General features: G+C 39.5%; 3 protein-coding genes across 3 annotated transcripts; 2 read left to right on the top strand and 1 right to left on the bottom strand.

Annotated features, from left to right (window-relative positions):
• The first annotated feature begins 2,154 nt into the window (after positions 1–2,154).
• LOC115742143 (bZIP transcription factor 11-like) lies at positions 2,155–3,099 on the top strand. Its single transcript, XM_030676262.2, has one exon. It carries the CDS (start codon positions 2,218–2,220, stop codon positions 2,809–2,811), a length of 594 nt encoding a protein of 197 aa, XP_030532122.1. The 5' UTR covers positions 2,155–2,217; the 3' UTR covers positions 2,812–3,099.
• A 4,086-nt stretch (positions 3,100–7,185) lies between these two features.
• Positions 7,186–9,667, top strand: LOC125312844 (retrovirus-related Pol polyprotein from transposon TNT 1-94). The gene is given in 2 exon segments (XM_048272466.1): positions 7,186–7,398; positions 9,614–9,667. Coding segments are annotated over 2 exon segments (267 nt in total).
• A 25,883-nt stretch (positions 9,668–35,550) lies between these two features.
• Positions 35,551–37,016, bottom strand: LOC115739441 (receptor-like protein 44). The gene has a single exon (XM_030672540.2). It carries the CDS (start codon positions 36,632–36,634, stop codon positions 35,810–35,812), a length of 825 nt encoding a protein of 274 aa, XP_030528400.1. The 5' UTR covers positions 36,635–37,016; the 3' UTR covers positions 35,551–35,809.
• Between the last annotated feature and the right edge of the window lie 35,073 nt (positions 37,017–72,089).

The following is a 72,089-nucleotide window of genomic DNA, read 5'->3' as shown; positions in this document are numbered from 1 at the left end:
TTTTTAGCAAGGTACATGCTTATTATAAGAGGTGGTGTAGTAAGTTGGAAGGCATTCTTATGAGACGATATTACCTTTTCTTCAACGGAGGCAAAAGACATGGCATTTCCTTTTTATGGTGAAGGTTAAGGGATTTACTTTCAAACTTTGAGTTGGAGAAGAAAAGTGTTCCTACACGATCCGAACATTTCGTTTTCTGTACACTTGTACACATTGTTAAGGAATACACGTGTCCTTTTTACTAATTCAGAGTGGGAACAATAGTAAAAGTAGATAAATCACATAGCGTCCGTCAATTATGAAAAAATAGTTAGGGTACTCCAATGATACATGTTAGGTGTCATTTCTTTGCCCAACTTCAATTGGTTTTTTTTTTTTCCCTTTTTTGTTCAATCGTTATTCCCCTTTTTGCAAACTTAAGGGAAATCGTTTCATTTTAAGAGTTCTTGAAATGGTAGACACTTTCGTCTTCCCATTCAAATAGTTTATATTCTTATCATTGTTACGAATTCTCTCGGAATGATATTTGAAGCATAAATTTATGTTTCAGTAATTTGTTGCATAAAGATCTATAAAAAAAATATCTAAATATTAAACTACGCTTTTATTTAATAATTTAAGTTTTTTTTTATAGCTAGTAGCGCTTTTATAAAATTTCATATAGTATCATAACAGGACCTCTTAAATTCAAATCTTTACATGCCTCTTAAGACCCCCCATTATTGTCTTTTAATTACATATTTTCACTCTTTAAGCGTTGGCCAAAGTTCAGGCCACACGTGAAAGGTATGCTAGCTGGGGTTCGACAAAATCTTACAAGATCAATCGAATGCTCGAGCACCCTAAAAAGAAAGGATAATCGGTCAGATCAGATCTTCTTTGGCTGCACGTAAGCAGACAAGACATGACGCAATCACGCAATGCTCTGTGAGAGACGTGCCCAAAATGAAAACTGATGATGATGATTTGCGCTGAGAGTCGTCTTGGAGTCATCGTTATTGTTATTATTATTATTTTTTCCAATTGTCGGTGCTGGTGGCACTCCATGAAAACAATGTCCAGCTCCAAGACAACAACTTGAAGGTCGAACCTTGATGTGACCTTCCTCAAACATTTGCCATCACAGCCGGTGGCATCTGTCCCGCCTAATCGACGTAGAGAACAAATTATGCCGCGCATGCATGATTAATAATTCACTTGGCAAATTGTTTGTGTCAAATTGATTATGTAATCCAAATTCGCTTACTTCTAACTCTGAGATTTAGTCAATTGTAATCAATTCACTTCCTACTAGTATCGGATGTAAAACTGTTTAGATCATTAACTTGTATATGATTAGCATTTCGATTTTATGTGATTTGTCCTATGCATGCCAAGGTTGACTATGATGACAACTATAACCTCTTATAACATACATCTGAATATATCACCAAAATAATTGCTTTAATGATCATTAAGGGAGTCGCTTGTCAATTAAGGAGATCACGAGTTCGATTCATGTTGTGAATGACTGAATTGTGCTACACGTGTTTTGTGTGGAGAGATTTCTCAATCATTAGTATCTTGGCGGAACAACAATCATTATCAATTTTAGACCTTCAAACCGTGGGTGGTGGATAATATTTAATCCGTACATTTCGCGAGAGGTGCTCAAATTTCACGATAACAGGCAAAGGAGATGGCTAATGTCGGTAGTCGTTTCCCTCGTGTTAAGTCAATCAAAACAAGCATTGCAACTTCATCGGATTCCCACCTCGGCTCGGCTAGGTAATTTAGCCGAGCCATACACGTGGCACCAAGGTGGTCAGTTTTACGTACCACTGGCTCCCCCACATGCTTAGCCAGTAACACTAGGACACGTGTCCAACGCCGCCCTGTTTCTTCACATCTAAGGATTTAAGGTCAAAAAGGCCTTTGTCCGGTGGACCACTTTGCCTTATGTCACCCTTCATGTCCTTTCAGAAAAAGTAATTTCAACACTGGGGCCCCACCACTAGTGCCCAATGACTCACGAACCATCCCTGTACACATACGTCCCACCCAAAACCAAACATTGCTCTGACGAAAATGCCCTTACCCCTCATTCGCCATATGCCCCAGCGGTGGGGCCCACCTCCACCCCTTTCCTCCCTCAATAAATACCACCCGTCTCCGCTGCAATTCTTCCCTTTTCCTCCTCCTCCCTCTCTCCCTCCCTACAATTCAGCTTCTCCGATCATGTTGGCCGCGATGCCGACCAGTTTCCCGTCCGGTACGATGCCCGACAATCCTTTCCAATCCTTCGATACTGACTTTGCGCCTTGGGATTGCATCGACAATCCCTTTTCTGATTTAACCCAGTTTTCGAAACCCGTCGTCATTTCGACTTATGCATCGGATGACTCGAACCTTGACCAAGTCAACTGCCCTTCGAACTCGAGTAACTCATGCGGAGAGAAACGGAAGGGCGATGCGGCCGTGGACGAGAGAAAGCGTCGGCGGAAGATTTCGAATAGGGAATCGGCCAAGCGGTCTCGCATGCGCAAGCAGAGGAATCTCGAGAACCTGAGAAACCAAGTGAACCGGCTGAAACTCGAGAACCAGGAGCTCTCGAACCGGCTTCGCCTCGTCCTGTACCACTGCTACCAGTTGCGGAGGAGTAACGACCAACTCCGGTCCGAGCAGTCGATGCTCCAGCATAAACTATCAAACATGCAACAAGTTCTATTGTTACAGCTACTCCAGCAGCAGCAGCAGAACACTCCTGCATGGCCATGCAGCAGCAATCCTATAATTCAGACGCGCGAACGAACTTCATCGTTAATCGCATAACTACATAAATCACGAGGAATAACTACCTGGAATCTGAAAATTGGCCTAGAGAGACTCTCTCTCTCTCTCTCTCTCTCTCTCAAACAAATTGGTGTTGGCGGTTTGAGGGTAATTCTTGGGAAAAGGCTGTTTTGATAAAGCCGGGGCCATTATTGTGTATAAATTTTTTTATCAGCTTTTGCCTTTATTAAAGATCTTCTGTCGTTTCGATCTTGCTTTGGCGTTTTAAGTGCGTTAGCTTTTACTATTATTATTATTATTAGTTTGATTGGTTCTTGTGCAAGAATATTAAAACGACGTTAGTTCAAACTCCACTTCCGTCATGATTTTTTTTTTTTCAAATGTGGTACTCTGGCGTGTATGTCAAAATGCAAAATGAGATCAGGACATTGGATCACTCTATAGCGGTCCCCACATTGATTCGGCCGACTATTAACACGACAACCTTAAAGATAGAGGATCGTCTGTCTAAAAACGACTGACATAAGGTTCCATCATACGAGTATATTTCAATATGCAATAATGGAGAGCACCTTCCCACAACATATCCGAATCCACTAAGGTAATCGCGAAGCAAAACCTTTTGTTTTGGTGCACTATAGTATTCAGCAAAAAGTTTCTATCTTAACATAAACTTTCTCTTTAAACGTTAACAGATCTACTGCATACACTTAAAATATAATCATTCGATAAATAAATTGTCATTGCAAACACCGTAAAGTGCTCTTCTTCTCTTCTTAATTGGATTTGTTTTACCTTTTGATTGTTTATTTGCTTGGGTTTGGTTAAGTACAAAAGGTGGTGATTTTCTTGTATAATAAACATTTGAAATGGTGGCGACCTTCGTCCTTCCAACTGATGGGAAGCAAATTACATAAAGTCAATTTATGTAACCATACATAGCTATAGCTATTAAACATGTTAATGGCTATGATGGCTTTTTACATAGACTAAGTCTATGTACATCACAATAAAGAAGGGCGAAATTTTCAAGATAAGTCCCAAACATTATGTGTAAAATGTAATTGAGTTAGATCTTTTAATTTTTTTCAATTAAGTCCTAAACATTCAACGAAAAGTGCGAACAAGTTTTAAATCTTTCAATTTGTTCGATTAAATCACCGACATTTTACCGAAAATGTACTGCTAAGTCCTAAAATTATATAGAAAAATGCAATTTAAGAATGCCAAATTAGTACTATTTTAATGACACGTGACCAATTATAGGTATTGTTCATCAAAAAGACTTTGATACATTTTAAAAGGATTTAGGAGTTGACAAAATTAAAGTAAAATTTAGGACTTGATTGTGTTTATTAGAAAACATATAAAATTGCTCATGCAATTTTTTCGTAGAAAGTATCATTGCTAACATTCCCAAGGTGCCGCTAAAGCTTCCACAAATGCCACTTAAGGCTATGGTGGCATTTTTCTTGGAGTAACACCTTAGAAGATGTCGAGGATGCTCAATAGTGGCAAATACCCTGACAAATGTGAGGGCCTGACATATTCCCAAATTGTCATCGACGGACACCTTTTGAGTTATTTCCTTTGACCAGTCATATTTGCTTTAGTGGGGTTAACTCTCTAAAAGGACCTAAACTGCAAGTTCAATTTAAATTCTGTCCCCAATTTTTTTTTTGTCTATATAGATCACGAATTTTATGTTAGTCCCAAGTCTACCTTGCATCCAAAAATTGCCTTTAATTACTTCAAAATTATGAGCATTGGAAGGTTGTTGCTATTCTATAAAAATGTGAGGGTGTTGGTGAAGATGCATGTTTGATAATTAATCTTTAGTTGGTCATGATATTGATAATTTTGAAGAAACTAATAGCAATTTTGAGATTGCAGGGGCAAATTTCGGACTATAATGAAAGTTATGCTTTTATTAAAATAAGAAACGTGTGAAGCAAAATTAGGATTGAACTAAAATTGAGATTTTTTTTTTAAATTAGGCCTGTTTTAGTGGCATTTGTTAAGAGACGGCATAAACATGAAATCTCACAACCTTTTATATATATGATGAAAGTTGATGCTTTTATTAATATAAGAAATGTGCGATACGGAATTGGGATTGAACCTAAAATTGAGAATTTTTTTTTTTTGTTGAAATTAGGCCTGTTTTAGTGGCATTTGATAAGAGACGGCATAAACATGAAATCTCACAACCTGGACCAAACCAATACATATATTATTCTGTGATATTGATTATAAGCTCTAGGAAATCATAAATGAAGCTTTGAACTAATACCACATTTCAAATAGTTCCTGTTGTCCCATGTCAGAGACAAGTATGTTCTAAAAAAGATCGCGTAGTTCCAATAAACACACACCAAAGATAAGTTCTCAACTTCCTAAAATCGCTTTCATGACAAGAAGACCAGAAGCATCATCGACTTCAAACTCTTCATTTGAAGGTCAAAGGTCTAAATATTGGCATCCCTATCCTCATCAAGATCTTCCTCCTCATCATCTTCGTCCTGTTTTTCTTGCTCTTCTCCTTCCTCGAACTCTGCTCCTTCAGGCTTGTCTGCATTATCTGTTCATGCTACAGGAGATGGAAACAAAATAGCTTTGTGACTCGGTGGAAGAAAATGGAAGCAAACTAAACCAAATAGTTATCGGGCAATCTGTATGGGAAAAAAAAAAAAAGAAGATCGTATATCTATCAGATAGATTGTGCACCATTTCTTACGCTCCGTTTATTTTTGTGAAAAATGAATAATTTTTAAAATATTTTTCCTATAAATGATCACTTGTATTGCTTGAAAAATTTATTATCGACAGCAAATCATGTCTAAATATTTTCGTGATGATGAATTTTTTTCGTTTATTCATTTTTGCAAACAATACAAGTGATCATTTGTAGGTAAATATTTTTAAAATCATTCATTTTTTGCAAAATATATAAAGGCTTGGTGTTCAAATGGCTATTAGAAAGGCCGAAACTTCATCTCAACATGATTTACTTCAGGCCAAATGGAAAAAGCCTCATTGATTTTAGTGTAATATAATGCGGAAACACTAATAGATACAAAATCGCCAAAGAAATAAACAAAGAACACTAAAGAATACCAAAGATTATGTGATTCAATCTAATATAAATACCTACTTCACGAGAAGAGAGCCAATAGCAAATAATCCACTAATCAATCAGAGAATTATGGAGCTACAATCGAACACATTCTAGTGTCTTCCAAACATAGATTAAGTCCATTGCGAAATCACAAGTATTATTACATAATTCTTCATAGGGAACCCGCTCAGAATACTTACGTAGAGAAAGCGTAATACTCTTACTGCTTGCTCTATTATTCCTGCTATCAGAGTAGAATACACACATATATACGCACACGCATATAATGTACATTATGTATGCTTTCTATCCAAATATAGGAAACTTTTCTTTTAGGAATTCTGCTTAATTTAGAGATATATTCTCAGCAACTTTACCTTAACTCTACGTTTGAGCCAAGTCATAGTGCTCACTATCAATGTTAGCACTTCTATCACTTCTGTTAAAATATGTCTCGAGTTTGATCCTAAAACGAACATATGAATTGCGAAAAAAATAAAGGCCGAACTTCTGTGGATGAACGAAATCAAGAGAATCCAAACCAAAACGAAAAGGATATACTCTTGTTGGATTTGGCAAGGGACTTTATACGATGCGATCTTGTATTTGGTTTTGATTCTGTGGTTTTTCGATAGAAAGTCCAAGTGGACTTTGATTTGGGGATTATTGACTCGGTCAAGAAAGGATAAGGACTTGTTCAAATAAAAGGAAAGGATAAACAAAGAAAAAAACAAACAGATACGGACTCTATCATGCAGAAGTTGTTTTGCGTCCAGCTTGCATATATAATAGCAAGCGAACGTCTTGGCCGAAGATCATCGTTGAAGCGCCGACGTACGAGCGCTTGATAGAGGATTGTTTCTCCGTCATCGAATTCTAAGTGTTGAAGCCAATAGAAATCTTGTATCAAGGTTTGTGTTATTTTTCTTTTGCGAGACTATTTCGCGAGGAATTGGGGGCTAAACACTGTGTGCGTTATTTGATGTAATTGGGGCTTGGGAAACACTAAGAGTGTTTGAGTGACTCGAGTGTGGTTCTGTAATCTCCGTGTATCGCTCGTTCTATAGTGGAATTCGTTGCTGCTCTCCCCGTGGACGTAGGTCTCTACGACCGAACCACGTACATCCGGTGTCCGATTTGTTTTCTTGTTCTGTCTATTTTATTGTTCGATCACTTGTTCCGCGCAACAATTGGTATCAGAGCTAGGCTTGTCAAATTGAAGCGAATCGATGGCGACAGAAGAAGTAAAAGTGAAAATCGATAGATTTGAGGGGAAGGAGTTTGTTTTCTGGAAGATGCGGATTGAAAACTATCTATATCAGATGAAGCTGCACTTGCCCTTGTCCGGGGAGAAACCAGAGACGATGAAGCAAGCTGATTGGGAATTGCTGGATAGATGAGCGCTAGGTGTTATTCGGCTGACGTTGGCTCGTAACGTTGCGTTTAATATCGTCAAAGAGAAGACCACTGCGGGTTTGATGAAAGCTCTGTCGGATATGTACGAGAAGCCCTCTGCGATCAACAAGGTCTATCCGATGCAACGTCCGTTTAATTTGAAGATGAGCGAAGGTGCGTCATTTACTAATCATATCAATGAATTCAATGTGATTGTTAGTCAATTGAGTTCAGTTGATATTGATTTTGAAGATGAGGTATGTGCATTGATTCTATTATCCTCATTGCACGATAGCTGGAATACTACATTCTTCGCTGTTAGTAATTCCTCCGGATCAACAAGTTTAACTTTTGATGGGATTCGAGATTTAATTCTAAGCAAGGACATCCGTAGAAGAGAATCTGGTGAATCAGTATCTACTGCTTTAGTGGGTGAAAATAGAGGAAGAACCGATACTCGTGGTAGTAGAAGTAGTATGAGCTCGAATAGACGCAATCGATCTAGGACTGGTGGTGCTGTCTGTTGGAACCGTGGCAAGAGAGGGCATCTTAGAAGGAATTGTTTAAAGCTGAAAAACGAAATGGGTAAGGGAATTAGAGTTGAATCTACAGATGATGTTGCAGCCGTAGGCGATGATTCCGATGGTGTCGATAGGGTCTTGTGTCATCCGAGAATTCGTCATTTGACGGATGGATTATGGATTCTGGTTGTTCTTTTCATGCTACACCAAACGAGAACTGGTTTGCTACTTATCGATGCACGGATAGTAGTAAAGTGCGGTTGGGGAACAACGCTGAATGCGATGTTGTGGGTGTTGGTGATGTTAAAATCGGGATGCATGATGGTATTGTGAGGACATTGACTGGAGTAAGACATGTTCCAGAATTGAAAAAGAACTTAATTTCCTTGAGAACCCTAGATTCAGCTAGATGCGGGTATTCTTCACAAGGTGGAGTTCCGAAGGTTGTTCGAGGTGCCCCGGTGATAATAAAAGGAATTAAGCATGGTGGCCTGTATGAACTTCAAGGTGAGACATTGACGGGTTTCGCTCCGGAGACGTCGACATATGTTCGAGAGTCTAACGACCGCTCAAAGAAGACACGGGTGTCTGTGCCGGTGCACAAGTTTGATGCTGTTGTCAAGAATACGCGGTCGAGAGCTTTGATCGAAACGGAGACTAATAAGTTGATCAAGCATGTGCGAACCGACAATAGCATGGAGTCTTGCTCGAAGCTGGTAAATAAATTCTGCATGATAAATGGCATAGTGAAACACTGCACTAGTGCCGATAAACTACAACAATTTGCGGAATTGATGAGCAGAACATTACTAGAGATGGCCCGTAAAATGATCTCTAGTGCTGGTATGGCTAGAAGAGTTCTAGCGGATGCGCTTGGTATGGTGAGCTACCTGGTGAACAGATCTCCATCGATCGCGATCGGATATCGGACTCCCGAAGAAGTGTGGTCGAGTAACGTTGCTGATTATTCTACTTTTAGAATGTTTGGTTGCTCGTGTTATTATCGAGTAAGTGATGGTAAGCTCGATGTGAGGGCAAGGTGCATATTCCATGGCTATGCACGAGGTGAGCGGGGCTATCGGTTGTGGTGCTCAAATATAAATTCACCTGTTCACAATAGAAAAGTTACCTTTGACGAGTCTCCGGTGCTTCCGGCTAGGAGTGTTTGTGGCAGTGTTAATACGGATCCGGACGGTGTTCAGCTTGAGGTGGAGTTGCAACCAGAAACTCCCGAGGTAGCGAATACTAGCGTGGTAATCGACACAGATGGTGCTTGTAGCGAGGTGGAGCCCGTAGAGCCAATGGTTGCTGTAATCGCTGATATTGACAAGGTACGTATTCGATCTCCTGACAGATATGGATGCAATAAAGGTTTTGCTTTATCTGTGGTTAAGGAACTTGTGTCAGAATGTCCTCGTAGAGCGGTTAAAAGTGCATGTTCGGTTGGTATTCCGATGAGGTCTACGGTTATGGCAAAGTTCAAGCGCGACTTGGACTTGGATGATATCTGTGGCGATTGAGCCCATTGGGGCTGTTGGGGGAGTAGCAGATGATGTTCGGATTATGGTGAAGCGATTATGATTTGGCTCAAACGTCGAGCCAAGGTGGAGATTGTTAAAATATGTCTCGAGTTTGATCCTAAAACGAACATATGAATTGCGAAAAAAATAAAGGCCGAACTTCTGTGGATGAACGAAATCAAGAGAATCCAAACCAAAGCGAAAAGGATATATTCTTGTTGGATTTGGCAAGGGACTTTATACGATGCAGTCTTGTATTTGGTTTTGATTCTGTGGTTTTTCAATAGAAAGTCCAAGTGGACTTTGATTTGGGGATTATTGACTCGGTCAAGAAAGGATAAGGACTTGTTCAAATAAAAGGAAAGGATAAACAAAGAAAAAAACAAACGGATACGGACTCTATCATGCAGAAGTTGTTTTGCGTCCAGCTTGCATATATAATAGCAAGCGAACGTCTTGGCCGAAGATCATCGTTGAAGCGCCGACGTACGAGCGCTTGATAGAGGATTGTTTCTCCGTCATCGAATTCTAAGTGTTGAAGCCAATAGAAATCTTGTATCAAGGTTTGTGTTATTTTTCCTTTGCGAGACTATTTCGCGAGGAATTGGGGGCTAAACACCGTGTGCGTTATTTGATGTAATTGGGGCTTGGGAAACACTAAGAGTGTTTGAGTGACTCGAGTGTGGTTATGTAATCTCCGTGTATCGCTCGTTCTATAGTGGAATTCGTTGCTGCTCTCCCCATGGACGTAGGTCTCTACGACCGAACCACGTATATCCGGTGTCCAATTTATTTTATTGTTCGATCGCTTGTTCCGCGCAACAACTTCGATGGGCGTTCAATGCCATCATAGACATCTGTCAAGCCCAAGTATAGCTTGAACTTGTTTGGAGGAATGAATATGGTCCAAAATATCCGTGGATTCTAGAATCGATTCTCCAATGATATCTCTAACTTCTACCAAATACCACGTTAGCCGGATATCCGACGTCAATATCACTAATCAAGTCATTAGACCACACCTCCTCTTGAGGTCATTTCGTATTCATCATGTCTCTCAATGACATCCAAAACATAGCACAACCAATAGAAGCAAAGGCTTCCCAGCAATTGATCATTCCCTGCGAGATTTAAGTTCAAAATCCCAATTCCTCCCGGACTTCAAAATCCCAGTTGCTCCCATACTATCTGAACTACACGCTCCGAATCATATCCCAACATATGCCGTTTTGTTTCGCCGGAATTGTTATTGCTGCAAAATATCTTTTATCGAAAGTAGTTCTTCGGCCTTTAAATATGTTAAAGGTTCTAGTGGCGCGAGTGAATTGCGAAATTCATGAATTGCGGCATGGGGATTTCCGGACTTAGGCTAGTGATGGGCGTAATGGAATTCGGAATGATACGGATCTTGTTTGAACCGGTTCGTGCAAAAATTTGATTGAATTGGCTCGCGAAACCTTCTTGTTGAACCGGCCACGCCTATGAGCCCCTCAACTATTAGAAACTCCCAACCCCTTCCCTCCAGTAACTCTCTCTCCTTCCCTCTCTTCCCTCATGAATTACCACCCACCCCCAAACCCCAAGCCTCGTTCCCTCCGCCCCACTCTCACTACCCCACCCGAGCGCCAACTCTCTCTATCTTCCTCAATTGTCCCTCGTGAGCTCCTTCTCTCAAGCTTGAGCGAGGACTAGCGAGCTTGGCGGGCATCGCAGCTCCGTGCCGGCGAGCTCACGTTCCACCTCAGCTCCGCCATCGTCCCAAACCACGAACCAGCCGTCCACCATAGCTCGCACGCCACTCCTCAGCCCGCGATGCCGTGAGAAAGAAGCAACGAGCCCGAACTCGCCCCGCCATCATTTTCATCTCCATTTTCTCCGAGTGACAATTCCAGGCAGGTAAAGATCTAAATAATAATGCTAGATCATTTGATTGTCACTTGCTTTGTGCGGATTGACAATCTTGAAGGGTGGGGTAAGCCGAAGTAGGTCTCGGCCTGCACGGGAAGGAAACCGCCTTTGAACGTTGATCCGCCACTTGTGTCGGCCTCTCTAAGCCTTGGGTAGTTGGGGCTTTCAGTTAGCTTGTTGAGTTCAGTGTTGGTTTGGTTCGAATTGAGTTGCAACGAATGAGGGCCGTCTTGGCCGTGTACTTGAGTGTTCGGGTATGAGGTCCGTGAAGGGTCGGCTGAATCGCTTGTTAACATCGTCGTTACTTAAGTTTGGGCGAACTGAAATTGAGGAAGGATTGCCCGATTGGTGGTTGGGCGGCATTGTGAAATGAGGTACCGATAATGTTCGGCAATGAGCGACGCGAGAGACGTGTTGTTGTTAAAGATTAAGTCTTGTTAACACCTAAATTTTGACTATCCCTTTTTTTAGTCATTCATTAAGTGCATTTTAAAATCAGGGAGTAGCTTAGTCCCTACCAAAAATGTTAATTCATTTTCATAAAGTTTGCATATAGGATAGATTCAACTTTATGCATTCATATATTTGCATTTAATCGGATCGGTAGCAAAAACGGACCTAAAACAGATGCGCGGACCAGGCCAACATTGAAGAAAAGTTTGGTCGGAGTAGTGGGGTAAATGGCTGAAATTTTCATTGAAAGAATTCTGACCTTTAATTGAAAACGAGTTAAGCCCCACCTAATAAGTGGTGTCAAGCTTAATTGAGTCAGATAAGAAAAGGTAAATTTGGCCAAACACATACGGCATATCATGGCCGAACACTACAAGGAGAAGTCAGAAGATTTCTATTCATGCTTCGACTTCATGGACTTTTGTGTGTGTGTGTTTTTTTTTTTTCCGGGACTTTATTGCTGAGAAGATTTCATGCATGACCTCATTAAATGTAGTCTTTGACAAATGTGTCTTCATCAGATGTATTCCGTATGTTCGGCTTTTATATAAAGACTAGAGGGTGAGTATTGTAACATGTATCCATCAGAAAGCATTTCAATAAGAGATTTTCTCCCTCCAATCTTTATTTTGTGCCATTGTTCTAAATTTTCCACTAAGCAATATGAAACTTGAATGGTATGATATACTAAACTTAGTTATTTGATGAGTGATTCATCGGATGGCCTGAGGAGTTTAGCTTCCTCAACTTGAGGTCGCAACACCAGGCTGCCTTTTGAAATGTCTAATTGACAAATATCAAGAAGGTTATGCTATCATATAACTCACCAGCCAAAAAAAACAAAAAGCCATTCAGCTTTTAATCAATTTTGACAATCGAAACCCAATTTAGGTTGCGGTCGTCGTCATCTTTCACAAAACCAATCAACAAGCGTGGCTTAAGTACACTCCAAGTACCATAAGTTGTGTATGACGCTCACTTTAATGCCAAAACTTTCAAATCGATCACTTTAGTGCTAAGTTTTTGTAACTTCGATCACTTCAGTGCTAAGTGCATACGTGGTCGCCAAAAAGTCTACGTGGAGTCCATGTGAACTTTTTACATTAAAAAAAGAAAAAAAAGGAGGACATGGCTTGCCGGAGGCCAACTCAGCATTGTGAAGAGCAACACAACATCGTTACAACCGATTTCATCCAACATAAACCCTAAATCCCCAAATTAGAAATGAGTGATAGAGCTGAATCTCTAGGGTTCAATTTGGAGGCTCCTCTTAACTCCGGCTCTCCCCGTGCAACGGTGATGAAGGAGCGAAAGTAGCAAAGCCCTTCTTCCACCCTAGGCAAGCCGTGAGCCCGGCCTCATCCGGGTGGTCGACCGCTCGGGCAATACCTAGTGGGAACGCTAGCGAGCACTGCTCGTGCCTGGAATCGAACCCACCCGACAACTTGAGCTTCGACATTATGTGCTTGAGGTGACCTTGACCAGCTTCTAGCTCCCGGATCTTCTTGAGGAGTTCCTCAGCCAGCGGGGTCTCCATTCTTGGGCAGGTGAGCGAGCGAAATCACAACCCCAAGCCCCCTCCCCCCACCCAAAGCAAAGAGTATTCCAATCCAATCACCCAATGTCTAGCGACGATCTCGAAAAGACCATGAACAGATTTCTCCTTGCACTCTCTAAAGCCCCCTTTAGGGCACGATTCTACTCATCGGACTCCATCAATTTCACGGTCCGAACTCGAGCTTGTGGTAGGACACAGCGACACTCGAGTTCAAAAGACGAACCCCCCTCTCTCTAGAAGACATTTACACATTACCGCATAGTGCTGATGAAAAGGACAGATTCGCCATTCACACACACTATCTCTCTATCAAACTGGAGAGAATCGATTAATGATGAAGAAGAGATTGCCTCTCCTTCCAATGCTCAATCATCTCTCTCTCTCTCTATGTGTATATATATATTCCACTAAGGGGTTTGGTCCGGGCTTCTTCTTGTTGTTGCCCTGTCCGATCATCTCCATCCATCACGCTTGTTTATGCTTTCAGCAAAGTAAAACAGTTGCTCTCGCATGACAGTCCTGGCCACTCGTTCGCACGAGAGAGATGACCAATGAAGACTAAGATAGACTAAGGGATGTCGTTTTTGTGTTTGTATTATGATATACAAACGACATTGTTTTTCATTTCTACCTATGTTTAAGCCATGTTAAATTTCCACCGTGACAATTGCTTGTAAAAATTTTCCACGTAAGATAATAAAACTTAATTTTAAAATCCACATAATTCATTTCGCCGGACTTTGGCTAGATTTTGGTCAAAATGGCATTAAAGTTATCAAAGTTATAAAAACTTAGCACTAAAGTAATCGATTTGAAAGTTTTGGCACTAAAGTGAACGCCATACACAACTTATGGCACTTGGGATGTACTTAAGCCGAACAAGTGTAATCAATTCATTGTGCTATGCAGAAATTTCTTTACAATAAATTATGTGCTTGTACGATTGTTGACAAACTTAATGTGGCAAACTAGTGGCGCCACATAGTAATCTGCAAGGCATATTGGTGACCATACAGATTCCATGCGACGAGTGCAACTATTTCGGTAAAAGGAGGTCGAATTTGATCAATTCCGAAGGATAGGAAGTTTAAAAGATATTGTGCTCCATCAACACATACTGCTAACAATACCAAATGAGCACAATTTACTACACTAATGCACCATACGACAATCACGCTCTCATAGCCACCGCTACATACACAAAGTTGCAACCGGATAATCGCCACCAAAAGTCCATTGGTTTTTTCCCTTCAAACTTGAGTTTGTCCATGATTGTGAATTCCATTATCCACAACATCACTACCACCCTAGCTAGCACTGCCATTCATAAGGAGTACCATTAATAGTATCCAAAAGTCCACATGCCATGGGCACACTAAGAAAAAGCAAGAACCACGAATCAATTATCTCGCAATCACCTGTCAACAAACTAGGCAAAGGCTAATAAACTAGAAAGAGATGAGTTCCACTAGCTAGACAACCTACCAAATGACACCAATTGATAAACATTTTCCAGACAGGTGCACGTGATAAATTTACTGCAAACTAGCTTTTTAATCACCAAAAAACTCAAATTGGTACACATATGACAAATTTATTCTTCGTCGGTACATATGACAAATTTATCCTCCGTCAGTTTTCGTTAAATTTTACTGTCGGATTACTAAGTTAGATAACACGTGGTAGTTGATGAGTGTACTAGGTTAACGTTTATACCTTCCATTTATCACATCAATGGACGGCATGGAGACAAAATTTGATAGTAGAAATGTTTAATGAGTGAAATGCAAGTCAATGACATTAAGGAGTTGTATGATTTGACGTTATTTAGAAGAAACATTTGTTTCCCATTATCGTAAGACTTGAGTTGTACGGGTCTTTTTTTTTTTTTTTTTTTGGGTCCATTGTTATTAGACATGTATAATATGGTGCTGGTTTGTCATTATTATGATGCGTTCCTTATGTAATATTTGAACTATGGTTAATCCATAGCCTACTTACCTTCCCCAAGGCTCAATCTCGTACCATTATCTTGCTTTCAAACGAATTGATAATATTTGCTTGCTATTATACGAACTTCGATCAACTAGAAGTGTGTGTTCAATGACGTAAAGAATAATTTAAATATAGTGGTTTGTGAGCCCAATTTTATTTTTTATTTTTTGCAACGGGGTTTGTAAGTCTAATTAATTGTACATGAGAATGATAATTGTATGATAATAAGATTGATATTATTTTATGGGCACTACATGGGGACATATATGTTGTTTATATTTATATATAGTTTTTGCCAAACAACGGATAAGATAGAATATGATATGAGAACATCCAATTTTCAATCCGCAATTCCTCAAAAAGTGGATAGCATGCTTTTGCAAAAGTATAGGCATAAGATTTCGACTTTGACAATAGGATTTCCCCGCTTAATGGATAACTATTTGTTACCAATGAGGAATTGTTTCTCATTAGAAACCATAAATTTCAAATGCAATAGAAGAATTGAATAGAATTTTTTTTTTTTTGTAATATTCTAATCCTTGGATTTCTTATCATATTTTATCCAGTCCTATACTGACTAGAAATCTAGATGACCAAACACAGGTTAAAATCAAGAGAGATAAGAAATTCCATATATCTAATCTTCTCGTCAGGCAATGGGGCAAAGAAGAAGGAGATTGAAATGGTAGTGGGCCATGGCATGGAAGGCTTATGGGCCATGATTTAAGGTGAGTTTGACAACACTTTAAGACTTTGTATTTAAAGCAAAGGATATTGACTTAAAGGATTTTTATGAAAATAAAATAGTGTTTAGTAAATACTTAGTAAAATACTTATTGCAAAGAAAATTTTGATAGCAAGAAATAAAATGAAAAAGGAGAACGGAGGAACATGAATCTGCAATCTTCTGTTCGGTGGAAGCAAAGAACTACAAGCGAAGTAACCCCCTCGAATTTAATTCGTCACTTATATAATAGGGAAAATGATACAAATAATCTCTGAATTGTAGTTCAATGTGCAATGCGATCATCGAACTTTAAGTTTGTTCAATATTGTCCCTGAATTTTAACCTAATGTGCAATGTCATTCCTAAACTTTTAACTTATTCAATGTGGTTTATAGACTTTTGATAAATATTCAACTTAATTCTTGAATTATATTTAATTTGTCTAATGTTGTCCATAAACTTATATTAATGGAAAGAGAATATTGAACATTTTCATGGAATCTAGGATTAAAGTGAATATGTATCAAAAGTCAAAGGATTACATTGAACTAATTAATAGTTTGGCGATGACATTGCATATAAGGTTAAAGTTCAAAGACTACATTGAATAAGTTCAAAGTTTTTGGATCATATTACATATTAAATCAAATTTATGGATCATTTGTGACATTGTACTTGTGTGATATTGACACTTGAAAGCCAACCTATGAATTGATTTTTGAATGGGAAATCTCTAAATATATTAGTATAAATGTACATATTATATTTTCTTTCTTGAAAAGAGGACACAAGGAAAACATAATTGATCATGTCAATTAGGACTCGAGATCCATTATCTTTTTTTCTTTTTATTTTGTATTTTTCTCTCTCTTAATCTTCCTCACTATGAGCGCATGGTCCATCCACCATCCACCGCCTCATTGTATTGGTATTAATTCCGTCATAAACCTTTTAATTAAACAAATTCAGTCCTAAATATTTTACATTGATATCAATTCGGCCAATCCGAACAATTTGACTAGAAATCGCTAAGTTGGACGTTGTTCATCTTAAACAGAATAGTCAGCGCTGATGTCAACATATTTTTAGTGGTATTTTAATATTTTTTGAATTTCTTATAATCACTTTGTTCTTTTCCTTTTCTTTTTTTATAATTTTTTTCTTTTCATTTTGGCCGATGAGGCCCAACAAGCACTCGCCAAATCTAGACAAGAGCCTTCTCGCCCCCTCGGCCAGGACCTTCGCGGCCCTGCCAGCCGCAGGCAATGTCCCCCTCGCCCAAATTTGGCGTGGACCTTCGCGATCAGAAAGGAATGAGGTGACTGAGCAATAGTGGTTGAGTCAATGACGAAAGTGGCTAATCAAGACAACCACGGGCTAGCAGATGGGAATTTTTTGGTAAAGTTAGATAAAATGAAATTGTGGGGCTAAATTTACGTCTTTTATAAATTGCTGATCTGTTAACATTTTAGGGGCAAATTTAAGATGTAAATTTATATCCGGGTCTATCCTTACATGGATAGGTTTAGTTCACTTTCAATATCTCGCAAAGAATTCCCATTGGATAGCAGTAGCCAGTCAACATGGCCATTAGATCAACTGTACGCGACGAATTCAAGCTGCCAATCCACCTGCGAGTTTAACCTTTTAGACAAGCCTTTAGTCTCCCAAATATTTGTAAAATACCATGATAACCTATTAAGTGAAAAGCACACTTTAAAAGTGTTGAATGTCCGCGCACAATATTGCATTTGAGAAGATTGTGAGTTTGACACCTAAATATTTCGTCAAAGGGAAAACGTGATTAAGGTTAATATCAATAATTACTAAAAAGATCGGGAAGAGAGATATATATGAAATGAAAAACCCATACTCCGAAAATGGTTCTAAAATGTTTCATTCATTGTATCCAAAACTTAGCAGAAACGACCTACGATGGTCAAAAGAACGAATGTTGGTAGCTCCAACCTTTGCAAATTGATTATGAGAGAAAATTGGTATAACTAGTGTTATTTTGTTCTTGGTGGACTAAAGTTAAGTGGTAGCGCGCATGAGACAAGTGTCTAGCCATGCACACATGTAAAGACACATGTGTGCCAAGTGGCACCCATGCTTGAGATCTCCACCTCTATTTATACCCCCACCTCTCTCTCTCTCTCTCTCTCTCTCTCCGCCCGTACACCCTCGCTTCCTCGCTCACTGGCCTCAAAATCTCTATTGATCATAGTCTTGCCTGCACCTAGAGGAGGAAGAAGGGTGCTTTCCAGCTTGTGGCGTGGCGGTTCGGGATTATTTTCATGTTGGTTACAAGGTGAGTAGATTTCTAACTCGTTCTTGGATTGTTGATCTTCCTTGTTTGTTGCTTCTATTCATACAATGGACATCCTTCAATGTCATTTTAGTGTATATCATTTTAGTAGAATTGGTGGATCAATCGTCGAATCGAGGTTGGCACGGGCGAAACAGCTTTGGTATGGGTTCGTAGGCGTGCAACGAGTTTTGAACTTGCTTGCATGTTGGGTTTAACTAATGGAAAGACCTATTTTGGTGTCAACGTAAGGGGCGGCGGGTGACGGTGGATCGTGCATGGAAGGTTCAGATTTGGGTATTTACAGGCACGAAAGATCACAAGTTTAGCTTGCATGTCTAGAATTTGAGTTGAATGGAGTACTGTTGGCATTGGGAAGATGGAAATCGGGGTTAATTAGGCAAGATGACTGATGGATCGTGGACGGATTCATATGTGAAAGTCCACAATGGCGTTAGATGACCACGTAGATAGCTTGAATGGCTTGCTTATATCGATTCATTGGTTTTACTTGCCCTGTTATAGTTGTTATGTGTTGCTTGTTTGCTAGATGGTTAACAAGCCATTTGTCGACGTGTTAGACTTTTACTCTCGGAGCTTTTAGCTCACCCTCATTCATTTAACCCTTTTTCAGGGGAGCTAGCTAGAGGGGTGAAGCGGTCATGGATAGTGATAGCCACTGGACAAAAATGATGTAGATGGATTGGGAGCAGATATTTTCATGTAGTCTCCCAGTCATGTCGTGAAATGAAAATTGTATAAAAACTAGCTAAAATTATATATATATATATAGATAATAAAACCTTATGTTTATGGTTTGTTGTGGATGATCTTATTATGTGCCTATATAGGTAGTGGAACCCTATGAGGCCATACCCCTTTAGGCAACATATCAACTTGTTAATTGCACTTATATGATGGCCTATTAGTTGTAGATTGTCTTTCGCCTGCACCGAGTATACTATATATATGACTAATAAGAGATTATAACAGAGCACAATAGTAAGAAGGTGGCGTCTTGAGATGTTACAGTTTAATTTAGCTTTAGAAATAGGCTTTGAGGGAATACAAATACCTTTAGCATAAAGGGTTTTGAGGAAATTCAAATGGTATTTGGTTAAAAATGCTTTGAAAAGTAACTTTGGGCTACCTTGTGTCTGGCCCAAACAAAAAAAAAATTGCAAAGGGGCTTTCTACAGTATTTCTTTTTTTTTTATAAAAAATAATTGAAAGTTTAAAAAAAAAAAAAAAAAGGAAAATCAATCCTAGGGCTAAGGTCGCCGATGGCCATTGGCCAAGGTCCCCGGGGGTCGGGCGATGCTGCCTAAGGTTGCATGGCCCCGGCAACCATATCCGAGGGTCGCCCAACCCTTAGCAACCTTTGGCCGACAGCCACCGACGCTAGATCTTGCTCACCGGCTGCCTTATCTCTAGGATTTGATTTTCCTTTTTAATTTTTTTAATAAAAAAATAACGTAACAAAAAGATGAGGGGTAAAACCAGAATTTGAATGAAGAAGTGAGGGTAGTTTTGAAAAAAATACCCTAGCTCAGCATTTTGCCAAATGCTCAAAGCTCCTTTGGAATGGTTGCCAAATGCCCCACATTTTTTCTAAGGAGTATTAAGAAAGCTGAACCAAACACATCTTAAGATAGGGCATATTTGGATTGGCATTTACTTTTTATATTTTGCTTAATCAAAACTTTTTTATTTGCGCACTTTGGCTTTTCTTAAATTAGATAAACTTTAAACTTTCACAAAATACGGATGTTGGCGCATAGACTCACATGTATGTCCATAACTTATTTGAAATTTAAAAAGATTGTTGGTTGGACATTAAATAATCTTAAGATAGTGTGGGTTTTGCTGATTTGAAGAGGGAAGAAAAGACACCATCACTGTGTAGGAATTCAAACGTAGTTTTCAAAATTTGCCTCCAAAACTATACCATAAAGAGACGGGCATATGGATTCACCAAACTCAAAATCTAACCGAAATTAATCGAACAATTTCCTCCATGAACTATTACAAGAACGGTTCCGAAGAGCACACATTATTCTTTTCTAATATCACCTAAAATGAAAAGAAAAATAAAGAAGAAGAAGGAGGAGGAGGAGGAGGAACTCTTATGAAAGCACAACAAAACAAATCAATTTGTGAGCCCATTCAGGAAAAAGTTGCGTTTTCAGCCCGAAGTGATGTCAAAAGTAGCCCAGAAAATTGTGAAAGTGAGCCCATTCAGAAAAAAGTGGCATTTTCAGCCCAAAGAGAGGTCAAAAGTAGGCCAGAAAATTGTGAAAGTGGCCCAACGTGGGCGGTCTATGGACTATAGAAACATCCTCACCTCAAGAGTCCAGAGTAAGTCGAAGAGGTATGTCCAAAAACATTTTGATGGGCCTAAGAATCCTGAGCCAGTTTGCTCTATCTATGTAGGTTAGATTGGGCTCGATTTCGATTGGCCCGCATTGAATTCAAACCATTATTCTTCTTTCAACAAAATAATGAAAAAAGGATTTGAATTTATGAAGTGTGATAGTCAATAAAAATAGCAATAAATTGAAGTGTAGTAATAATTTAGGATAATCAAGATAGCATATGATACAATCAAAGCATGGTACGCAACTATACTCATAATATGCTATATTTTCATACTAAACTCCCGGGCCTACCCACATGCTCCACTTGATGGCGAATGGGCTTTGTGTGCCACCCCAAATGTCCCATCTAGTTGTTTGAATTATGTATACAAAAGTTTTATAGATGCTGTTTTGCAGACGACACAATGGCTCAGGGCCGATATTTCTTGTACCTAGAACAATTACCACATGCCAGTATCTCTTCCTCTCAGTTGATACCCAACTCGAGTACATTGACCTTCAAATTGGCCATATGTATTATGTTGTCTGGTGGATTGTGCAATGTGAAAAGTGTAAGAGTTTTTTACCTTGGAATGTGGATCTGCAAGAGGTTTGTGAATTGCAATTCGTAAATGTCTCGTACAGAATTTGTGTTCTATCAATAGGCAAACTGGACAAGTCTTTTTTTTTTTTTTTCATTCGAAATGCAGTATTGAAGCTGGGATGGTTGGGCCTGACCTGACATGCAATTCACTCCATGCATACCTCTTTAAAATACACAAGCTCACATAGATACCATAGTAATGCTGTGTTTTCGCGTGAATGTGGTAAAGGTGAAACGATAATGCCTTTGCATTTCAAAACTTAGGCAGTCATTTGATTTTTGGATTATTCATTTTTATAATTCTAGTGCACGAGAATCGAGACGCAGCCACCTGGAGACCTATCAAATACCAAGCAAGCCCCATAAAGATTTTATTGGATTCATCCATGGGAATTCGAATTTCAGTACTTTGTTATCACAATGTGTGAACGGAGTACAAAGCGATCGCACTCTGTTAGAGATTAATAAGGGATTAACTAGGTGTCTGAAAAAGTGTATTGCACTATTACATGGATTAATCAAGTATTTGATAACTACATCAACTCACTTTTGACCATGTAAAGCCTACTTTCCAAAGAAAAAAAGACGGAAAAGAACCACCTTTATTGGTAATTCCTCTCAGGTATTATCATAAAAGTTTTTTTTTTAACAAATATCATAAAAGTTTCCCACATATTACGGAGAGTAGTCAACACCTTAGGATAGGAGGGCTTTATTACCGACCCATTGAAATGAAACCCTTTTTTGCAACATAGGATTCAAGAGACTACTACTGTAAGCTAGACCTGTCAAATGAGTGGGTTGGGTCGTAAATGGTCCAACCATTTATGACCATTGGATAAAATATTGCCCGATCATATCGATAAAATATTACTTGATTATCAATTTTTTTAAAACTAGTCCTCATTTGATTACCACATCCTAAAGTGGTAGAAGAGGGAGACAATAAAGGGCATTCTACGATGGTTAATTTTTGGGAAAAGTATCAAAAAAATCCTAAATATATTATATTAGTACCAATTCAGTTCTACACTTTTCAATTAAACTAATTTAGTTCTAAATCTTTTTGCACTAGTACCAATTCATTCTATCCTATCAATTTTGGCCGAAAATTGCTATGTATTGAAAATGCAAAATGCTACACATTGTCTGAAAATACAAGTCTGTTCATATTAATCGAAACAATGATTTTTTATTCTACCTCTTATGCTATTTTCAATTCGTTTTTATGCAAACTTCCGTTCTAATTACTTATGCATTCAAGTTGATTTTTATAAATAATTTTTTATAATGAGTTTGAACCTTGTTAGTGTTCGTTAGTTAACGTATTTCCTGTACAAAGAATTCCCTTAAGAGAAACTTGAACTAAAGAACTGTTTACTACGACGAATTATTCCAAATTCAACTTTAGAGAGATATTGTAAATAAATGTACTTTATTAATGTTCTTTTAAATATGAATCTCGATAATTAAATATATTGAAATACACGTATCTTCGATGATTCTTGTAAAAGAACAACCAACAATAAATCCTATTCGGACCCAAAAGAAGAAAAAACTATAGTTTAGGAAATGTTGATAAAACATCATTAAATTGACCAGAAAAATGAACGGTGATTGTGCATCGGTAGATGCCGGACAAAATAAGTTTGATATTTTGTGAAGATAAGTTTGATTCAAAGTTTATTTATCGTGAGTCGTACTTCCTCATACATTGCGGGCTTTGAACTTCTTAATTTTGCATCAAATTGATGTTAACAGTCGGAACCAAACCGAATCAAGAACTTTCGGTTTTGGATTTTGGATTAAGGATTTCTCTATTGACAAATTCGATTTGGGCATCATCAAATTCGAGTTGAACGGAAACACCAATCATGTCTGTCATTCTCTTTTTACCAAACAAGAGCCATGATTTTTCTCAATTGAAAAGCACAGAGGATGTTATAGTGCCCGAGACAATGGGGGCCGACCGCATGATGACATGCATGTCATTTCTCGGACGGCTCAATTGACACGAGAGACGAAAGCAACATATTGACCAACTTTCTTCTATCTTCTCTCTTTCGGTGTGAGCTTGACCAACCAATTTTCAACCACCACCTCCAATGGATCAGGATTTGCTTGTTTTTCTTTATTGTTTCATTTTTCACAAATGTAGACACCTAATTTGTATATAAGGATTGACCAGATTTGACTGAAAAGATTACTCGTTAGAAATTCAACCGAAGGATACAATTGGGTCGTGCTCATTAAGAACTTTCTAATGATGCCTAATTTTCTAAAATCGGACGGCCAGATTCAAAGATATCACACCTCTTAATCTTGACCGTCCAATTGCGAGGTCTAGGAATTTATCATTTGACTCGATCAATTAACTTCACCTTAAGAAATCATGTCATAAGCAAGAATTACAAATATTGGATCTTTAACAAAAGAAAAAGAATTCGACCAAAAAAAAAAAAGAAAAAGAATATACATAACTTTCTAAAATAGTTCGGCTAGACGGAAGAGGGTGTTCGAGATTGGTGACTCCAATGAGGACAATTAGTGACAATAGCCACAGAATTCAAGCCGCGTTAAATTTTCAATTAAAGCCCTTACAATTGTCATTTACTTTTCTAGAATTTGCATGTTGCATACGTTGAATATATTATTTGTTGTTGATTCTAATTTCTGATATTTCGAATTATTGTACATTAGCTAATCACGTGCATTATACTGCCTTTGCAAACATGATAAAACTCTTCGATTTGGTCACCTAATAAATTTTTGAAGCTTCATTTACTTGACATACTTCCATCGTTTTGGAAGTTTTTCAAAGTTAAAATTTTTAAGTTCATTGTCGTGAATCATTTTGATCGAAGTAACCCTTTTCCAAAAGTTGACTTATGATTCTTTCCCTCGTTAACATAATCATTTCAACCCCTTGCCTCATTCAATCGAAACCCTCCATATAGGTGGCGTCTTCCAAGCATGAGAGAAAGTATTAAAAAAGTCATTAATCTATTTTAATTCAATCCTAAATCTTTCAATTAGATCAATTTAGTCATAAACATTTTTGTATTGATGCCGATTTAGTCCATCCGGCCAACTTAGGATGAAAAATGCTTATGTAGACACTGGCCATCCTACGTGGTGATGCTGACATGTAATTTTTTTTCATAATTTTTAATATTTTTTCCTTTTTTTCCATACTTTTCTTTCTTCCCTTTTTTCTTTCCCCTATTTTACTGCCCGTGGCCGGTGAGGTCACCCTCACTAGGCCAAAGGGGAGAGCCAATGAGGGCGAGGCCGGCAAGAGGTCACCGCTTTTGGGTTTAGGCCACGATGGAGGTCTGTTTTCCTTCGATCGCCCAATTCCTTCTGTGGTTTCTTTTCTTTCGATCTCGGTGGACGATCAATTAACCCCAATTCAAGAGCTTTGAATGGATTTTTCGTGGCAAACAACAAGATCTGGCCATTTTTTTGTCCTCTTGTCGGTTTTTTGATAGTGTAATTTGTTAGGATGAAAATTGAAGGAGTCGCCCAAGAACAATGCTGGCGATGTAGACGCTGCGCAACGACATAATGGCATCAACCCTCCTAGCCTCGATGACCAACATGCTCACCTCCCTCATTGGTGACGAGAGGAGGCTGACCTCACCTAGGCCAAGGCGAGCCTCACTAGCGCTCCCCCTCGGCTCAGCGAAGCTGACACCCTCCTGTGGCTAGTAAGGTCGACCTCACCCACCTGCAATAAAACAGGGGAAACAAAAAAAAAAACCAAAAAAAAATAATAATAATTCAAAAACTATGTCACTTATGTGGCTTTCGGGCCAAAATTGGCCAAATAGACTGAATTGTTATCAATGCAAAAATGTCTATGACTAAATTGGTCCAATTGAAAGGTTTAGGACTAAATTGGTACCAATGTAATAGATTTACGACTTTTTTGATAATTTTCCCTCCAAACATGAGAAGAAGAGCCCAGTTCCTAGATCAAATTTCAAAATCCAATAAAAAAAATTTGCATTTCCCGATAAATTCTCACTTTGTAAGTCATTATTCTGCTCAAACAATTCTATGAACCTTTATAGATTCTCCAGGCCCCGTTGTTATACTAGTCGTGATTTGCAAAAATAACTCTAAAATGTTTTCAGCTTTCAAAAGCCTTATTATATAAGGCTGGAAGCACGATACTTGTGTCTAAACAAGCCGAATGATTGCACGACTCCATCAGTTTTGAAACTAAACATGCTTCACCAATAAGTACTTCATCTAGTCAAATGCACAGGCATACTCTCACAAACTATAACTCATGCGTATATTCGTACGTTATTTATCATATGTCAAGAAACATACACATGGCGCACGGAGGTCACACGTAACCGAACACTCATATTTTTGAAAAACCCTGCATTTACCGAACAAAAAAATAAAATGAAACAATTCCAAATCCCTAACGTAGCAGCACTTCTTATTTTGAGACCCGTGATTCTCTGGGCGGGAGGGTGCTACAGCAGAATTCAAGAATAAAAGTTTGATTTTTTTTTTCTTAATGAGATGAAAATACACATTTATTCATTAAATGCCATGTGCATTACACGAAAATATAATGGAAGATTAATGACCGTAACAAAAAGAAAGTTAAAGGGAGTCATGTATAACTTTTGTAAATTTAGTGGTAACCGTCTATTACCCCCAAAGCTTATGTGAGTTTTATGTAATTTTATCTAATGTAAAGAATGTGAGAAAGTGTTGAGGGGAGTATTTTAGTTGGTCCGGGAGAAAGGATAAAGATGGATAGAAGACTTTATGAGGTAAAAAAAAGGCATAACAGCATCAGAAAAAAGAAAATCTAAAACCAACTACATAAATTGAGAAAGTGTATTCTCAATTCAATCTAGATATTGGGAGAGAGTGAAATCTGTGGTGAAAAATAATTTAATTGAGCAGGACTTCAATAAGGACTTGAAATGGAACTTGTTTCAAATAAGAGCTTAAAGTGTCTTCTTTATTTCAAAGAAGGGCCCAATGAAGAGCATTTTCGTCATTAAACTTTATTCTTTTTTCTTTTATGTTTTCCCATTTATTTTTTTTCTTTTTCTTTTTCTTTTTTTTCCTTTTTTTTGGCCCTTCCTTCTCATTGGTGATCGGTATTAGGCAACGACCGGCCACCAACGAGGGCTGTCGTCGCCGGGCAGGGCGGCCTGGCCTGGGGTGGGTTAAGGGTCACCTTGCCTAAGTGAGGCCGACGCCAGATCTAGGTGTTATCCAAAAGCATTTCTTTACTACTTTTTTAGTTTATTGTTCACTATCTTCGTACTTTTTCCATCTTCTGATGAAGCGTGTTGCGGGTCTTCAAGTTCATCAAACCGAGCGAGGCCGATGAGGGCTTAACGAGATGAGGGCACGAGCAAGGTGAGGACGGCCGATGAGGACTAGGCAAGGTGAGGGCCGCCCTCACCTAATCTGCTGAGGGCTACCCTTGCCAGCCCTAAGCGAGACCGGCGCTCATTAGATCCGGGTTCTTTCCTTTTTCTTTCAATTTACTGTTCATGGTTTTCTTCCTTTTTCCATCTTCTTTGTAGCAATGTGTTGCAGGTCTTGAAGTTCACCAAGCTTTGAGATTTTGTCTTCGTTCGCAAACCTTCTCGCATTGCCCAGGGCTATCCCCGCCAGCCTCGCTTAACCCTCACTTGGGTGAGCCAAGGGCCGCCCTCGTCACACTCAAGCAAGCCCCCGATCGGTGGTCGGCCAACCACCGAGAGAGGAAAAAAATAATTAAAAAAAATAAATAAGAAAAAGGGAAAGGAAAAAAGGAAAATAAATAAATAAATAAAGCAAATGATCAAATGTCCTTCGTCAGGCCCTTTTTTGAAACAATTAGGTAACTGCGGGCTCTTATTTAAAACAAGCTCCATTTTAGGCCCTCATTTGAGAAAATGAGGGCATTTCAAACTCTTATTTGGTAATTTTACCAAAAATCTTTGACCATTCCCTTTGTCCTCTACTTTTCCCTCTCTCGACCCCATTGAAGAAGTATATGACACGGCTCGTAAATAGTTACCAAGGCAAACGTAATTATAGTTAAATTGAAATTGTTACCCTATGAGAGTTAAAAACTGAACATGTGTGAGAATTGAGATGGACAAATTAGTTTGATCTTTCGTAGCACCACCAAGTGCAAACAATCCTATATTTACATCAATCACTGGGATTTTTAGTAGCATCTTATCTAGCGGTTACGGTAATTTAAATGCTTAAGTAACTCTCGAGTTTTACTGATCTAAGGTGGGCTTACTAGTAGGTCGAAAAAAAAAATAATAATCAAGAAAACTTTGTGGCTCTAAAAAAAGCAAAAAAGAAAACTTTGTCGCGGACTGTCCTCAGTGCTATCTGTCGTGCATGCACAGGGACCGAAATCATGAGGGTGGGGTCACACTTTGGCGAAAACACTATGATTATGCCATACCTCAAATATATTTCGGTTTTGGCGGCTTATTCATAAAAAGCTCATTTTTAGAAAATAGACACTACTAACCGACATTTAATATGCTTTCATATTTGGTGTATTTATTGTCTAGAGGTGATACATGGGTAGTCGGATATGGATCAGGCAATGAATAAATGGATTCATTTTTACACATTTAACTCTTTTTTCGACCCATTTATGTAGGCTCACATTCAACCCAACCCATCTAGGGGTGTACATTGGTTATAGTCCGATTTCAAGTCAGGAACTAGACCGGATTAGACTCAACCAACCCGCCTTTGGATCATTCCCGGTGGAATAGTTCCAATTCCCGATTTTTAGGGAGGAATCAAACCGAACCGGCGGGACCCGCCTTATGTTGTTATTTTTATTCTTTTATTCAGTAAGGGTAAAACGTATGAATAATTTTTTGGAGTAATATTCTAAGTAGAACCAACATCGACAAGCGATACGTTATTTCTTAAAAAATTAAAATTACGACACGTTAGGACACGTTGTATATTAAATATATATTTTTATATATACACGATAAATTATTATGTGTATATAAAAATATCAGCGATGAGTTTCTTTTTCTTGTTCTTTTGTTAGAGATTCACAGTTATAATTTTTTGCTGACTGGATATATTAATTTTGAGATAGCTGGATATATTAATATTAATATCAATATTTTTGTTTTAAAAAATCAAATGGTTTACTTGATAACTTTTTAGAGTCCTTTTTTTTTTTTGGCCTCTAAAATTATTATGCCAAAGAAACACAATAAAGCTAATCAGAAGTGGGAGATAAAAATTTGCTATTTCCCTTCAATCAGCAATAAATTAAGATAAATAAGTTCCCTAAAAAACTTTTCCATTGCATTCTTCACAGACAGATAAATAGCTCACGTATCCAAAACTTATCGGTCGCTACGGGTTATTAATTTATCCATTTGCTTATGTTTGCCCTCATCTTCCTCTCACCATTCGAGCTGTGTATGTGCATGCTGCGCTCGTTTGCAAAGATGCACTTTTCGATGAGCTTGAGGAAAAGTTTAAACGGTATCTTCCTCCTTCAAGCACTCGGCGAGGGTTCACCGAGTGTTCGACTCTATCCTCTTCCATTCCCCTACCCTAGGGCTTCAAAGCGATCGTACTCGAAGACTTTTGCCAATTTCTTCAGATCGCCTTCTGATTTCTAGAAGCAGACTGAGAGGACAAGCGGGCATCCCTGAATTCGAAGAAACTAGGAGGAGCGTACGCTCAATATGGGAAAATTTGTTAAAAAATTCCTAAACCTATTATACCTTTACCAATTCAATCGTAAATATTTTAGTTTTCCCAATTCACTCCTAAACCTTTTACACTTGTGCCAATTCAGTTATAAACCTCTTTTTTTTATGTCAATTCAGTCCATCCGACCAACTTTGACTGGCCGGCACCGACATAGAGCTTGACCAACGCTAACGAGGTAATTTTTAATATTATTTTTAAAATTCTTTATTTATTTTTCTTTTTTTCCTTTTTTTTCACTTTTCATCTTCTTCCTCCTTCTTTATCCAGAGGGTTCCTCGCTGGCCCTAGCGCCGCCACCGCTGGGCGATCGGAGCTATTAATAGCTATGGTATATCATAGTCCTCTTCATTTCTTCAAATTTGCGCCTTTATCTGCTTGTCCTGTGCACGAAGTTCTTAAATTTCACGATAGAGCTTCAAGACTCAGATCTTACGATGCCCTTGCCTTTTGATTTAGTTACCGGAGACACCTCGAACTGAACTGAAACCTAGCTTGGGACGAAGAACCCACGAAGCTCCTCATGACCCGGCTCAATCTGGGATTTTCCTAGGTCATCGGAGGATTGGGTTTCTCCGATGTTAAAAAAAAAAGGGGTGCTTTCGCAATGAAATTTGTCAAAGTTTGGGGGCAGGATGCAAGTGGCTGTTGGCTTGCACAAGAAGGACTAATAACGTGGACAAGAGAAGATCCAGACGTGACCCCTCTCGAGAAAGAAGTAGGAAGAAGATGAACCGTAAAAAAAAAAAAAAAAAGAAAAGGAAAAGGAAAAAATAAATAAAGAATTAAAAAAATATATTAAATATCTCGTCGAGACCAACCAGTCAAAGTTGGCCAAACGGACTGAATTGATATTAATGTAAAAGGTTTAGTACTGAATTGGCACAAATATAAAAGGTTTAGGACTAAATTGGCAAAAGTATAATAATTTTAGGACTTTTTTGATAATTTTCCCGATCAATACGTGCTTTGATGTAATTACATGGTGTTGAAGAAGGAAATGAGAACAAAATGGAGGGTGGATTTGTAATATGGGGAAATAGTGTAGACGGAGTTTGTGCCTTGTGGGGGTTCGAATGTGAATGTTTCTCTTCTTGTCTTTGGACGAATGTGTGAAAAGATGTTTATTTAGAGGGAATATATTTTCCTTTTTCATTTTCAAGTTTTAGTCAAACACCAAAAAGTATAGTCATTTTCCTGGAAAATGATTTTATGAAAAACATATTTTAGAAAGGTCACATTTTTCGCGAAAGAAACGGAGACTAAATATTTTCGTGAATAATAAAAATATTTTTTGTTCATTCACTTTTTTAAACAACATAAACGATCAATTTTCTATCTATTTATTTTTTTCCGAAATTAAAGGAGCCTAAGTGTCAATTTGTTTTTGCGTATCCATAAACCCCGTCCATGTTGCTGATTAACCATTTATACATATGAAGTAAAGAGGATCTCCAATTTTTAAAGAATCACAAAGTTCCTTTATTCTTCACCAAAATTATTTTTTTATTAGTAATGTTATAAGTTTTCTGTCAATTTTTTTCTTTTTGTACGATTCTATCCTATCATATATTACTATAAAAGCCACACTGTGTTGGCTATGTGCCGTGTGCAAGTTTCGAAATTCTGCTCCCTCCTCACGCGTCCCCATCTCACTCTCCCCAAAAGTGGGGATTCGATTAGAGCCCCTATCTCCCTCTTTCTAAATGGGAAGAGTGGCCGCCGAGACAATCCTCTAGTGGTTTAAGTATTCTATCAATTGACAAATGCATAAATCAATCACTTTATTTTATCTCTCATGTATTTCGATCTTAAAATGTAAAATCTTTTCTATTTATGAATTTACCCAAAAAGAGTGAAATTTTAAAATATTTTTCTCTTTCCATAGTTCTAAAGCTATTATACAGCGGCGAATTCAACCCTAAATTTTGTAGTTTAGCCAATCTACTCCTAAATCTTTTGACTATTTTTCAATGTAATTTTTCAGGCTAATTTTGGCCAGAAATTACTGACTATTCCCCTTGCTTTAAATAGAAATTATTTAACGAACCCCCACCAGTCAAAGAAATTATGTGTAAAATGAGGAAATGTTTGGCAGTTCAATCCATGCCGATCATCCTACTTTGACAAGGCCGGGCCTCGCAATGATTGGGCGTGTGGCGCGATCGGCATTAATGTTAACTATTTTTGCAATTTTTTTACATTATATAAAATTTTTATTTTTATTTTTATTTTTATTTTTCATTTTTCCCTATTTCCCCCCATTGTTTGCTAACCCTCACCTCACCTAGATCGGATGGGGTTGTCCTAACCCTCAACCGTGTCCCGAGCGTAAAAAAGAAAAAGGAAACATAAGAAAAGGAAAAAAAATCACAATTTTTTTAAATTGTAAAATCATCCACGCCAAATACAACCGTGCCATGTAGGAAGGCCGCCATCAACATCAACAATTTCACTTCAAAATTGATCGGAATGATTACAATAGAAAATCGTCAACAAGTTTATAGGTCTAAATTGGCCAAATTAAAAGACTTTTTGAAAAATTATCCCCCCGTATATTTGTGTACAAATTCTTCATATTGTGTCAAGAATTTTTTTTTTCAACGAATTGAGAATTTAAATGTCTCCACTGAGCCAATTTTGTAAAAACGCTCTAAATATCAATTTTTTGCCCCCTCACACAACACATGAGCAATTTTGCTAGTATGGATTCCAATAGAAAAAGAAAAAAAAAAAAAACCTCTTTTCAGGCATTGAAAATTGAGGTTGCCTGTTGAAATATAACTTCTTCCAAAGTGTAATTTTTCCTAATTTCCAAAAATATGAAAAGTAACAAAAATTGAGAAATCTATCAGCCTATGGCCCGGAAGAAAAGCCTTCGGACACCACAGTCCTTGAAAATTGAGCAGAGGATAATAGGGGTGTGCATGGTCCGAGCCGATCCGGTCTCGGCATGGAACCGGGGACCGGACCGTAGTCCCGGTCCCCATATTTTCGGGACCAAGGACCGGACCGGGACAGGCGGTCCCGGCCCAATAGGACCGCTAACTATTGAAAATCTAGTCAACTTAATAAACTATGCCATGGTAAAAACATAGCGACTCGCTATGACTTTTATGATCGACGAACTTGACCAAAATGTTCGAATTCAATACCAAATTCACCAATTACATGATAAAAACATCACCAACCGCACTCAAAAAAGCCTGTAGAGGGAAAAGATGACAAAAAAAAGATGAAAAATAAGACTAAAAAGAGTCTCTTGAGGAGGAGAGTGCGACCGTGCAAGGTTGCGAAAAAAATAGGCGATAGACTTTTATTATTCTGTTTTGTTTTCAATTTTTTTTTTGCAATTGTATATATTTATATATAAATAATTATATATTATTGGCGATCCGGTCCGGGCCGAGCCGGTCCGGTCCCAATACAAGAAACCCGAGGACCGGACCGCCTAATCACCGGTTCCATTTATTGGGACTGGGGACCGGACCATCCACCTCAAGGACCGGACCAACCCGGCCGATCCGATCCAGTTTGCACACCCCTAGAGGATAACACCTATAAAAAAAAAAACTTCAAATACGGTGCGTTTTATACGATTTGCAAGAGAAAGACATAGATGCCCCCGGTTCTCCCTCTTCCCAAAAGACTTCAGTTCCCGCAAGTGCCTACCGTCACTGGCCAAATCGAAAAACCAATCGTCCATCGACAAACCATTTCGACAGGCTTACACTTCTCTCTTGACCCGGGCGCGCATTCCCATGTGAAGCTTCGAAAAAAGGGCAAAAAGGCATAGGTCTGGATCCGGTTCACATGGTCCAGATGAACCGGATCCATGGTCATGATGAACCGAATCCATCGTGACCATTAAGCAAATTGATTTCCTTATGCGGACCTCACACGATCGACGGTCATAATTGTTAGGATCGATGAACCCGGATCCATAGAAGAATCGCCTAAATAAAAAATAAAAACACCCCCGAAATGTACGATGTGCGGGGGGGCAGTTGTCGCAGCTCCGCACGAATTCTGCAAGCTGTGGAACGCTAATAAATTCACCGCCAAAGTAACTAACGTCTTCGAACGATTCACGAGCTGAATAGCACGCTAGGACAGTTGGGGCCATCTCCGTCTAGACGATTACATTATATTGGCTCGAGCCTAGGTTTTATAATCCAAGTAGATTAATCATCAGACCGTAATTATGGATCCAACACCACCCACGTGTCGGCCACTATAATATGTGTCCAGCTCACTTAGCTGCTGCGAGCAATCCAAGACCGCATCTGGCTGCCCGTACATGAGATTACTGACGTCGTACCCACATCCTCAAGAGATTAGTTATGCTCGGATGTGGAATCTCTCATGCTTTTTCTAATTCAGTTTGGAGAATAATAACAAGAATATGATTTTAAAAAAAAATGACACAAGAAATGCCATTAGGCCCTTATTTTAGTGCAAAGACATTTCGCCGGATCACTTCATTGTCAAATTAGAAAAAATAAATGATCACTTAAGTATTTCCGGCGACAATATCCGGCGAATGGCCTTATGTGGTTTTTTGACGACAAATTAATGTTTGCGCGGCTTTTTTAGAGGATGAGGTGGCCTTTGAAAATAGCTGACTTTATTCTTTTAAGACTTCGTTTGTTCCGTGAAAAATATTATATTTTTTAAAAGTATTTTTTGAGACTCTGTTTGTTTCGTGAAAAATGTGTTTGGTTGAGACACGAAAATGAACTGAAAAATATTTTTCGGCATTTGGTAAGGAATTGATTTTCCTGGAAAAAATTATCAAAATATTCAAATTTTTAAGTTTTAATTATTTTTTGTTTTTCTTTGCTTTTTGTTTTCTTCTACCGCTTGCTGGCCACAACGACGCTCAATGACTAGCCACAGCCACTTGCCCGAGCCTCGCCAATGGCCCATCGCCGTCATCATGGCCGGCGATCGGCGATAGAAGAAAGAAAAGGGAAAAATTAAAAAAATTATATAAAAATAAAAATTTCATAAGAAAATCGAATTTCTTTAAATAATTTAAAAGAATAGAAAGTTGAATCGAAACAGGGAGGAAAGATGAGGGAAACGATTTAAAGAAGAGGAAATCATTTTTTCCGCTTTTGAATGTGTTTTTTTTTTATTGGTGTAAAATGATTTTTTTACTAGTCTATATTTTGTGAACCAAATGTTGAAAAATCTGAAAAATATTCTCTTAAACGTTGTTTTTCGCGAAACAAATACAACCTAAATTCTAGTACTTTGTTTCATCGTCGATGGTAAAACCCAGTGTTTCATTTTGTTTCCTCGTAGAACTCGAACTACTGTCTTGCCTTTCTTATACAACGCAACAGCTTGATTTTTGCCAGTTGTTAAGTGTTTTGGGGTGATTAATTGATTCGGGCACGTGATCCGGTGAGGAGAATCGAGCGAGAAGACGAAGAACGAGGAGCAAGCGAGGTCTCTGTTCGGGATTTCTCTTTTCCGATCGCTTCAAATGGCAGCAATTCCTCATGTGCTCTTCCGGATTCTTCTTCAGCTAGCATAGTCAACGCCCTTGCTAGGTTGTTTTTTAATGAGGAAAATTATTTAAAAAAATCATTAACTTATTATAATTATGCCAATTGAGTCATAATTTTTTTTTCAAATGAATCCTAAATCTTTTTCTTTTGTACCAATTCAATTTAGAGTCGCTTGAGCTCGCCGGTCATTGGAAAAGGCCATCGCGACAGCGAGGGAAGGGGGCCTCGCCACAGCCCCCTTCGTTTGCGATCGGCAAGGTAGGCCTTGCTTAGATCTAGGCTAGGCGGGCCCGCTTGTGGCCGCGCTGCGCAATGGTTTGGGTTCGAATCAAATTCATGAGGAGTCATCCAATTTGCGGAATGCGCGTGAGCCCTATGTTCGCGAGACCAACATATGGACGACCGTTACACGCCCGGTCTGAACAGTAGACTCGCCCCTCGCTGTGTACCATACCAAACCCTCCAGCCGTGAATGGTGGTGCCTACTTTGGGCGTGCGATTTTGCCTAAAACTTATCCTCATAAAGTTGGCGTCGAATTCGAATCGTTCGAACTCCTTAGCATGCGTGAATGATTCGACATCAAGTGACAGACAATGCCAAAAAGAAAAGAAAAGAAAAGAGAGGCACACCCCATCATTTAACGAGACCAACTTTTCTTTCCTAACAAGCACCGAAAAGCAAACAAGGATTTGGCCACATCTAGCCTCTGTGTCACGTGCTTTTTCTAGGCAGACGTTACGGCTTTTTACCGCCTCATTTATTCTATTCAGACAATTTCCCCGTTTGACCAAAAGGCGTTGGACGGCTTTTACACGGTTTCACTACTCTTTTCCAAATCCAACGGCGCATGTAACCTTGAACCGTAAATTTTAGGTAATTTTGTCCGTTAAAATGAACAGCATTCCAATTTTTTTTTCCTTTTTTCTTTCCCAAGTTTCAGACAGCTTTATTATACACAATTGATTCCTCAGAGAACAAAAAGGAAAAAAAAAGTAATACAGAGGAAAACCAAGAAAAAGAAAAGGTAAAAAAAAAAAGAAAATTCAAGGGAGAAAAGGAAAAATCTGAAAAAAATAAGCATATGAGTGGAAAATAATAAAAAGAAAAAGCTGAAAATACTTAAAAATGCAAGAGCTCGAACTTTTGTTCCCCCTCCCTTTCCTGAGTATCGCATCGGACTCACCGAAAAATCCAAAATGTACCTGAACTGAATCTGAACAAACGTCAAATCTCCAATCTCCATCTTCACATCCGAAAGGAAAGGAGAGGAGAGGAACACCCCATCAATTTCATGGAGGAATTCATCAGTAATCAGGCATCGACTGACTGATCTTGCCTTCCTCCATGATCATCTTCCTCTCCGTGACCCTCAGCCAGATACAGACCCCAGTGAAGCTCAGCACCAGGCTCGCCAGCCCACTCCCGAGCCCGATCCCGACAATGGCCAGCACCGACAGGCCTTTATTCTTCATCGGGGCCAGAGGATACCCGAAAAGCCCCTTGTTGCCCTCGAACGAGCTCGCGTTGAACCGGGGGAGGTTACCGGTCCGGTTCGAGAGGGAGCCGGGGATCTGGCCCTCGAGCCGGTTGTTGGAGACGTCGAAGGAGGAGAGGCGGACGAGGAGGCCGAGCTGCTGGGGGATGGGGCCGGAGAGCAGGTTGTTGTGGAGGTCGATCACGTTGAGGTAGGCGCAGAGGGCGAGCTGCGGGGGGATCTGGCCGGAGAGGCGGTTGGAGGAGAGGTTGAGGACGGCGAGGTTGACCAGGCCCTGGAGGTCCGGCGGGATCGGGCCGGTGAGGGCGTTGGCGGAGAGGTCGAGGGCCTGGAGGGAGGTGCAGTTCGCGAGGTTCGCCGGGAGGGCCCCCCGGAGGTCGAGGTTGGAGAGGGAGAGCTTGTAGATGCGGCCGTTGTTGCAGATGGCGCCGCCGAGGTAGGAGGTGAAGCCGTTGCACGGGGCGGCGAAGGTGGACTTGGTCCAGTTCAAGAGCCGCCGCCCGGGGTCCTGCAGCGACTCAGAGAGGCGGGTGAGGCAGAGCTCGTCGCCCGGATCGGAGGCGGACCGCGGGAGGCGCGCGGACAGGGCGAGGACGAGGACGAGGACGAGGGCCGCGGGGCGGTGGGTGACCATCTGGGGTGGGTCGGATCTTTATTTCTTATTGTTTCTTTCTTTTTCGTTTTTGGGGTTATTTGTGGGTGGAGAGTGAGGGAAGACAGGCGGAAGTATAAATCGAGTGTTTGTGTTGTCTCTCGATTGATCAATTCTTGTCGGGATTTTTGTCAAATTTTTCTTTTTTTTTTTCTGGGAGAGAGAGAGAGAGAGAGAGAGAGAGGAGGGAAGTGTTACATGATGCAGTGAGTTTGTGGCACAGGATTAGCAGGTTTTAAGAAACAGGTGATGAACTGGGGGGTAGACAAAAGTTGCAGTTTGCATCTGCAGGAGCTTTTTAGAGAGAGAGAGAGAGAGAGAGAGAGAGGGAGAGGAGGGAGGAATCTTGCGTTTTCTGTTGTATTTATGGAGCTATGGGGCGTGCTGAAAGGCTTGGCTGGGGGGCCTCCTCCTCTTCTTCTTCTTCTTCTTTTTTCTTCAGTGTTGTTGTCGTTGGCATGATTCTGATAGTTCGATCTTTTGTCCTTTTTTGAGGGAGTTTGTTTCAAGTTTCATTCTCTTCCGTGGAAAAAGCCATGGCTGATTCCTTTCAACTGAGATTTGGATTCCTTTGCAAAAACAAAGATACCATGCAACCGGAAAGATTCTTTCCCCCAATCCAACCCGATTCATGTCCGTCTCGATCGGAAATTGCGTCGATGAGGATATCGGATTGAAAGTCAGACGAGATGCAATCTCGGCTGTGATATGAGTAGTTGAACCGAAGTTCTGAACTTGATTGGTGTATGGGATTTCGTTAAAATCCTTTTATCGTGTCTTGTTGATCGCTCTTCAAATTCGTCAACATGTAGTAGCTTTTGAATTCAAAATCGCATCGGTCATTTTATATAAAGGGCTTTAATTGTTTCCTTTTTTAATTATTGTATTCAAAAGTTCGCGTACTATTCCAAACTTGATCTAATTATCATTTTATTTATAGGATCCGAAGCTTTCATTTAAAAGATACATGTGGAGGAGACATGTTTTTTTTCTTGGAAATCCATACTTGCCTAATCACATAAACTTTATATGAGATTGTTTTGACAAAGGATTACTCTGCCCAACCGAAATGCTTATGAAGTACGACAAACCCCATTCGGCAGACTAAACTCCAACAACATCTAATTTCTAACCATTTTCGAGTTTGATCTCGATTTCGGAAGCTTCACCCCATGTCCAAAGCTCGATGCCCCTCTAAGACTATATAGGACACGATCGGGCCGAGAAGTTCGAGGACCCAAAACTGTTGCAAACTGCAAACACTTCTAATTTCTAGCCATTCAACTCGAGTTCGAGCTCGATCTTGATCTCGGAAGCATCACTCGATGCCCTAAGCTCGGCACCCTTTTAAGAGACTCCTAGGGCTGGGTCGGGTCATGGATTGACCAAACTCGTTGCCATCTCTAGCTTTTGAGAGAGTGGAGAGCACAGCCACAACATATGGAAGACATTTTTGTTTTTTTGGTCGATAACATATGAGAGAATTTTTTTTTTTTTTTTTTCTGGTCGGAGGAAAGACCTAAAGAGGAGGCGGGGATGTTTGGTGAAAGCCGAAAGCAAAGTGAGAGGATGGAATGAGGGAGGGAGTGGCGGGACCCGCTGGCAATTGGCGAATGAGGGGGCAAGAAAGGGACAACTCGCGAAAGCCCATTTTGGTCATTTTGCGCCACCGCTCCTTGTCGGGGGAGTCGCCCAGTCTTTATTCTTTTTTTTTTTGGGTCGATTCCCTTCGAGGCGTCAACACGAACGGGGAAAGCACCGAAAGTATGGGTGCATTTAGTGGAGATACATAACCTCGATCATTTTGTCTCTTAATATAATTTTTCTCATAAAATTAAATTTTCATTCGCATAAATAATTAAATAATAAATTTTCATTATTTGCGTTTCACTTTTTTCGAATAATATGCATTTTAGGTTTTAGGATTAATAATTTTTCGTAGAAGTTTTTTGTTAATCATATTCCAAAACTAGAAATTTTCATCATTACCAAATAAATTTATATTGCAGAAATAGAATTTTTTTTTCCTGTTATTAAATTTTTTTTTCTTATCAGTAATTGACATCTGAAGCAGAAATAAAAAATAATAATAATTTCCGCTCAGAAGCAGACGCAGAAAAATTTACTTTTAGCTAGAAGTTGATTTACGAAGCAGAAGTGTCGCCATGCGCGTACTAAAATACCTCTTAAATTTACGTTCAATCATAATTTTATTCCAAATTATCTTACCTAAAAGAACCTACTAATTTTAAATTTAATCTCAAATATGCCTAACATCCAAAAATCGCCACTGAACTTTTCAAAATTTCTATATCATAAGATTGCTGAAGGAGAGGGTGTTGATGAAGAAATTGATTCTAATAATGAATCTCTAACTTTGATATTGATTTGAACTCGGCACCGTAGCCTCATCGGAGATCGAGCTGAGCAATCGTCCCGATCTTACTAGCTCATAGCGTTTGCGACCAAAACTAGCAATGCGGGGTGTAATCACGGGCTATTCCAAGGAATCAAATCATTCTTTTCAAATTCTCTTTCTATATATCCGAAAACTTGTTTACCGTGACTGGGAATTTGCTAAACTTTTGAAAATGATTTATTAAGGATTTTATTAATGGCTTTTCTTGATTGATTGTTAAGTGTGCTTAAAAAAATGTTTTGACAAACATGACACGAGTGACCGTACATCAGATGTTTTGAACTTTTCATTAGGTGCTTGACAAAATATCTTAAGAAGACTCGTTAATGAAATCCGTTCATTAATTGCCGAGCTGATTTTCTAACAATATCTTACGCCGCCCGCCAGACCTGCATGCGTAACATCCAAGCTATATTTTTTTGGCCATGGGAGTCGACAAGTTATACGCACATTTGTCTTAGTGGAATTGTCTCCAACTCATTTGGAAGCTAACCCATAGATTTATACCGAAGTTTGGTACAATTCCTACGCTGCACCGCAGTTTCGTGATAATGATGAACTCTAGTAAAGAAATAGTCATGAACACCTTGTCCGTGGATTCGAGTGAAGAAGGTACCAAACCAACATATAACTTGCCTCATATGCTGATAAAGCAAACGTGACGGTCCTCTCATCCCATGCACAAGTTTTTATTGGGGAGAATTACGAAAAAAAATCCTAAACAGTTCTAAACCCCCTCCCCCCCCCTTTATTTTGCCAATTAGTCACAAGCCTTACGCATTTGTGTCAATTCAATCTTTTTATCTAATTTTGGTCGAAAATTGTTGATGTGACGCTGCCGCGGCTCATGTCACATTTTATTTAATAATTTTTTTGATTTTTATTATTTTTTTCTTCCCTACCTTCCCCTTCCTCCAGCCAATTGCCGAGGTCGCGCGACCGGCCAAAGGCAAGGGTACATTCATCCTCACCATCGGTGGCCAAGGTCAAGCCTTGCTAGGGGTGGGTGAGATTTGATTGAGGCCGGCGAGTCATCGGCCCTCGCCTCCGGCAAGTCGCTGAACTTGGCTGGAGAAAGAAGAAGATATGGAAGAAAAAATAAAAAAAATTAGTAAAAATTACCATGTCGGCGATTTCCAATCAAAACTGATCGGATTAACTGAATTGACACAAATGAAAAGAGGTTTAGGATTGAATAAACACAAATATGGAAGGTTTAGGATTGAATTAGCCAAAAAAATTTTAGAAATGAATTAACACAATTACAATATATTTATAATTTTTTTTGTAATTTTTCCGTTTCTATTGGGTAGAGCTCCTGTGGCATATCGTCTATTTTATTGCATCTCGTCTATTGTACCTTATCGCTTGGATATTGGGGTGCGATGTACACGGTATCTGTCGAATTAATACATCCTAGGGTATAATCAATGGAAAAGGCATGAGGCTACTTTTGATATTTTAGATTCTTTCGATTAGATAGGATAGAATATAATAAAGCTAAGATTCTTTTGATATTTTAGATTCTTTCGATTACCACCCACACGGGTGGCGCCGCTGGTTCGCGCACTCTTCCTCTCGCAAAAGGTCGAGTGTTCGAATCTCAGGGGCGTCGCGGGGTGACTTACACGGTGGCACGTGTGTGGTGGCTAGCGGGTGTTGCCCCTAGGGTTTACCCCCCGGCTGCTGGCCGTGTGGGGGTTCCCTGGATCATCAAAATAATAATAATAATAATAATAATAATAATAATAATAAAGCTAAGATTTGACTTCATATGTCTCATTTATTATATAGTAAAGAACAAGATATAGCATCGGATATCATATATTATCTGCATGAGTGTTTGATGTGCATACGATAAGTAAACCCTATCATAGAATTTGATGGTCTTCGTGCTAAAATATCCCACATTGCTTGATAATGTCGTTCTTATGCTCTTTATATAGTGCGGTCTCTTTCGACCTATAATCTTAAGAGTTTGGGTAGGACTTTGTGTGTTCACCCCCCCTTTACCAAATTTGCATGAGCTGCTCACAATTTCTTCATTTATAAGTTTAAATTTTGGGGTATTTTTTTTAACACTTAAAAAGGCTTGCTTAAGTTCACTCGAGACAAATGTAAACCAGGTACAAAGCCTTTTCGGCCCAATTAAGTCAATGTCCACCTAATCCAGTAATTTAAGTCTTTCATCGACTGAACCAAGGAAGATGGCCTAACATCACAAGTGGTTCGCCTGAGAATCGCGTGCGGTGGTCTTTGTTGACCATTCTGAGGTGGCCTCTCATTTGTCTCGGGGCGACCAAGCGAACAAAGAGAGATAGGTACGGAGATAATCAAGTCTTAGGGGCCGTAACCACCAGACGATGGCTGCTTACAGTCCATAACCACCGTGAGTTGGTCAGTTGAGATCTACAAGCACCAAGCAACACGCGACAGTTGCCAGAAATAGCGAGATGTCGTCGCTTCGCATTCTCTAGGTAGAATGCAAACGATTTTCGGTTTTTTGCTTTAAAGGTTTTCAGATTGGTAACTTCATCTTGAATAGGAAAACCCCATCCGAACTTGTACCCAGCCCAAGGTGGGATTATTTACCCGGTCTATGTGTTTGGTCACGACACGATCCCGAATGGTAGATGAGACATGTTATGTTACTCGGAGTTTCGGTCCGCGCTACCAAACATAGACCAAAATTGATCACTTAAGTGCCATTTCCGTCAAATCGTAATACATGATATTTTTTTTATTAATTTATTTTTTTTTCAATCACATGTGAATTTTCTTATTTTTATTTATTTTGATTTTATTACTATTCTTTTGCTTTTTATTTTCTTTTCTCTTGGCCGACGAGGGTCACCGGCAACACTCGATGGCCACAAAGCCCTCACCTAGGGTCGAGGACCGTCTCGCCCTCGTCCGGTGAGGCCACAACGGCCCCGGGCAAGGGCAATCGCCGGCTTCCCAGCTACGGGTGAGGGGACGAAGGCCCTCACCAAATTTGGGCTAGGGCCTTTGTGGCCACGCCGGCCATGGGTGAGGTGGTCCTTACCCAAACTTGGCGAGGACCGTCGCACCCTCGGTCGCGGTTGAAGGCTTCGATGGCCCTCACCAGTGCTGGGTGAGGGCCACTTCACCCATGGCCGGCGGGGTCGTGATGTAAGGAACCGTTCTTAATCCCAAGCTACGATACCACATAATGTAAGGAACCATCCTTAATCCCATTCGCTCTGGATGTCACCTTACTAATCGGGTTCTATTTTAATCTTTTAGTACAAAGAATAGGGCGCATGCGAAAGGCTGGACAAAAACACAAGTGCATGTAAAAGAACAAGGCGGGCATGATGCCAAAAAGGGGTAAGGCTTTTCATAGGGTTCGTAAACCTGATGAAACACATGACCCACAAGCAAAAGACTTGGGAAGGAAAAGTAAGTTTACACACACACACCCCTTTTTTAGAAGGGTCTTTATAAAAGTTCAAAGATTATAAGAAATTTTGAAAGTACGATAACCGCTCCCAACTAGCAGATACCACATGCGAGCTCCAATGTCCTTCCCACCTTCTATGGTATCACATCAGCTTCGTGCTTTTTGTCGATTTGAAAAGGGTTTATAACAACGGGGGTGAGCTGAAGGCTTCGTAAGTAAATATCTAGACAACAACTAGGCTTTTTTTTTTTTTTTTGGTGACCCGGGGAACCCCCGCACGGCCGGCAGCCGGGGGGTAAACCCCGGGGGCAACATGTGCTAGCCATCACACACGTGCCACCGGTTAAGTCACCCCGCAACGCTCTTGGGATTCGAACACTCGACCTTTTGCGAGAGGAAGAGTGCGCGAACCAGCGGCGCCACCCGGGTAGGTGGTAACAACAACTAGGCTTTCCAATTCATTCAATCCAATAAATCTTAGCAGACTTCAACTCAACAAAAATACCAAACAAAAGCAACACGAAACAAAAAGTGGGAGGTTCACAAGAGACAAGTAAGAGCGTGAAGGGGGGGCACGATTTCCATTAAACCTTTCATCTTGTGGCCGCACTTCATGTAGTCTCAATTAGTGAATTTGAACGACAATTAAAATATAAACTTCTAAATAGAGCTCTTCGATGCTCATGAGCAATGCCATCTTCGACTCAATCCTTCCCGCTCATCAAAACACGATATCCACGATCTATAAACACCTTAAATCACCCCCTAGATGCACTACCAAATACCCACAATAGTTCAACTTCAATTCCCGTCCCTCCAGTGGCATTCGTGATGATTAGACCGCGGGCTCTAGTTGTCCAGGAACCAAACACATTAAATCAAGCTACATACTCAACATCCAAAGTTAGCGAATCGCGCCCAATCAAGCCATCAACGAGTCATCTAGTAGTCGGGTTGAAGTATACTTGACTTAGGATCAGAGAAGAAGAAAACCAAAGTAGATCTACTTGAAAACGAGCTTGGATCCCTCTCCTCCTTCCTTGCGCTGCGCGGCACCAAAAGGGGATGGTGAGCCTTAAGCGAGGTGGTGATGGCTAGATGAGAGCGAGGTCGAGGTTAGGAAGCGGTGGGTGTTGCCATTGCTATCGAGATGAGCTCGAATGAGGGAGGGGAAGGTACGGCGTCGAGGTGTGTCACGGGTTAGCGGAGAGAATGAGGTGGGGGAAGCGGTTCTCACCTGGGGGGGGGTTATCAGAATGAGAAAGAAGAGAGAGAAAGTGGGTCTTATAGGAGGGCTCATATAGAGAGAAAGAGAGTGAGGCGATGAGAGGAAAAATGGTAGGTCGGTTGGGGTTTTACATGTCCACACTTCACGCCAAGCGATCATACGAGATTCACACCAAAACTTCGATCGCTCATCCGTCCAAAGACTATCCTTGACATCCCCATAGTCCCATTAGTTCAAGTCCATTTTAGCTATTCTGTCTAATGATCCAATTGGTGAAAAAATTCAGGCTATCACACGTGAAGGCCGCATAGATCCGGCAAGGGTTTTGTGGTCGGCTATGGTTGCCCTAGCCTGGCTGTTGTTTGGCGAGTTTGGTGTTACCCAACCCCGACGAGGCTCAACCTCGCCCGGATCTGCTAGGTCGAGCCCTCAACAACCACCGTCAAGGGTCGCCGGCCATTGGGTGGGGCTTGGCCAACCCCGCCGGCCCATCCCCATGGGGCTCGACCTCGCCTAGATCTGCGAGGTCGAGCCCTCGTTAGCCACCAACGGGGGTCATAGACCACCGGCAAGGGATTAGCAACCCCCATCGTCCCATTCCTCACCCTCGTTGGTGACGGCGAGGGCTATGCAAGTGGGTCTTATAGGAGGGCTCATATATAGAGAAAGAGAATGAGGCGATGAGAGGAAAAATGGTAGGTCGGTTGGGGTTTTACGTGTCCACACTTCACGCCGAGTGATCATATGAGATTCACACCAAAACTTCGATCGTTCGTCCGTCCAAAGACTATCCTTGACATCCCTACAGTCCCATTAGTTCAAGTCCATTTTAGCTATTCTGTCTAATGATCCAATTGGTGAAAAAATTCGGGCCGTCACACATCAAGGCCGCCTAGATCCGGCAAGGGTTTCGTGGTCGGCTATGGTCGCCCTAGCCTGGCTATTGCTTGGCGAGGCCGGTGTCACCCAACCCCGACGAGGCTCAACCTCGCCCAAATTTGCTAGGTCGAGCCCTCAACAACCACCGTTAGGGGTCGCCGGCCATTGGCCGGGGCTTGGCCAACCCCGCTGGCCCATCCCCCATGGGGCTCGACCTCGCCCGGATCTGCGAGGTTGAGCCCTTGCTAGCCATCGACGGGGGTCGCAGACCACCGGCGGGGGATTAGCAACCCCCATCATCCCATCCCTCACCCTCGTTGGTGACAACGAGGGCTATGCAAGTCCTCACCGCTGCAACCTCTAATTTCAATTTTTTATTTTTTATTTTATTTTTAGCTTATTTTTTTGGTTATTTAGCTTATTTTTTGGGTTATTTAATATTATGTGATTTTTTTTTAATTTTTTCCTTTTATTTTGCTAACTAGGATTCTCCGATGAGTCATGTAGACGCCATGTAAGATTTTCAGCGGCGTTCATCGGAGTTAACACTCAAATAATCATTTTTTTTAAAAAAAAATTGGCTCTTAAATGATCCGAGAAAATATTGACATCGAAGTGAGCGTCATACTTAAATATTGACATTCTATGTGTCCTTCTACCCACACACACACACACACACACACACACACACACACACATATAAGTATAAGTAGTTAAGTACATTAACCATTTCTCAAAAGAAAAACAACAACTGGGAGACATCAAAAAATAACTAATTGCTCCCCATCACATCATCCACCCTTGGCGTACTCCATCGATGCCACAGCATCACCACACGGCCAACACCAAAAAGCAGCTACTATGGTACGCCAATCCAAAAAGTTACCCGTACATCTACACCTCCATCACACCATGTCCTCTACTACGGGCCTCCGCTACTACCCGCTCTACTGGTACCACTACCTGGACCAAACATGGATGAGGAAAGCGGCCCTATCCAATGGCCTAATCCTCTCATGTAGACAGCAGTAAAGCGATATGCCACCCAACCAACTGCCGGCCTATGTCAACATACACAATAGTACGTACAATTCGATATAGCATATGGTTTCCAGGATGAACCTCGGCGTACTCCTCAAAAGATCAAGTCATGCGGATAGGTTCACCATAGAAATGATGAACAATCGGAATAGAGGAATCCGATGACTTAACAATTTGAAAAATGGTTTCAACAACAAGGATGAGTATAAAAACTCAGTAAGTGAGTACGTTTAACCGAATGACTAAATTATCTATTCACCGATCAATCGTGCAGAAATCAACGAGCAATAAATATCGGGGTATGTAATGGCAACCACAACAAAGTACATGTGAACAGACTATGGCAATTCATATACTGTTCATAGTTGACATTCGTACCATGAGACTCCATGAGCGGCCCTCAAATTCTCACGGCCAAACCACGTCAACACAATTTCATTCTGATTTCCTGTCATTTCAATGACAATTGCGATGATCCACCTATAATTACCACTACTCAGAGTCTCAAGATACTAGATTATTCGATAGTTACCATGTACAAGCCACAAAACACAATAAACCATCCCCGGTGGTCTATTGCTGCACACCTAAATTGATCCGACTTCAATCCGCGTAGACCCATTGACATTTAAGACGATCGGGACTCATATTCAAGTTACCCAGTGTCGCGAGATTTAGACAAGTAGCTTAATTCAACATGCAAATCGCAGGGCTCCATGAACAACGCCTAAGCCTCATGGCCGAATGTCTTCAATCGGTCCCACTTCATTCCGCTTCAATTCAACGATAATGGAGTGATCAACCCTTGAATCCTAGGCACCCAGAGCCTCACAAACATAATCCAACAAGCAGAATAAACATGCAAGACCGTTCATCAAGCCATGAAAGCTCAAAACTCACTCGACACACCCACATTCGAGACAACGTTTCACGCAAAATCGAACGGTTATTGAACAAGTTAGTAGTAAGGATAGAGGCACCACTTGCCTTAGAATCAAACTCGAAGAAAACAAAGGTTGAATCGATGTGAAATAGAGCTTGGGCTCCTCCTTCTCCCTCACGGGTCACACAGTCGGCGAGAGTAATGGGCCGGCGAGCGGGCGATTGGCGGTGTCGGTGGGGCTGAGCTTGAGGCTAGGGAGCTCATGGACCGCCATTGTCGTGCTTCAACATTGCCGGCACACGAAATAAGCAAGAGAGTGTCACGGTGAGGAAGGGTAACCGAGCGGGGGGAGAGAAAATGAGAGAAATGGCGTAAGTTCTTGCAAGAATGAGCTAGGAGAGAGAAAAATCCACTTTTATAGTGGAGGTAGAGATAGGTCGGTTTAGTGGGGGGGCTTTCACGGTTCAATTTCTGCCATAACCATCGCGCAAACTTTCTATCGCTACTCAAATTAATTGCCGACATCTAACGGTCCATCAATTCTAATTTTATTGCATCCATCGCGAAACCGTGCCCCTCAATTTACCCCATTAATGTTTAAACCCCAATTCTTAATCTCTAATAATTCAAGTCCGATATTGACCATTCCACTTGTAAACCTATCTGGCGAAATTCAAATCGTCACAGATGGCCTTTGTTAGCATACCAAAAGTCACCTTGCTGGAAGTACAAGCCTTTTAATATTTGGCTCCATAGAACATTTAGTGCTTGTATGAGTTGCCAAGCTTGTTTTCCAAGCATAGCCTTATTAAAGGTAATTAAATCTTTGAAGCCAAGACCTCTTGCATTTTTCCTTCTTTTCAATAGCTTACTTTGCCTCCAATGAATTCCCACCTTATCTGCCCTTTGCTTTCACCAGAATGAGGCTATCTTCCTTTCAATCGCTTTGCAAATCGAAACTAGTATTTTGAATATTGACAATGCATATTGTGGTAGGGCTTATACAATTGTTTTGATGAGTACTTCCTTACCCGCTTTAGTCATTAGCCTTTCCTTCCATCCTTCCAGCTTCATATGAACCCTCGCTAATACCTAGTCAAACATATGTTTCTTTGATTGCCCCGAGTCGGAGAGGATGCCAAGATACTTTTTTGTCGTCTCGATAATTGGGACTCTTAGCTCTTCTGCCGTATTGCTTTTTAGTTGTTTGGGACAACCTTTGCTGAAAAAAAAACTTGACTTGCTCGAGTTTATAGCTTGTCCCAAAGCATCGTAGTATTGATTCATAATATTTGCCAAGTTTTGACACTCCCACACCGTTCCATCGGAGAAAGAATATTGCATCATCGGTGAACAATAGGTGTGAAAGTGTTGGACACCCCCTATTTAGCTTGATTCCATTTATACTTCCATTAAATAATGCTCCATTTAGCAAGGTGGAAATGGCATTTTCCATAATAATGAACAAGTATTGCAAAAGAGGATCTCCCTGTCTTATAATCCAAGAAAGTTGGAACTGTGGGGGGGGGGTTCTCCATTAACTCTGACACTAAAGGACACCGAAGAGATACATTGCTTGACCGTTTGAACCAATCTATCACAAAACCCCATATTCAGCATATTGGCTCACGGAAAATTTTACTCCACCGTATCATGTGCTTTTTGCATATCGAATTTCAAGACGGCTTGAAATTTTCTTACCATCTTTCTGATTCATAGCTAGTGAAGTACTTCCTAAACTACCAAAATGTTGTCCTCAATTTGCCTGCCACTAACAAATGCACTTTGTTACGTAGTAACGATATCTGGAAGCTATGGCTTCATGCGATTAGCCATTACTTTCGAGATAATTTTATAGCAGAAGTTGCATAAGCTAATCAGCCTATATGGATTTATGCACTCAAGATTCTTCACCTTCGGAATGAGGCCAATGTATGTGTGGTTGAGAGAAGGGTCAAAGTTACTTGTGTTGAAGAAACTATCCACCATTACGAACACATGTTGTTGGATATTCTCCCACCGATCTTGGTAGAATTGACCATTTAGTCCGTCTGGGCCGGGAGCCTTAGTGGCACCCATTAGGAAGACAGCTTCTTTGACCTCTTCCATAGACACTTTTCTGATCAACGCCTCATTCATGTCATCCTTTGCAAGCTGTGGGCATTGATCAAATGCTGGTTGAATGTTTCTAGGCCCTGTGGATTCATAAAGGGTTTGGGAGAAGGATTCAATATGGAGCTTGAATTCTTCAGGATCCCGACTCCATCTACTCTCCTCCACTTTCAACATGGAGATTTTGTTATGCCACTACGAATTTCGTTGTTCATCCCATTCGACCATATCTGATTTCATTGTTCATTCCATTTGACCATATTTTACTAACAATTTTAAGGATTTATTTCACAACAATGGAGTCGGGGCTCTTTGGGCAAAGCTTGTACATCTCCAAGGATGAGTACGGCAACAACTTTGTTTGTTGGAGAGACACAATGCTGATTTACGGTTTAGTTTCGAACTACCATTTTGGCTAGTCCAGGGCGCACTTGAAGATGGCTATTTGTCAATATGTGGAAAGGATTTGATATTTTTTTTGTTTATTCAAATTGTGAAAAGGGAGGCCAAGGCCGTTGTATTTATTCGTTCTTGATATCACGCATCCGGGTATTGCATCCGAGAAATGGATCCTAATCACTTCGATCATCAGCAAGGTTGGGAAAATAACAGCGCTTTGGAGGGTTATGGTTCCACACGTGACCCTAATTTTGGGGTCGGATCGTATGATAAGAGAAGGTTTTCGGATGATAGATATTCATAGCTTTTGGAGATGACGCTAATCAACCTCCACCTTCTACTGGTGGGTTTCGGGGCCAATCGAGGAGGAGAATTGTGAAGATGAATATTCAGTTGAAAGAAAACCTTGCAAATACTAGAGAGAGAGAGAGAGAGAGAGAGAGAGAGAGAGAAGGGCTCTCCTACATTGAAAGGAGAGGGCTATGTTGAAAAAGGAGAAAGAAAAAGAGAGGCAAAGGCCTTTGATGAGGGAAAAAGTACACTAGAAGTGCCATAACTTTTGTACGGCGTTCACTTGAATGCCATAACTTTCAAAACGTTCACTTAAGTGCCATAACTTTTGAAAATCGTTCACTTGAGTGCCATGTTGACGTGGTAGCCGGAAGAGCTGATGTGGCAACCAGAAAAGTTACCGTAGACGCCGGAAAGCTGACTTGGTACGCCGGAAAAGTTACCGTAGCACTCAAGTGAACGATTTTGCTCTGACGTAGCACTCAAGTGAACGATTTTTAAAAGTTATGGTACTTAAGTGAACGTTTTGAAAGTTATGGCACTCAAGTGAACGCCATACACAAGTTATGACACTTCTAGTGTACTTTTCCCCTTTGATGAGAGAAGAAATTTTCAAATTGTTCTCTGGTGGTTTTCAAGGGGTCTCGTTGATCTCGTGAATGGGGTTTTCCTTTAGCGTCGTTGTTTTCTCATTCACTAGCCATGGTTTGAAGCTTCCCAATCTAGTCTGGAGTTTCCTTACCGGTTGTGATTATGTTCTCGAATGATCGTAAGGGTTCCATTCTCCAGTCTAAGAATCCGTCTCGGCCTAGCTACTGTTCACAAACCAGGCGAGAAACGATTTCGATTTTGATGAGAATATTTGAACCTTTCGGTGCATACAAACTGTTCAATGAAGTATTTGTAAGAAACCAATGCAAGGTGGTTTCGTTTCTCATTCGTCCGAAAACATATTGGCTCGGATTAACTCGTTAATTATTTTCCAATTTATTTCGGTGATCGAATGCCTTTTCTGAATTATGTTTTCTTTGTCTTATTTTATACGCCATATGGTTACTAATGGCTGTTGGGGTTGAGATCACAAATTTAAGTGCCGACTTTGCAAAAGAAAATCTGCCGATGGTGTTCCCAGAGGTAAATCGCATTTATCTGGAATTAAAGATACATTTGCTACGAATTTGGGGGCATGCCACAAAGGGATTACTTTGCATGGGGGAAAGTTTCGAAAATGAAGAGAGATAAGCCTAAGTAGAAGGTTAGTGGTTTTCTGATTGATGACATGCTTATCTTTGAAACTAATATGACTGGGATCATGGAGACTAAGAAGTATATAACTTCCATCTAGAAAATGAAAGATTTGGGTGAAGTAGACACTACCTTAGGTATTAGAGTTAAAAAATATAGTGGGGATTATTTTTTGAGCCAATGTCATTATGTTGAGAAGATGTTAAATAAATTTAAACATCTTGATTTCAAAGAAGTAAGTACTCCGTTTGATCCCAACATTAAATTGAATTATAGTACTGGTAGAGCTATAGCACCACTATAATATGCTAGTGTTATAGGGTCTTTGATATATGCGATGCATTGTATTAGATCTTATATTGCTCTTTCCGCATATAAGTTGAGTATATACACTAGTAATCCAAGAATAGAATATTGAAATGTTGTCACCAGAATTTTTTGTTATCTTAAGAGAATTAAGAATATTTGGTTATCTTAAGAGAACTAAGAATTTGAAATTGTTCTATAATAGTTATCCAGCTTTATTAGAAGGATACACTAATGCTATTGGATTACAAGTGTGGCGGATAAATATTTCATTTATGCATAGATCTTCACATTATGTGGATGTGATGTATCTTGAGTGAGTGCATAATCGTAACGTCCTAGACGCGCTACAATATTGAGATTTACGCTCTCTGTTTTAATCTTTCATTATAAATTTGGGGATACGAAAGCTCTATCCAAATCAATCGATCGGCCATACATAACAAGTGCATAATACAACTTCAAACACCATTAGTAGGCATGCCTAATCTAAGGGTATGGCTTGTTCTTGGTTCACTAACCAAATTACATACAACAAAAGTCAACCTTTTATTTCATCAAACATATTTATAAAGAGTTTGATTCAGTTTACAACCATAGTTAAACATCTAGGAAGCGGGATCAAAAGACACCCATCCAAGCCGGTCAATGGCTATATACAACCAAAAATGGTTAATAGCTCACAACTACAACTCCACCATACACATGAGCAAACTGCTGTAGACATTAGTCCTACTTGAAAATTTCTCATCACTTACCCATCACTAGCATCACCATCATTCTCAATGAACAGAAGAGGACCTAGAAGTACATTGTCCTCACCAACCATGTACAGTGCTATAAAACGATATGGGACCAGGGCGGACATCAATCCTACTTCAATTGTTAGGGTACTACTCAACTTCTTAAACTTCACATCGGGGTGGTTCGTATTTACATAGTCCTCCCAGGATGGGATACATTCCCTAGGGACTCCATAACACAAAGCTGGTGATGCGGGACTAACTCGTGGCATTCTTACTATCCGAAAAATCACAATTTAACAACACCGAGCTAACGTCCCAAGAATGAACGTCTAACACAATGGAATGTATGCATTAAAATGAGAATGCCATCTCAATAATTCATAAATTCAATGCACGCATCTCAGACATTTCCAATCAAGTTTCTTTTCAAATTCTCGTAAATTTATATGCAATGTCTTCGGCTCCTTCGCAGATAAACCTCATGTTGGTGTGCCATATCGGGGGATAAACCTCAATCGACATCTTACTCTACAGGCATCTCAAGCTCACAAGGGCGGAGGCATCTCCGACCATCAGAAAGCATCGAAGGACATTTCGAATTCCGTTTTGCTCCCACGAGGCATCGCCAAATAAACCTCATGGCGGTATAACTTCGGATAAACCTCACGACGAGTGTTTCACTTGTTTCATCATGAAATGCCATGCTATGCACACATATTGAAATCTTGTCGTCATCGATGTCTAGAAGCTTTATAAAATGAATGAATCATTCGTATCCATGATCATACTCTTTCCAGAAAAACCCAACGATGCATAAATCAAGCATATCAAGTGAATTTTCAAGAATACGATCTAATTTTCAAACTATTTGACGAGTGATTCTAACACCAATTCAAACAAACCATAAAGGCTAGAAATCCACTCGCTTGGATTTAGAGAACTCCATTTCCCGAACGATGAACGGACGATGGGCGATGGGCGGCTAGCAAAGGGTGGCGAGGACGAGTAGGCCGGCGTGGGTCATGGGCGGTCGGCGTATGGCTCGGATTGGCGAATGTCATATGCGTGTGGGGCCGGTATTGTAGGGTATCAATAGGATTTCCAATGAAAGTTGTTGAATGAACTGACGTCGATTTCTATTTATAATAGCTCGATCATCTTAGTCCGATCGGCTTGCGGTGAATAGCCTATGACGTGTCATGCTTAATCAATTACTTACGGTAGAGTCAGCTTATGATGTGTCGTGCTTAATCGGCTACTTGCGGTAGAGTCGGCTTTTAATGTGTCGTGCTTAGAGTCACCTGCTTGTCAATAGCTTCTGATTTGTCGTGCTTACATTGGCCAAATTTCAAATTTCTTGTCAAATGATCCTAGTCTGTTAAGCATTAACCCGTATCTATTTTAAGCGGGTAAAAGTTGTGACCTATGATTGCCATGTGCCGGACGGTGACATGTGGCCAACCGCCTCGACCACCCTACCAAATTTGGCCACGTGGCTACCTCGTCCCCTTGTACTCGCCCAATCCCAATTTCACATGTGGTCGGCATTACTGTGTCCAAAGTAAATTATACCGTGTCGCCCTGTCACCTTATTTTCAACCCATAATTATCCAAAAATGTTTATTGTCTCATTTCCACTTCATAATTGTCCAATAATATTTCTAGACAAGCAAATCAAATTTTCGGGTCGTCACAATAATTCACTCAACTATAGAATCAGAATTCATTATTTTAGCGGCAATTGAAAAAGAGGATGAGTGGATTAGAAGCTTGCTGTTGGACTTCAAATTATGGCCTAGTCCTATGCTTCCTATTTCTATTCATTATGACAATCATGCTACTTCGACAAGAGTTTATAATAGCATTTATAATGGTAAGTCAAGATATATCAATCTAAGACATAAGTATGTGAAATAATTGATTCAAGATGGTACCATATTAATTATTTACGTGAGGTCAAGCAAGAATTTGGCCGATCCCTTTACAAAGGCTCTACCAAGAGATGTGATAAAGGTGACCTCAAAAGAAATGGGCTTGAAAGCCTTTGCTTAAAATCACCGGTAATGGTAACCCTACCTAATACTAGCATATCACTAGTTATAAGATTTAATGAGTAAAAACAAGTTACTGGAAGTGATTATTTGACTTTGACATTAGCCCAAACATAAGAAGTTAGTATCGTCTGTTACGTTTAGAGGTTGAGTTATACTATTAATGAAGTATAATACAATTTAGTAATGTATTTATTAGTAATAAAAACACGTGGTAATACTTCACCTATGTGGACTTAGAAGTGGTACCGCTTCTTACGAAAGTTGGGGTTACTTTCTAGAGAGCTCATGAAATAGGTGCAAGCACAAGCCCATAATAGTGCTGAGGAAATATGAACTTTTCGCTAAAACAAGAGGTTAGTATATGTGCGGTGTGTCCGATTCTATTATATAGAGTAACAAGTTTAAAACTACGAAAGCTTGCAACTTTGATAGACCCTTGAGATACTTGCATTAAATAAAGGTTTAACTCGAAAGAAACCTTTATGTAGGTATATTAATCTCATGGAAATGTTGGCTATATTTTTTTTTGTAATTTTTTTTTACAAACAAAGTGGGGGATTGTTGGTGGTTTGCTTGTAAAAACAAACTAAGAGGTGTCTCGTCCCACATCGAAAGGATGTGAGTGCACACGTGGACTATATTTAGCATTAATTGACAATTACCATTACGGTATATTGAAACAATGCGACTGTTCTCAAAGGGCTCTTACAATATTTGAAAAAGTGCGTTCAAATTATGTCCGATCGGATATAACTGCTTAACCTTTAAAAAGGTTGTATCTATTTGGACATAACTCCTTAACTTTTAAAAGGTTATGTGTGTTCGGACATAACTTCTTATCCTTTGTAAGATTATGTCTCTTTAAATGATTTCTCTATAAATTACTAATCATATTTATTCAATTCATTACTTCTTCTTCTTCCATTATTGTTTCTTTCCAAACGAGAAATACAACAATTATTTTTTCAATTGTTTTCCTAGAGAGATCCCGTAAAAATATTGAAATTGCTATATGTTATTCTTATTGAGACTTTGTTGTATCTTAGAGGAAATTTACTAAAAGTCATTAGCAATGTTGTGGGGCAAATAAATCTTTAAAGAGAGTGTTGTCACGTCTCAAAGTATAATTCCATTGTTTATCCCATTCGACCATATCTGATTCCATTGTTCATCCTATTCAACCATATTTTACCAACAGATTACTCCTTGGTGGTGAACCAAAAGCCCTTTAATTTTGGTTGGTAGTTTAACCCTTAGGCCTTGGTGGTGAACTTCTATCCAATCCCAATCTTTATCCTTGGCTGATGGTGTGTCCTTTAGGCTTTCGTGGTGATCGTACTTTATCAGTTCGTTACTACTTATGCACTTATTCAAACACTTATTTCGAAAATCCCCCATACTCTGTCTACTTCATTCTATATTTACCGATTGCATGCCAGAGCTCACAGATATCCCCTTCGGTGGAATCACTTGCCTACATACGCATCGAGGAGTTAAACACTTACGCTTCTTTAGAGATAGGGGCGAGCAAAAGTGCTCATTGTTCATTTTGAGATTCTTTAGATTCGTTCTCACAAGATCATGATAGAATCTTTTATACTCTTAAGCACTTGCCATTAGTTGGTTATTAGCATCATCCCATTTCTTTTTAGAAAATCAATTAGATACAATCAAAGCCTTGACTTGTTGAATCAATTCACAACAAGTAAAAAATGCACATTTGGAATTCAACCATTAGATTGTCACATGTTGATGAAAGGCACATGGGTCATGGCTCAGTATCACCCTATAGCACCAAAGTGAGTATGATAGCGATCGGATATAAAAGCTTTTGATTGTGCCTGAAAGTGTATATATTATCAATGACTGCATGCATTGCACAATATGAAATACTGCAATCTCATCCAGCCGCTAACCAAGACTTTTCTTAGAATAAATAAGAAGACCATTTTAAGCCAAGCACATATTTGCAGTAAATTCCACAGTTAAGTAGCCATGCATTATGATGGAAACTCTCAATATTCAGGCAAATACGACCCTTTTCATCCTTAATTCACTTGTACTTGTAGTAACAATCAAGTAAAGCCCCTCAATTTCGTTTGTTTCAACGTGTGCTTTATAAATTGCTTTGGCACAATAAGGAATGGCCTCTTCAATGCATAAATGGTTGTGAGTTAAGGTTCCCATCATGTTTCATAAATGAAGTCCATCACAAAGTATTCATAAATTGCTCTACCATATTTTTCGGTTGATAACTCCAATTTAGGTTTCGATAGTAAATCCCATTTGAGGATGGCCATACTTGTTTAATTTATCTCTCTAGATTTGGAAGCACAAGAAGAGACAAAAAGGGAACGTTAACATTGACTATAGTAATAGAAGTCGCCAAAAGAGATCAATAAAACAACTCAAAGAGAGAATCTTAATAAGTAGACTAAATAACCTAACTAGATTGGGTTGTATTGTAGATAATTTCAAACCCTTCCATTGTACCCACTTTAAATTAGTTTGGAGGCAATTATGACCGAATATGTTTTGAGAAAGTATGACAGGATTTTGAAATGCAAGTGGGTGTCCATCGATTTCACCGAAGTGCAAGACGTGTCTGCATAAACAACATATACAAGCCACAAGGGCATTTCTTCCTAAAGAGTAAGCTCGTTCATTGAAAGTCCAAACCAATTCGTTACAACTTTTGCAGTTAAGCTTAAGCACTCAAAGCTCATGTCTTTTAACATGTACAAGAGCTTGTACCATTCATCGCCACAAAAACTTCCGCTTTGACATATTATATAAGTTGTCGAGATTTCAATGTTGTGCCTAAACTTTTCACCGGAAGAAGAAGGTCCCATTGCTCTTTTCGATCCGCAGAGACGTGGTTTCTTCATGCATGAGCATCGTCGAGGATGTAACAGGAGAACAAGAATCTTCCTACGAACCAACATACTGTTGGTGGGCGAGTGAGTTTGGTGGAAAGCGAAAGATCCTTTGTATGGGAACCCAAGAACAAGAGAGGCCTATTTCGGGGCCCATGGATTATTATCATATTTCTCTAATTTCTTGTTTTTTCTGTGGGAGGGGCTTTCTTCTACTTGGACGGTTCGAGGCCCCCTTGTCTTAGCAAGAATCGCAGCCTCACGATTCGTGAGGTTTGAGGGGCCCAAATGTCGGGTCCCTCTCAACAGACAAGATAATATCTTCAGTTTGTTCGTTGCCGGTCCAACAGAACAAAACGAGTCATTTCACAGTCCAAAGTCTCGATGGTATCTATTATACAAATTGTTAGGATTCGACGCACAATTACAATGAAAATAAAAAGTAATGAGAAAGAGAAGTCAAGACACAAAAGTTTATCCTAGTTCACCTTTAAATTAGGGCTACACCTAGTAAAAGATTCCACTATTGTTAGCACCTCACACTTCTCCGTTACATCAATCAAGTATAAGCGAAAAAAATTATATGTATAAGCAACAATTACTCATGAGCTCACGCCCTAACACAAATGATGTAAACATGCATGTCTGAGAGAGGGAGGGAGGGAGGGAGGGAGGGAGGGAGAATGTGACTCGTTACCGTCACGAGCAGAATTTGAAGGGATGAAGCTTGCTCTTAATAGGGAGGTTAATTCAAGCTGAGAGGATAGAGAAGTTAAAAAGGGGACCTTAGAACACATTAGGATTTTCTTTTTTGGGTATGGACATTTGGATTATGTAAATTTAGGTAGGTATAATTGTTCCTTCATTCAAATTAACCTTTATAATTTAAGAATGCTTACTTCAAAAACCATAAGTCCTGTGCATCCCTCCCCTTTCTCTCTCTCTCCCTCAACCGCAATAGAATGTGACGGGTCACCATCGCCAGCACACCAAAAGCCACGCTGACGCCATTACCCTTCGTCCGTCGCTGCCTAAGCCTTCCGTTGCTATCGTCCTTTCTCTCTATTACGATTTGGTGATCGCGATCACCCGGGTATCACCGCTCAGCCTAGGGCAACGTAGGCGAGGCTCCTTGGAGCCTTGATGATCCTCAGAGTTTCGCTCGTTTTGTAGAAAATGTGACCTTTTCTGGACAATACTTTTTGAAAAGTGACAATATTTTTCGATGTTTGGCTAAAACCTGAAAATAAATTGAAAAATATTTTCCGTCGTTTGGTAAGAAAAATCTCATTTGATTCTATGCGTCGTCATTTGGTTAAAAATTACCGATGTGGACCCCGATAGCCTTACGAGGCACAACTAGCACTAGCGCGAACAAATTTCGTAATTTTACGAAAAAATTATAATTTTTTAATAACATTTTATTTCTGAAAATTTTAAATATTTTTTAGTTTTTTTTTTCCTTTCTTTCTTCCTCTGCCTGTCATTGGCCATAGGTGAGGCTCAGCCTCGCCGGCCTTGAGAGAGGCCTCACCTCGCTTTACCGGATCCCGTGGGCTTCAAGCTTGTTGGCCATGGGCAAGCTCGTGCCTCGCCTGTTACTTTAGCTCCTCAATATCATAGGCCCGAAAAGAAGGCCGGACTCGGACTCGGGTCGAGAAGTACAGCCCACCAACATATCAAGGATAAGTATTCTATGTGTTTTGAGCATCACGATGGTAGCCGGTTGCCGACCTTTGCCATGGCCGGCGACCGGGAAAGGAAAAAAAAAAAAAAAAAAAGAAAAAGAGAAGTAAAGTAAAAAAAAATAATTAAAAAGAAAAGGAATGTGAAGGGATGAAAAATGAGAAAAATAATCAAAAAGAGAAAATCATTTCCCCCACTTTTGAAGGTGCCTTTTTCATGGGTGGAAAATCTTTTCTTTGAATAATTTATTTTCCGTGAACCAAAGGCCGAAAAATCCGGAAAACATTTTTCTGAAAGTTATTTTTCGTGAAACAGACAAAACCTAAGAGACTTTGAATTTCTTCCTAGAAAATCAAAAGATACATTGAAGTCTTGGACTTGCTGAATCAACTTATAATAAGATAAAATGCATAATTTGAATTTGACTCTTAGATTGTTATGTAGTGATGGGAACGCACATGGATCGGGGCCTCTAATAGCATATAATGTAGAATGGACTGAGAACGACAATAAGAGATAAAAAGCGACCACTAAGATGGAAAATAGATAGAATAGAATAGAAGATGCCCAAAGAGATAAATAAAACCAACTCAAAGGAAGAATCTTATTAAGTAAAACTAAATAACCTTCCAATCGAAAATAAAACCTTAAGTCAGATTATTTCTTAGAGAAAATCGAACTCTTTCATTGTACACACACTAAATCAGTTCGGAGGCAATTATGACCAAATAAGATTTCAGAAAGTGTGGCAGAATTGCGAAATGCAAGGGGGTATCCATCGATTTCACTCAGGTTCGAAAGTTGTACATAAAATTACATATACAAGGACATTTGTTCCTAAAGAATAAGCTCGTTCATTAAATATCCGAGCCTTGATGTAGCCAATTTCATTGAAAGGATTCCAATCAAGTTTTACCACTCAAAGCTCATATCATTTCAAACATGCAAGAGCTTGTACCGTTCATCGAGATCTCAACTTTGGGCCTAAACTTATCACCAAAAGAAGAAAGTCCCACCGCTCTTCTGGATCTGAAGGGACATGCTATGTTTGGGCATGAGTATCTTCGAGGATTGTAACAGGGGAACAGACATCCCCCTACAAACCAACATACTGTTGGTGTGCGCGAGTCATAGAAAAGCTCTACAAAGACTTGGTGGAAAGCGAAAGATTATGTAGGGCACAAGAACAAGAGAGCCTATTCTGGGGACCATTACTATTATTAATATTTACTGTTTTTTTTTCTGTGGATTGTGTGGTGTGAAGGTTTTCTTTCACTCGGCCGATTGGAGGCCCTCTGATCTTAGCAAAATCGCTGCATCACGACTCATGAGGTATTATGAGTAGGGGCATTCGGTACCCGTCCGATTCAGTCCACCCCAAAACTGAGGATCGGATGGGACGTACCTAGAACTAGACCGACCAATCCGATTTCCGGTTAGTCTAGTTGAACTGGTTGTATGTGCTTGAAATACATTCATATTTTTAATGTGTAAAAGTATCCATAACAATTGAAAGTTTAAATAGCATCTTTACAGATTTTTAAGGAATAAAATTAAAATTAATAAAAATGGGCAATCCAGGTGGGCAGTTTCACCCTTGGAATTGAGAATCAAACCTACAATTACCAATTTTAATTTTATGGAATCGGAAACCGGATTTAACTGGTCGGTTCAGTTCAGTCCAAATGATTCTTTTTGCTCATCCCTTGATTTGAGAGGCCCGAATCTTTGGTCCCTCGTCAGACAAGATAATATCTTCAGTTTGTTCATTGCTGGTCCAAAAGGACCGTTTTGTAGTCCAAAGTCTCGTGCGTGTATACTAGACACATGCTTTAATCGTACGTCGAGATCGAGATGGAGAGAGAGAGAGAGATGTGACTCATGCATGTGAACTCATTGACCATCACGAGCAGAATCTGAAGGAATGAAGCTTGCTCCTAATTGGGAGGTTAATTCAAGCTGAGGTCCAAAATACCATGAATTGGACGAAATAAGAAGTACAAGTGCAACGAAAGTTGGCCATTGGCCTTAGTCTCCCTTGGACCAGAAAAGTATAATGAGTGAATTAGGAGGTACAAAATGTTTCTTTCCCCTTTGAAATGGCTGACATGGTATTTGTCATAGTGCCTTTTTTTCTGAAAAGTAATGAAAAAATGCCACATTGGCATTGTCTAGCGCTCCAAATCGAACGGAATTAATGGAGATGCTAGATTGTAACGATTACATTTGATTACGCTATTCAAAAGTTTTAAAACACGATTATGCTTTTGCAACAAGTTGTTTCCGATGCACATATCCCTAATAGAAAAACTGCAAAAAGTATATCATAACTAGACTTGATCAGCATGTCTGGTAAAAATTTCTAGACCCGATCAGTGGGCAAGCCAAGCCTAAGCAAGGGCCTTCAGGTCCACTACGCCCACAGATGTATTAAAATAATTAATTGATTACATTCAATTGATGATTTTTCTTTGGGATTTAAAATTCATAAATACTAATGGAAATAAGCCCAAATTTCTAAAGTGGCGTAAAAAAGAGTATATTAACTCGTAAATATATTAAAGAAATAAAATGACACAAAACCCTAAAAATGTTTTTTCATACTTATTTAATTTTTTCAGTTGAAATTTGAAAGATCACAACATAAATAAAAGGTGTCCCCATAGACAGGTTTGGGCACTTGCCCCTTGGGTGTGAGCCAGTCCGAGCAGGACGTTTAGAGGTTTGGCCCAAGCATGCCCGATCGGAGCCCGCCCAAGCCTGCTCACGAAAATGATAATAATAACAAATTTCTCCTTTTCTTTTTTGCTAAAATAGTAAAAGATTTCTCATAACCTATCTTCATTTTCCTTCTCCTTGCTTCATCGACTAAAATTCAAACCACAAGCCACGACCTTGTGTTAACAGGGAGGTTTTGACGAAAAAACGTTAGTCCTCGATTTTCTGTATTCCTTCTTTTATATATGTTACAATAACCTAGAGATATATATACAGAGAAAGGAAAGACTCCTAAAAAGGCATAACTTTTAATTTAGCTAATTACAACTCATACACGTATTTCATAGCACATTCTTTCACTCCACCTCAAGTTGGTGCATAGATACCGTGAATGCCCAACTTGTCAATTGAGCTATGGAAGACCCCGCTTGATACAGCCTTTGTCAAAATATTTTCCAACCGGTCTTCAGATCACACAAATGAAAACCGAATCACTTTGGTGTCCAAGTTTTGCTTGATGAAATTACGGCCCACTTCAACATGTTTGGTACGGTCGTCCCGAACTGGATTGTGAGAGATGTGAATGTTGCTTTGTTATCACAAAAAAATTTCATCTCGGCTTTAGGAGCAAACCCAATCTCCGACATTAACTTCTTAAGCCACAAAAGCTCACATAAACATTTGGCCATCCCTCTAAATTTTGCCTCTGCACTTGATAATGCCACCACCTTTTGTTTCTTGCTCCTCCAAGTAACTAAGTTTCCTCCCACGAAGGTGAAATATTCTAATGTTGATCTCCCGTCATAAACACTCCCGGCCTAGTCCGCATCGCTAAACCCTTTGATCTCAAGATGACCTTTTTTTAAGAATTTCAATCCTCGCCCGGGAGAGGTCTTCAAGTAGCGAAGTATACGCGATCTTGCATTCACATGATCTTCACTCATGGCATGCATGAATTGGCTAACAATACTCACTGCATATGTAATGTCATGACGAGTATGTGATAGATAAATTAGTTTGCCAACTAACTTTTGATACCTTTGTTTGTTTGTTGGCACTTGATCCGGATATTCCCCAAGTTTATGGTTCTAAACAATTGGTGTGTTTGTAGGTTGCAATCCAACATTCCCACCTTTGCTAACCAGTCTAACATATACTTTCTTTGTGAGAGAAATATTCCCCTTGTCAATCTCGATACCTCAATATCTATGAAGTATTTTAGTCTCTCAAGGTTTTTCATCTCAAACTCCCTAGAAAGTTTCTTTTGGAGCTTAGATATTTCTGTCCAATCATCTCCAGTGATAATCATATCATCAACATAGATAATCAACATAGTTACCTTCCCTTGATGTCATTTTAGGAACAATGTGTGATCCAAGTCACTCTGGAAATACCCATATCCGTTTATCGCCAAAGTGAACCAGCCAAACCATGCTCGTGGAGACAGTTTTAGACCATACAACATTCTCTTTAGCTTACACACGGCCTCAAGTTATAAGGGTGAATTGTGTTGATCTAGCTAGACCTAACACCTAAAGGGACTTTTGGACAGAAAGATCTTGAACATGAAAGAGGATCTCAATCGGAAGATTAATCAACTCACCAAATTTGTCCTTGTCCAACTTCCTATTGACCAAGCTCCAACAACTTCCACTCCAGCCCCATCCACATCTACTCCAGCTCCAAATTCTCAAAATTAAAAACACTTTTTCTTTTTTGTGTTTTAAATTTATCGGTGTTTGGATCTCTGTTAAATCTGAATTGTTGAACTTTTAAGTATTTTGATTGGATGATATTGTGGATGAACTGATTTGAGACTATATTGCATATATATTGGTAGTTTGTTATAACCTTTTATGTCGATGACAAAAAGGGGGAGAAGTTATGTATGAATATCCCCTTAAACTGTCTATGCAAGATAATGATCTACAGGTTCCTGAATCTTGCCGAACAGGCTTATACATCTTTGAGAAAAAGATGATATGCAAATGTAATAGGAACTAAACATGTTGATATGGGAGAAGTGATCAAAGAGTCATTTTATCATATAGAGCATGTTCTAAACAGGTTGATCGTATCAAGTTGAAAACGGGTTGAACAAGTTTTAAGCTCCGGGAACAAGTTCCGAGAAAGATACAAAACGAGATGTTACGAGCATCATAGTACAGAATTGTCCAAAACTTAAAGTACTATGCTTTGATATCTCACACTGCTATAATCTATTGAAGAATATTAATCTGATACGGGTTGACCTAAATTACATGTTACGAACATAGAGAACCTATTACTATCATCTCATATATCCTGTTCACATACTTTAAAATTTAAATGCTTTATACCCGTGCATCTACGATTCTAAAAATACTTTGATATAGGTTTCACAAGTTCCGAGAGCAAAAACGAAATCACATTTAATGAATTCAAACTTTGAATTCATCACTGTTTTTTCTTATGTTCTCTCATCTTCTTTCTCTTTCTCTTCCTCTCATTCTCTTGCTACTCCATCTAAGCTGCAGTTTCATTCTCAAATGTTGACTTCACAATTGTTTGAAGCATTTTCTCAATCTCATTATCACTAACCAAGGTGCTATCTCAAGTTTGCTCTTTTCCGATTCTTTCAAGTAACTTCTTAGCAAGCTTTCTCTTCTTCGATCCGGACTTGTTTTCTCACGTTTTACTTTCATGGCAGCTTCTCTTTCCTTTTGAATTTTTATGGTGAATTCCTCAAAAGTGAGATGATCTTCATCTTCCAAATCACTCAAAGTATACTTTGAATGAGAAGATGGATTATCAATGATTGAATACTTCTTTCAAGTGGAGGGGTTTTTGGAGGCCATGAAGAGATTGGAAGAGAATAGAAGATGCTAAGACTGATTATGTCTTTCGAAAAGAGTGAATGAGGGTTGAGTAAAAGGGGATCTTCGAAAGAGAGATTTAAAGAGTACGGAGTGAAATACATTTGGAAAATATTGTTTGACAAAAGAAAGATTTGAGATTTCAATTCCAATTAAGGATTGTGAAGAATCACTTAAGAATAATTTGAAGATATAAATTTCTTAAATAAAATATTTTGAAGAGATATTATAGGTTAATTTTTGACACATAATATTCAATCAAGATAATCACATCAATCACAATATTTCGCATGATATTAAAAAGGTTGAGATTGTGTATACCTTATTTGTTGCCAAAAATAACTACTTACGCGCCTAAAATTTTAATGACCAAACCTTGTGTGTTGTTTGTTCATATGATAACTTCCTCAGATGATGCTTTTAATTCCGAGACTCCTTTTAGTCATCGAATCTCTTCAAATGAAGCTCATGATCTTCTTGCTTTCTTCACATGTTGCATTCTACTCATAAGCAATATTTGCCTGTCTAGAGAACAAAATAGTGATACCCAATTCTTGTTCATGTACATACGAAGTTGTGCACAAAATGAAATCTATCTCCTTGTTACATATAAGGTATGATGTCATATGCAATCTAATTATGACAATGCATTGAAATCTTCGACCGGTGTTGTAACCGAGAATGAAATTCATGTCTCATATAATGCATGCCAATTAAATTTATGCATATGATCAACTTGGTGGCTTGACAAATATTCCATGGTTTATGTTTGATCGGGACATAGTAAGACAAAGGGATTGAATTACACTATAGCTAAATCTGACAAGTTCATTATGTTCTTAAAGCATTCACATTGTCCGGGAGGCCATGACATATTACTATATGTTACTCATGGCTTGCGGGACCTAGAGGTTGATCGGGACAATCAATTCTCTTGGAAGTACTAATGTTTTAGTGCATGTATTACTGCCCACTCGGTGATGAAACTAGAGATGTTACACATCTTAACTAATATAAGGTTATGTAAGCCTTGTATTTGAGGATATGGCATGCTTAAGCTGCACGGCTTTAGAATCCAACTTGACCCTTAGTCCTTCAACATCCAAGTGCAGAGAAGTCCAAATGCTTGTCAATTTCTTATCCATCTCTTTCTGCTTGAGCACCGGTACTTGAAGAAGCACCGAATCAGCAGCACCACCCAAATCATCATCGGTCCGAGTGCCAACGTTAGAAGACTCCCTTTGAGTCCTAGCACGTTTCTCATATGATGAAGTCATTGTGTCCTGTGGTGGAGCATCCGAGGCGCTCTTGCTCGGGGAATTTGCTGTGTCAGCAGCATCAATTTCCATTTGTGTGTTCTCCCCCTCAAATGTTGCTTCCACGTGTGCAATCGCTTCACTCAGAATGAATTCAAAGATATTGAATTGATAATCACAACAGCTAGTAATCGAGCTAGATCATTCTTGAAGATTCTTTGTCTTGAGGATCTATCAAGGATGTAGATTAATGGAGACAAGCGTGATATTCCTAATGAAGAACTCCATATAAGGAAACTCAGGATCATAGTTGTATGGGTGATTTGATCCAATGGGGAATACTTTCCTTTGGTAATCCTCAACAGCTATGAAATCTTCTTTTGGGATACAATCTCGTCAAAATGGGAAATTTTGAAAAGCGAGCCTATGGAGGCCTTACAACATATAGTTAGAGGTGAAGGAGTATAAAAGGCATCTCAAAGTTAGAGAGAATAGAGAGGGAATATGATTCTAAATTCCAAGATCGAAAGAACTTCAACTTTATATATTCTCCTTGATCTATTCACTGTAATACTTAGAGGTGTACACACGAATATTGAGCGTTAGGCGTGGAGTCCTTCATCTCAAGGGAGATCACCGAGTTGTAATCTCCGAGTAATTAACTAGTTGAATCCAGCCCATTAGCTACCAACGTGAAGAAGTGGACGTAGGCTTGAACAAAGCCAAACAACTATAAATCCTTTGTGCGGTTAGGGCACTCGGTCCACACCCTATTCTTTAGGAAACTCCCAAGATCTCCACCTCAAAGCTTTTTCTTCCTCCAAAACACACAGTAGAACCCGACGAGACCGGCTAGGACAAGCAAGATGGCAGATTCGAAGAAAAGGAACACGAGTATCCTCCTCTCATCACCCGAAATCATAGAAGCGAAGCAATGAACGATGATATTGCCAAATTGTGCGCAGTTCATCTTTACTATGTAGTCTCACTGCACCTTTATTAATGCTATGATGCTTCGACCTCACTCTGAAGCAGCTTGATTTGAGTTTCCACCCCGCATCAAGAGAAGACTTATGTGGAATTTGTACTTCGAAGCAAAAAGGAAACTAAGAGAGGAACCACCGATTTCGTGGAAATCATTACTTTCACCTTGGCAGGCTAGTGGATTGCCGGTTCCTGCTTCCATTTCAAAAGAGAAAAACACAATCAATGTATAGTAGCTCACGAATAACAGCATAAGAACTATAATGATGATCTCACTATGGCAAATGAAACAGCACAAGAGCCCATCTATTTCTTGTTCTTAATCTCTATGGATAAATTGTGCGTACATAACAAGAAGATTTAGATAGTTAAAATATGTCAAATGTATAGAATGCATACTTCAAGCAACTACAAAAGCAAGAAGAATCTCCTCGTCCAAAAGAAAATGATCGAGATTGCTTCCAGCAAATGAGGAGGTAAACTAATCTAAAACAGACAAAATTGTACAGATCATAAAAACATTGAGGAGAGCATACCATCCAACACAAATAGAAACAATAGTGGAACCCAAAAGAAGTCGCAAAAGACCGGCCACCGTACTTGAATATTTTTGTGACCAATACACAGATCCCGTAGCGGGAACCAACAAGGAAAAGATCACGCTTTCGGGTCTCATTGCCGAGACGATGGTATATTCCTCGACTATGTGGTTGGTCTTTCCCTCCACCTGTATCTAAGAGATGTAAATCGCATAACCAAAGCGATCAAGGATGTAAATCTCTTGCTAAAATACAATATATGAAATGATGCATTGTTATTTGGCAAGACTACGTTGAGTAACAAAATTATTATATTACTCACCATTTTACTTAACAACCGATATTTTTATGGATGGTTTTGTCATCATAAAAAATGGGGAGACCAAAGGTGTGGGGATACACATGATTGAATTTGGAAAAAAAGAGCTTAGATGTTATTTTGAGGGACTCGAACTCTGTGCGGAGTTCAAACGTTGAGCAAGGGAGCTCGGACATTAGAATGATGCTCAAGCTCTGAGAGAAGCATTTCATTCGCAACGAGCGGAATATCAAGAGAGATATTGAAAGAGGATTGAATTGATCATCACAACGGCTAGTAATTGAACTCGATCATTATTGAAGATTCTTTGTCTTAAGGATCTATTAGGACGCATATTAAGGGAGACGAGCGTGACATTCCTAATGAAGAACTCCATCTATGGAAACCGGGGATCATAATTGTATGGGCGATTTGATCCAATGGAAAATACTTTCCTTTGGCAATCCTCAATGGCTACGAGATCTTCTTTTGGGATGTGGTCTCGTCCAAATGGAAAGTTTTGGAGAGCGATCCTTTAGAGGCCTTACAACGGATAGTTGGAGGTGGAGGAGTATAAAAGACATCTCAAAGTCGAAGAAAATAGAGGTTGGCATAAGAGGGAACAAGATTCTAAATTCCAAGATCGAGATAACTTCAACTTTACATATTCTTCTTGATCTATCCATTGTAATACTTAGAGGTGTACACGCGAGTGTTGAATGTTAGGGATGGAGTCATTCGTCTCAAGAGAGATCATTGAGATGTAACCTCCAAGCAATTAACTAGTGAAATCTAATCGATTGGCTACTAGCGTGAAGAAGTAGACGTAAACTTGAACAAAGCCGAACCACTATAAATCCTCTGTGTAAATTTTCTATCCCTTACTTGTTTCTTATTATATCTTGTGATAGTAAAATTGTGCACGCTCCCATTTTGCAATCTTACGTGTACTTATCATTTGAGGATCAAGTCTTGAGCTTATTCGATCATAATTTCGCAATTATTTATTAAAATAATCTGTAAACACATATTCACCCCTCTTTAGGTGATAATGCTAGCCCCAACAACACCTCTCACAAGATTTCAAGTAAATGCCCAAGTAGACCATTTATCAAATAAAGCTCTCTTGGAATAAGGATGACGAATTCTTGATCTCTCTCACTGGTCTTCGAATATGGTGCTCTTTATACTCCTCGTCTTCCACGTTTTTCGCTGGATAGAACTACTTCGAGGATCAATTTTCAAAAACTAGCCGTTGATTGGTTGATGAATAAAGATCACAAGCCATTAAGGTGAGAACAATCAGAATTTTGAGATGATTTGTACGCCCATACAAACAAATCCTAGAATCTTTAAGCTAAGCATCTAACAAAGATAATTATCTAATGGGTGATTGCCAATCAATCAAAACTCCTTGAATAGAAAGCCTCAAGAATATCTTTGAGATTGATCTGTCAATCAATTTAACTTAGGAACGCAACCTAACCAGATAATTGACCGTTAGTGGGGAAATTTAATCTGCTAAAATAAATAAGAGAATAAGATTGATTAAGCAATGAGGATAAATCAAGGATCAAATATATCTCGTCATGATTCTCATATCGATCTGCATCTGCCACAACTCCCGCTTCTATCATAATAAAAGTGTTAAGCATATTAAGTGCAAAAGGCATAGAGATATAGTCGTAGTGAATCTTCAAAGTATAAATTAAAGTCTTTTCAAAGTATGGTAGTTTTATTTCCTTCAAAATCAAACATAATTTCCTAACAATCTCCCCCTATTTTGATGAAGAGAAAATCTTTCAAGCCTTCTAACTTTTGAAAAGATTTTGATAAAACAATACTTGCATAAGAGAATTATTTTCAATTTAGATAAAAAAAAATGCAAGTACAACAGCTTAGGTAAAAGTATGACAATGACAAATAATTTCACAATCTTTACCTTAGTTTTTTTTTAACACGAAAAACTTACTATGAAGTAACCGAGCTTGAACTTCATGTGCTTTCTCCCCATTTTTGTTAATATCAAAAATAGGCACCGAAAGATTCATAACAACAAAAGCACGCACGAACTTATTTATAGATGCGGTTTATAGTACCCAGGTACACTACACTTCAACCAAATGTCTAGCAAACAACACCAAAAGAAAAAGAGTTCAAAACAACTAAAATAAAATGCATTTCTTTGGACATATTTTTCACTGTGGTGGTGGTGCGGTCGATGAGGGCTTGAAGGTGGTGACATTAAAAGGTTCTCGGACAAGGTTAAATGTGGATAGCTCATTCAGTCTCATATCAAAGACCTCGGTAAGGTTCTTCAATTCCTTGGCCAGCAAAACCTAATTCTTGCCAAATTGAGCCAAGTCCCCTAAAACCCGATCCTGTGCCTTTTTGACTTCTTCTCAAAGAAATGCCTCATGGTTTTAAATCTGTTCCTTCGGTGACTCTACCTTCCTAAAAAGCTCATCTTGAAGTATATCTATCTGCCTTCTGACTCTGTCTCGTCCATCTTGAAGATTAGTCATAATTTTCATGAAACAAGAACTTTGATAAGAGTCCCCCCTAAGTAGACTATCCTACAGCAAGGTCGGTAATATTCACTCCTTCTCCCAAGGTGACATTCATTCTCGAGCTTCCGGCACGCTAGTTTCTCAAGGTGGTAAAATACTTTTCCTGTTGCTTGTTCCACTACAGCAGCAGCCTCTTGCTTTGCTCTTTAAACGGTCTCCTTCTTTGAGAGAGCTTCAACATCTGCTTTCTCTTTTGCCTTGGCTTTAGCTTGAGCTTTAACATCCGCCAACGCCTTTGCGTATGCTTCTTCTTTTGCCTTAGCTTTAGCTTCTACTTTGGATTCTTCACTGTTTGCAGCATCAAATCCTCTTATTTTGTCTTTGTTCATCCCAATTGCACTTTCCCGACTCTCCATCATATTTTTCTCATTTTCATCTAGTAATGATCTCTTTTCTAAGAGCACGGACTCTCTTTTATCCAGTGACTCTTCCAGTTTTTCTTCAATCACAGCACGAGATGTCCTTTTGCTCAAAGGAGATGCTTCTCTAGACATGGTGGTGTCTAAGTTAGAGGACTTGCCAGGAATAGCAGATTTCTTCACCTTCTTTCCATTCTTCTCTTGACGAGAATCAACAGCAGCCTTTAGCAAAGCCTTCTTCTTAGGCTTGCTCTTTACGCTAGTGAGAGTAACAACAATGATTGCTTTTACCCTTTCATCAAGATTACATCCAATCTTAATGAAGTTTCCATCTTTGACCATCCATCCATCTAGACTCACAGTGAAATGCATCTTAAACAAAGTATCCGAACCAATAGTCATACCTGGTAGTATTTCTTGCCTCATTCGTAGGGGTGGCTTTACTTCCAATGCTTGAAAGATTTTTGTAATTAGCACACCGTACAACAATTTCCATGCCTTCTTTGTTATGGTCCTGTACATATGAAAAATAATTGTGTGTGCAAGAGAGAAGGGCAATCCTCTCACAATTGCAGCAATCATCCTTGCCCCATGGCGTGAGACATCTATAGTAGATGATGCCTTGGGTCTTATGCAGCCAATAAGAATCTTGTACAATTCCGTATAGCAGAGGCATAGATGTATACTTGATGTATGCTCCAGTAGTTCTAGTGAACTTATCATCCTCTATGATCGGTTTGTAAGCCGCTTCTAGCTTTACATCATTTTTCACAAAACTCGATGCTTTCACTCCCACAAGAGACACCAATAGATGAGATGTGACCACATACTAAAAATCACCAATAATGAAAGTTATTCTATTGGGTCATTCAAAAAATGAAGTTTCAAATAAAATAAGGCCACAAACTCGGGATATCTTGTTTCTGACTCTATGCAAAAGTTAATCAAATCCAACTTCTCAAACATTTCCGTTATTGCAATCCCATGATCACTAAGATATTAAAATTAACAGTCTTGTGTGGCATGACTTTTCTTTCCAAGAAACCATTATACCGGTTAACATGGTCCCGACTCTTAAAGATCTTTGGTATAAACTTAGTGTCTTTTGCAAATCCACCAAAGTTACGAAAGTTTTCAAACACTTGATCATCATCATCATTTATCTTTACTCGTGACTTTGTTTCCTCCGCAGTTTCTTCCTCGGACTTAGAACTGCCAGAGTTTTCTTCTAACTCTTTTGAGGACTCGACAACTTTCTCTTTTCCTTTAAGAGTGACAGTACTCCTTTCCACTAACCCAGTAGAACCAGCCAACAATTCTAACTTCTGAATCTCACCATCTACATCAAACTCAGAATCAAACCCAAAGTTCTTCACAAACAACTGCATAGCACTATCATTTAACCCAGATTCAAGCATAAGAGGTATCATTTTCTTAATCCCATTCATCATGTCTAAAGAAACAGGAGTAGTGCTTTGCGAACCCGATCTCAAATGAGATTCAGGTGTTTAAAAGACCAAGGTTAGTGATTCCTTTGGAGGTGAAATTGCTAAACCACTCGATCCATGCTCCTCCGAAGAACCGGACAAGCTTTCGCTTTCCTCATCTAAAAGATTTATCTATGACGATCCCTTTTTCAAAAAACCTAGTGGCCATTGCCAAGACTCTTTGAGATCGACGAACCGCCTTGGAAGCTTTCTGAAGTCTGTGAGAGGTTGGTTTGCGAGGCATTGTTGGGAATGTGAAGGGTTTCGAGTGAAAATTCTGAATTTTATGTGGGCGCGAGGGAGGGTTTCTCGAGAGCGATTGAAAGAGTAAAGGTGATACGATGAAAAAGACAACATGACTGTTCGATTTGTAGAGAAAGAGCAGTTATCAAAAAAGCGGTTTTTGAGCAAATTTCAAAATAACCTGAAAAACCTAGGATCGTTGAAAACTGCTAACTAGTAGTTATTTTTGGAAAAGATAACACTCAATAAAATCAAATATTCAATAAAATCAATTAGATAGAATTCTACTCAGACAATCAAATATCCAATTAATCAAATAAAAAGATTTGGGTACATACCTTATTTCTTTCCAAACAAGAATTACTTACCCGATTTTTCTTGATATGAAGAAGAAGGTTCAGTTGCCTTTTATAGCAGAGCCGTCTTCCTACATCTGTTCAAACTCTCATGAAAGGATTAATAATGCCAAATTCGTTTTGTGTATATTCAATGCTATTTTTCTCGAGAGATTTTGTAAAGATACCAGCCAATTGATTTTT

This window comes from Rhodamnia argentea, chromosome 11 (assembly GCF_020921035.1).
Source record: "Rhodamnia argentea isolate NSW1041297 chromosome 11, ASM2092103v1, whole genome shotgun sequence".
Taxonomy (NCBI): Eukaryota; Viridiplantae; Streptophyta; class Magnoliopsida; order Myrtales; family Myrtaceae; genus Rhodamnia; species Rhodamnia argentea.
This window is presented reverse-complemented; position numbering and strand designations above follow the sequence as displayed.

Coding starts and splice junctions, on each gene's coding strand:
- LOC115739441 (XM_030672540.2), bottom strand. CDS start 36,634: ATGGTCACCCACCGCCCCGCGGCCCTCGTCCTCGTCCTCGTCCTCGCC.
- LOC115742143 (XM_030676262.2), top strand. CDS start 2,218: ATGTTGGCCGCGATGCCGACCAGTTTCCCGTCCGGTACGATGCCCGAC.